Genomic DNA, 60,948 nt, shown 5'->3' on the forward strand with positions numbered 1-60,948 from the left:
AGTATTATATTTGTGGCAGTTACGTTGGACATGTGGTTTTAGCAAGAGCAGTTCTGTTCTCTTAGGGATTCTGACAAGTTTGTTTCTTAATTCTATACAAACCTGTGCTCTCTTCTGAATCTTTGTTTGTTTTGGTTTTTTCAGTTCAACAGACAAAATGAGTGAAAAGCTGAAGCTTTCCAAGCCCAGCGTATGCTTTTAAAATCACTTTCACAAGCAGCACAGTTGTTCTGGCTTATTAATTGTGTGAACCTTTGAGGAAACAATGGCTTGTTAGCTCTTTGAAGTGTTGCAGATGATACTGTTGGTGAACTGTAATGAATGTTGGATTGATTTTATTGTAATTACTTTGTGATTACTGATTGTAATTTACTAGAAGATGTTGATGGCTAAAAATTGCTTTTACTGTTTTTGGAAAGGGTTGTGAAATGTATTTATGTGCTGACTAATAAACAAAAAATCATGTATTTTGCATGTCCTGTAGGTTTGAATATAGTGAAATAAACATATGCAGCTGATTGCTTTTTTTTGTTTGTTGGGTTGCACTGTGACTGCATATTGAATTTGGGTACTTCTTGGGAGCACCCCAGAAATACTGAAGGATTTAAAGAGTCAATACGAGTGGATAACTTTACATAAAGCTCGAGGTCCCGTTCTTCACTGGACAAAATTCCTGCTAGTGCCAGTGAGGATTTTCCCTGAGAGAAGGATGTGTGATCAGAGAGTTAGGTCGGAGCACTGTTTCCAGGTATGTGCAATGTTGCCTTGCAGTAGCTGTCCACTGGTTATGCAAACAGTTCCTGTTACAGCTTTCTGGGGATGTGGGCCCTTTATCTTCTTGGGCTGAGTCTGGCTGAGTGTCATAACCTACTTACCTGCATCCTCTACTTCTGCAGGGATAAATGTGCTGCCAGGTTTGCCTTGTCCCAGTTTGTACCGGGACATGTCCCAGTTTGTGCATGTTAGGAGTCGTGTGCCAGAACGATACATTTGAAAGAGAGGGAATTTCAGGAGGAAGATGTAAATAACAGTGATCACTACGTCTCTGAGATTCCAGAATGACATTGCTGTAATTTACAGAGCAGGGACTGACTCTGATCCCAGCAGTTTATGTAACAGCCACCCACAAGTGAAGACAAAAGGATCCTTACAGGTGTAACATCATCTTGACCTCAGAAGTGTTAGGCTGATTATCTTCTCAGTGGTATATAAACTTAATCAGGTGTATTTGTTTCGATGTGTACAAACACCTCTGGAGTGCGTGAATATTTGGTAGCCATGAATATTCAGGTTGCATTTGGCTGCTCCTGTTGGGTTTTTGTTTCATCAGCTGTTCGGAATGTGCTCAAGCCCAGCCACAGCACAGATTAGGGAAATGTGGGGTTTTCTAAGATTTTAAAAAAAAGAATCTAGATTTGAACAAGTGTAAGTGTTTTTTTCCTTTTATTTTAGAATCATAGAATAGTTAGGGTTGGAAAGGACCTTGAGATCATCTAGTTCCAACCCACCTGCCATGGGCAGGGGCACCTTACACTAAATCATGTCACCCAAGGCTCTGTCCAACCTGGCCTTGGACACTGCCAGGGATGGAGCATTCACAACTTCCTTGGGCAACCCATTCCAGTGCCTCACCACCCTCACAGTAAAGAATTTCTTCCTTATATGCAATCTAAACTTCCCCTGTTTAAGTTTTAACGCCGTACACCTTGTCCTGTCACTGCACTCCCTAATGAAGAGTCCCTCCCCAGCATCCTTATAGCCCCCCTTCAGATACTGGAAGGCTGCTATGAGGTCTCCACGCAGCCTTCTCTTCTCCAGGCTGAACAGCCCCAACTTCCTCAGCCTCTCTTCATACAGGAGGTGCTCCAGTCCCCTGATCATCCTTGTGGCCCTCCTCTGGACTTGTTCCAACAGTTCCATGTCCTTTTTATGTTGAGGACACCAGAACTGCACACAATACTCCAAGTGAGGTCTCACACAAGAGCAGAGAGGAGGGGCAGGATCACCTCCTTCGACCTGCTGGTCATGCTGCCTTTGATGCAGCCCAGGATACAGTTGGCTTTCTGGGCTGTGAGCGCACGTTGACGGCTCATGTTCATTTTCTCATCGACCAACACCCCCAAGTCCTTCTCCACAGGGTTGCTCTGAATCTCTTCTCTGCCCAACCTGTAGCTGTGCCTGGGATTGCTCTGACCCAGGTGTAGGACCTTGCACTTGGCATGGTTAAACTTCATCAGGTTGGCATCAGCCCACCTCACAAGCGTGTCGAGGTCCCTCTGGATGGCATCCCTTCCCTCCGGCGCTATCAACCGAACCACACAGCTTGGTGTCATCGGCAAACTTGCTGAGGGCGCACTCAATCCCACTGTCCATGTCACCGACAAAGATGTTGAACAAGACCGGTCCCAACACTGATCCCTGAGGGACACCACTCGTTACCAGTCTCCAGCTGGACATCGAGCCATTGTCCACAGCTCTTTGCATGCGGCCATCCAGCCAGTTCTTTATCCACTGAGTGGTTCACCCATCAAATTGATGTCTCTCCAATTTAGAGACAAGGATGTCGTGTGGGACAGTGTTGAACGCTCTGCACAAGTCCAGGTAGATGACGTCAACTGCTCTGCCCCTGTCCATCAGTTTCGTAGCCCCATCATAGAAGGCCACCAAATTGGTCAGGCAGGATTTCCCCTTAGTGAAGCCATGCTGGCTGTCACCAACCACCTCCTTGTTTTTCATGTGCCTTAGCATGCCTTCCAGGAGAATCTGCTCCAAGATTTTGCCAGGCACGAAGGTGAGACTGACTGGTCCGTAGTTCTCTGAGTCATCCATGTTCCCCTTCTTGAAAATAGGGGTTATATTTCCCTTTTTCCAGTCATTATGAACTTCACCTGAGTGCCATGATTTTTTAAATGTGATGAACAGTGGCTTAGCAACTTCATTTGTGAGCTAATTTTCTTAAAGCCTTGCTTTTAATCCATCTATAATCATCCAGACATTCTAACTGCTAACAGAATAAAGCCTTTACGGCAACTGGGATACTGGTTTTTTGCTAACCGTAACTTTCTGGTCTTAGTTTAATGGCAAGCTGAAAATATCAACACTAAGAAAGTGGTAAATGACATATCTTAGGAACAAGGTGATTTAACCTGTGAAATGTGTTGAGCTGCTTTTGCTTAGGAATTGAAATGTGATAAAATCTAGAAAGAGAGGATTGTTAATACTATAAAATAAAACCATCTGTGCAATACTGGAACTGTTAAAAAGTAACACTGGTTTTGGAGGGATTGGGTGTTCTGTGGGATCCTTTCTTAAAAAAGAAGGATCATATGTATTTAGCTGAATTTGCTTTGTGATCATCCTTCTGTGTGTGATTTCATCTGCCTTTTGGAGACTGAGAGGTAAAACAGCTTTTCTGCTTTCTTAAGCCTGGTCAGATTCATGACTCAGAATTGTTAGGTAATTAAATGGAACTAAGTTAAATACATTTATCATTGCTTTTTCCGTCCTTCTGTTTCTGCAGTACAGAGCTACAAAGCCCCATTTTTCATCCCAACATAGGTAATGGGGGAAACCTTTACTCCTTTTTACTCCATAAGTTTGCATTTAGCAAACAGCAAATTGAAAGCATGTAAAAGCTGACTCTCAAGATGAGAGAGGCCAATGTACTGTATTTCTCATTCATAATCCTCTTCAGTAATCCTAATCCATATCAGATCTCCAGCCTTTCTTAAGCATCACATGGGAGAGGATTCTTAAAGCTGCTGAGAAGAACCATGCGGTAAATAAATTGAAGGGTCTGTGTGCGTTGCAGAGCAGCACACGTGTTCTGTGCTGCAGGTGCTGGCAGGTATGGCAGTCTGTGCTGTGTGCCCAAGGGAGCAGCTTCCTTGATTATTTATGTTCTGAGGAGGAGTTTCTGAATTTCTAATCAAGCGAATCACTTCAGAGCTTACTGATCACTCAGGGGGCTGAATAGAAGCAAGAACTTAAAAAGTGGAGAGCTTCTATTGTGTCTACCTTAATAAAGCCATAAGCTAGAAATTGATGGCAAGGTAAGTTGCATTTTTCTTTCACTGTAGCAAAGTTTTGTGTTCAGAAGTAGTTACTCGGCACCCACAGTTTGAAGTGAAATAGCCTTTTTATATGTCAAGCTGTATAAAACTGAAGTTCTCCTTTTTGGCACTGCAGTAAGTGTGCAGGTCCAGAGATCAGTGCATGTGTAAATAAAACAAAACAGGCTTCACCATCTCATTTCCAGCTGCGAGATGTGCCGAGTCTGATGTACACGTGGGATATATACAGGCACTTCCTCTAGGAGGGCAAGGCAGGACCATCACTTTCTCTAGTGCTAGCTGGCAGTTTTGTTCTTGGAGGAAGTATCTGATTCTTTTTTTCTTATTCATTTGTAGCTGTGGAACCACGCACTGCAGGTTTTCTTTTAGCAGACCTTAGGATTTCTGTTCCCCTCTGACATTTCTCAGTTTTTCCTAGTAAACTTCCAGTCAGCCTGTTGTACTCTTTTCTTGCCTTCCTATTTTGCTCATCTCTTCCCTCAGTTGTTTGAATGCCTATGAAATCGTCAGTTTAGTGGGGATTCAGTTGTACACATGATACATGAAGTGTGTCATCTTACCGAGGAGCCCTGTTGTTTTGGATTGAGATGGTGTTCCTTGCAGGAAGCCTTCAATTCATGTGGCTGAAGCACCAAATACTGCACAGATCTGTGGTGTGGACAAGCTCAGGGGTGTGACAATCTGTAGGATTTGATTCAAAATGCTGTCACTTGCTTTGGTTTTGAAGGAGTTAAAGTAGTATTTAGAGTAAGCCTGGAAATTTAGCCAGGCTTTTGGTGTTCTTGTTTTGGGGTGGTTGACACAAATGGATTTGTGCTAGTTTTCCTTTATTGAGTTTTATTTAGTATTATATGGTATTATTAAAGGAGTCAGTAGTTTATGCTTTCAGAGTTGCAAATCGAGTATATTGCCCATTGGGTTTGGAGGTGTATGTGAAGTCTGGCTGTTATGTGTTTCTCCCACCTTTAGAACGTGGACTCTGGTGAATGTGGAACGTGCATCTTTTCTATATGCCTGCAGTCTTCTGCTGAGGCACTGAACTCTGTTGCTCTGTTTGTTGTCTCTGGTCACGTGCGACTCTTAAGTCCATGGGTTTTTTTGGCGATGCTCTACGAGGTGGTGTGTACCTCCCGTGAATGTACTGCAGCTTCTCAGGGAGAAGCACCAGGGAAAATACAATTATCTCTGCAGGAGGCAGTGGTGGCCAAGAGCAAGATGAGAGAGGGAAGCAGTTGGTGTCATTTTGTCTCACGTAGCTGTTTAATACAGCCTGTATTTGTGATGATGCTGCTGTTCAAATTCATCAAGTCTTCATCTCTCTGGGGAGTGGTGCTTCTGTCCTGACCCTTCAAAATCCTTGGAGCTATGGTCTCTGCATAGCACCAGGCTTAATGTTTTTACAGGCATTTATTTCCTTCTCTCCCTTTCTTTCCCCTCCTCTGGTTCTGGGTTAAAAGTCCGTACAATTCTTATGCCAGGCAGCCTGGGAGGACTCTAGTGGGAGTACGTGACTGCTGGCTTTTTTTCCAGAGGAAGCATGTCTGACTGTGAGCGATATTCTGGTTGTTCTCAAAGTGAGAGATTTCAGAATTCGACTTAATCTTGGAATAGGGTCTGTCTGCTCTGACCTGAGATTTCCACAGCAGTGATGTTATAGAAGCCTGGCTGTCCGTCCTTTTATACAGGCAGCGGGAAACCTGGGCAGCTGATGGTATAATATGCTCCCACACTCAAGCAGCTCCATGAGGTGTAGGAAAGCAGTCTTTAACAAAGCTGATTGATTACTTTCTTATGACAGCTAATTGTTATTTTAGACTTACCTCTCCTCTATCTGTGGTACAGCAAATAGGTTTTAATACCGTCTCTGTGTTCATCCATCATAATGAGAATTATCTTTCACGGATGGCTATATGCATGAATATTTGTCTGCGTATACTGATTGTTAATGAATCAACTTAATGACTTCTATACAGAAGACAAGAAAGTAGCTGGAAAAACCTGGTAATGGAAGATGTACTTGGGCACAAGACAGGCCACCTGCTCGTTGATCTCACGTGTTTATATATTTAATTATAGATTCTCAGCGCTGTGGGACATGTTGCAGCTGTCTTGATTCTGACTGAATGGTCTTTCGTGCATCTCTCTGGTGGTTTTGAAGATACTGGACGAGACTGGAACATTCTAGGAGCATTGATTGGAGAACATGGGATCTGGTAGTTCTGGAAATGCCAACTACAAGTACTCCCTGCAGAAGTCTGAAAATGGTGAATGTCTCTTTGAAAAGTCTTTTGAGTGTCTGCTCCTGCACCTGCTGTTGGGAGGTTGCAGTGGATCTGTTTTTATTCTGAGTTACCTGGTTTTCTTCATAGTGTTGAGTTTGAGGTCACATCTTTCAGTATCCTGTAACAAGGAGTCTCAGCTGTCAGGCAGACCACCAACAGGCATGAGAAAATAACAGCTATTTAGACCAGGGTTAGCTGAGAATCAACAAAACCTAAACAGAAATTAAGCCGCAAAAAGCAATTCAGTTAGAACTAACACTGAAGGGTTATCAGTTGCTGGCTCTCAAAGCTGTAATGATTTATTTTTATGAAACCCTCTGTATGATAGTATCAACTTTGTAGGTGTGTGCTTAGGTCTGCTGTGGAACAAAGGGAGATTATGATTGAAACTTTACGTATAATGAAGTGTAAAGAAGTAAACGTTTGCTTCCTTTGTTGTTGAATCATTTGGCATTGTCAGAACAGCAGAATGGTGAAAACTGTTTCAGGAGCCTTGGAAAGAAAAGTAGCAACTGCAGACAGAAATTAAGGAAGTGGGGATACCATTGTGACTCAGTCTTTTTGATTGTAATTTTATTTTGTTGAAAATCTCCCTCCAACTCTCATTAAGTAAGTTAAACCTGTCTATTGCCTATAGCACCAGAAAACTGCAGACCTGCCCAACAACTTCAGGGCTGTTTTATGATAATGGCTTGTCTATAGCAAACAAAGTATGCCATAAAACAGTTACTTATTTGAAACTCTGCATGAGACCCGCTTCCCATGGCAGTAAAACCTCTCTGAATTTCTTGTGTCTGCCTCTCCAAACCCTTCAGATCTGGTGACCTGCAAATGTGAAGCTGCTTAGAAGTTTCCATCCATGTACAGAGTGCCGGGTGTTGTCCTAACCCAGAGGCTGTTCCCAATAGAAAGCATGGCCAGTAGAGCTCTGATAAACTGGCCCTTGAGGGGCCTGAGGGAGAAAGGGGATGGGGAACCCAAGAGAGGGTTCCTCAAGCCTAGATCCTGTAGGCTGATGTGTGAACTGTACTGCTAGCATGAACAGCAGATTTTAGTTTGAGTGCTGCCACTTTGACACGCTTTCAGTAGCTTATGTGATGATGTATGATTCAGTTTACTGCTTGGATCCCCATAAAATGTGGATAAATGTCTTTCTTTTCCTTCTTTATTCTTTTTTTCTAAACTAGTACAAACACTGCCAGATGAAAATCACCCAGGTAAGCTGGTGAATTACAATACCTGGCTTTTTCAGTTGCAGAGTCAGTCTCTGTAAAGTAGCATAAAAATCCAATGCCTTGCCCATCTGGAGCTTAAAATAATGTGGACGGTGGTAGATGTGCTCACTGTATGTTTGATAATGAGTCTTTCATAGATCTGGTTTTTAATATGTCAAAGGATTTAGCTTTTATTGGTGCATGTGGAGTCATAGCTATGAATTTCCGCTCAGTATTCACTGACTCCTACCACGGTAATTAGGCATTTACCCGCTGTTAGGGGAATGCAAGATATTTAGAAGTTGTTTATTTTAGAGAATGATTGTTACTGTGATTTTGGTTATGTGCCAGCCAAATTACTGTACAGGGAGTGAGGTAGCTAATGTCGTGTCTGTTAAAGAGCCCTGAAGAGGTAGCATCATGAGCACAAACCTGCAGGAAAAAAGTCAGCCTTTCTTCTCTCACAGCGCAGCAAATCAGTAAGCATTTTTGTTTTCAAGATATAAGGCTCAGGCAAAGACTACCTAAGTTATTCTTGAATTAAGACTAGCCAAGTCTTACCTTCTTGCCCATGACTTCACCATGACTCAGTTCCCCAGCTGCACAATAGCGATAGCTCTGTGTTTTATGCTCTGCAGCTCCTACTCCTGTAACAGTAACATAATTTAGAAAGATTATTATTTTCCATACATAAGCCATCAGGACATCTTATTTAGGTAAAGGTCAATGTTTCCCGCTCAAGTACAGGGAGGCTGATTTATGTTACATAATTAATGCAAGCTAATTGAATTAATGTGATCCCTTTGTCTTTTGCCAGCACTGTAGCAGTCTTTCAGGTACAGGTGGGGTGTTGCTTTCTCCACCCCACACCCCCTATTGCTTCACCTTCACCCTCCCTGCTTCGGTGAACGTGGCAGTGCTCTCTCACAAACCAGATACCAAAGGACCACAAGCTTCTGCAGCAGGGCTAACTCTGTCATCTCCATTTGATTCTGGGGCTAGCCTGTAGATAGAGCAGTCATCTCTCCCCACCTCAGCTAAAGATGCCACAGAGAAGCAGTGTTAGAAAATGTTTTAGATATAGGGCTCTGGGGTAGGACTCTAGGAAGGTACACAGAGGTTATCAAAAGAGAGATAAGTTACAAAGTTGTTTGGCAGGGTGCTGTAAAGTAACCAGGCAGTCCATATGGGGTCAAGAGCAGCTAAGGAGGATGGAGTTGTTCCTAGAGGTACTAGATTGTGGCAGAACTTGAAAAGCAAACGGGACCCTGCGCCAATGTACTTCAAATATGCACACACCCCATGTGGAATAATATTTTAATGGAAAACACTGGAATGGGGAAAATACAGAAGAATGGTTATGGTTTAAATATCAGGGCAAATAGTCATAATTTTCTGCATTTTGTTCCTTCCGTGTCAGTAAGTGGCCAAAGATCTGTTTGCCTCTTTTCACTGTGGGTGTTAATTTTGTCTTTCTTTTATTCTAAGATAATGGTATGCTTACATTTATGCTAGAATAGATCCCTTCTGAAGTTTGTCCGGAACAGCAAAACCTGAGGAACTGATTTGGCTTAGAAAGAAGGTGGATAATCCCCATATTTTTAAGGTGGAAGGGGACTCAGTGTCTTGTTTTTCCTCAACTCCTTGTGCGCCTCAGCCAAATCTCTAGTTTCCTGAAGCCACAGAACCTAGACTGTAAGTTGACATGAAAATGATCAGGGTAGATAGAAAGGGAAGAAATTGTCTATTAATACTCAATAGCACATTTGGGTCTTTAGGCCCTAATAAGCTGTTGTTAATGCTGGTGCTGAGGAGCCAGCAGCGATGGTTAGAAGTGCTTCAACAGCGGTCTCTGGTCAGGCAGAGTCAGATCAACCTCTCACAATATGCTGGAAAGATGCGGGTGTTCTGCGACCCTCAGTATTTAGGCATCAGGACACCTTTCCTGAAAAAGAGAGGTCCCTCTCCGGTTTTCAGGGTCAGGAAAGGAGCTGTAGCAGGGTGCCTCAGCTGCAGCCACTGCAGCGCAGCGCAGCACACTGGTTCTGGTTTTGTTCCCAGCTTTCAAGGCAGCTGTCTTGATCCAGCAGTGGTATCGGCGCTATGTTGCTCGCCTGGAAATGCGCCGACGTTGCACCTGGAGAATCTTTCAATCCATAGAGTACGCTTGTGAGCAGGATCAGATCAAGGTAAGGTGCCATGGAAAAGACCTCGTAGGAAAATACACAGGAGGGTGGTTTTTGTGCCACAGGCTCGCTCATTTCTAACTACTGGCTGGTAAATCTCTAAGTACTTCAGTGGGCCAAGGACTGGGTTTCCTGCCCCTTCTTACCCTGTTGACTTCCTGCCTGCTTATGTCTGATGAGACCCTAAGTAATGAGTCTTGAAAGAAAGCTGTAAGGACCATTTAGTATTGTTTTTCCTGAGTTGGACACAATAGACAATGTTATTTGGTGAAAGTAAAGCTACTTTGGTATTTGATCACAAGATAGTCAAGATAGAATTGGCATAGTATGCTTTGTTGTACATACCCAACAATGTGAGAAAAGCTTAGACAATACTTCTGGAAAGAAGATCCTGTTAAGTTGCTACTCTGCAGGACTTCATTCCAGGGCGAATGATGATGGGCTTGCTCTCTTCTTGCAGCTTCACAACTTCTTCAGTTACCTCATGGATCACTTCACACCAAGCAGCAGCAAAGAGAGTAAGTTTCTATGTGCCGCTTGTAAATGAGCACCAGCAGCTCAGGTTGCACCCTGTACTGATTCGTTGTCCAGTGCTGCCCCTTCAGGATGGCAAGAGAAATCAAAAGAGTCTAAAGAGTGATGGCATCAGGAATTTGGATAGGGAGTGAATTGTCTGGAGACTGTCAGAGCTGTGCAAGGGATGTGGGACAGTTCCTGCTCCTTAGGAGCTGGAAGGGGGCATAGAAGCTCAGTATGTTTTCTGTGAGTAGAATTAGAAATCTCTAGGATATCTATTTGATTTATAGTTAGTCTCTCACTTACAATTGAGGTTGGGGGGAGAAGTTCTGTGGGAACCAATACTGTGTCTTCCTGAACCTGCAGAAAGCATTATCTTAGTGCTGGGAACTTACTAAAGAGCTTAGCTCTAAAATCTCATGGTAGTAAGTCAAAACTAACCATTTACTTTGCTGACCATAACCTGCTGAAGCATTTGCTCCTTCCTTTCAAACTGCCACCCTTTTTCTTACAACCACCCCACGTATTTTACAGCAAAACTGTTGAGGAAGACTTTTTTTTTCAGTGCCTGTATACAAGGGGACAATAGTGTCCTGTTCCCAGAGCTGGGCTCTGAGATGTTACAGCACTAAAAACTGGTGTATGTGTATTTATGCAGATTTTGTGCAGCCCTGAGAATGTAGGTGCAAGCTTACAAAGAACAGTGAGACGTAGGAGATGGTTCATTATGATACAGCTTGCTTTTGCAAGTCATGGAAAATAAGATTTCAGTTAGCCATGGCAACCAATGTCCATCTGGCTCTACCAAAGTTTTGCTAGCGTAGCTGCCAGCACTGCCTGACACATAGCGCATGGAAACTTCTCCCTGCAGCCTTTTCCCTTACTGCAGATTCTGTAGTGGTGTCAAACTGGAAGCTGTCTCCCACCCCTGCCATTGCTTATGAGCTCTAACCTCACCAAACAGCTTTTCTTCAGCAAATTACTAGAATGGTGCATTGAGCCAATCTAACTTTTCCTTGTCTCTCTTTTTAAAACAACTGACCCATCTGCCGTCCAGGGGATTTTATCAGTCGCATGTTCATTACTGGGGAAAGCTTCAAAGAGGCAGAGCTGGAAAAGTACTGTGACTATGAGTCCATAGAGGTGCCAGACTCCTACACCGGACCCCGTTTCTCTTTCCCACTCCTTCCTGACCATGCGACTGCCTTGCTGGAAGCTTTCAAACAGAAACAAGTAAGGATCCCAAAAGGAACCATGCTTTCCCATCCTCTACGCAAGGGTCTGGCATAGATAGTTTGGTTTTAGCCTTCCTAACCAGCTAAGCTGACTGGAGTATAACAAGCTGGCAGGCTGTGAAAGAAATGGGGCTGGCAATGGTTTGGAGTTTCCCCCTTACGACAGGCACTTTTTTCCTTTCTGAAAATGCAGTTCTGACAAACCCCAAAACTTTTCACAGGCGTGTACCAATATTAACCTGGATTTCATTTTAAAACGGGAAAAAAACCCACCCCCACACCAGTCCATGTGGAAACATTCTGCCATTTTTTGTTGCAATTCCCCAATTTGTTAAAAAGTTTAGGATGGCCCAGATGGAAACAGCTGATTGAAGTTATGCTTTGTGCCACACAGCTTTGACTTGTATTTAAAATGTAAAACGTGAGGTTTTTGCTGGGGAAGTCCAGTACCAGTTCAGCAGCATTAACAAGACAATTCCTTGTACAAATGCAGTGTTCTGTTGCCACCCCTCAGTCAAGGTGCTGAACTGCAAAACAGGCCACAAGGCCCCTTCTCCAAACAAAATGACTTTTACAACAAAAGTCTCTAGTGCCTTGACTAATATTAAATGCCTACACCCTGTGAACATTTCTGCAGGACACACGAGAGTTCACAGCCTGGTTTAATGCGGAAATGGCTAAGAAAGATCTAGAAGTGCAGCTCCCTACCTATGATGCTGGGCTGGAATTTCTGCTGCTCTAGGAAGCGGTGTTGCCTAGGGCTTTTGGATTCCCCTGCCAGCCCTGCCAGCGTTGAGACTCCTTTGGGTCACTCTCCTCAGTCCTGCTGTTTCCCAGTGTTGTCCTCACCTTGTTTACAAGCCCATGGGTCAGCACTGTTGTCCCAGTGAGAGCTTCTGCCATCCAGGCTATCAATCACTGGTGGATCCTCAGGTCCTTTGACAGAGCTGTGTTGCTGCTCAGAGGTCACTGATTTCCTGCTTTAATCCCTTCACTTTCTCCTAGTAGCAGCTCCATGCTCGCTATGTCTTAAACCTCCTGCATGAGACCAGGAAGCACCTCAAGCAGTTGCCAAACATCAGCCATGTTTCCACGTGCTACAGCGAGGAGGTCACCGTGTGCGGTAGGTCTGGGAGGGGGGGTACTGCACAGTCTCTGGGGCAGACCACTCGCGTGAAAGGGGTGGGAAATATATCAAATGGTATCAAGCACCTGTGCCCTCCTCTGTCCTGAATGTGGAACATACATGAAGCCTGTAAGCAAATGCTTGTTTGCACTGAGAGGCAACTGGTGCTGTCCAAAATATTCAGGTTTACCCTACGATGCTTTAATGTGAGCTGCTGTAAAGACTAGCCTGGAGGGTAGAGGGAGCATGTCTGGGTCTTGGCCCACTTTCTGCTTGCTCTAGAACAGGAAGGAGACAGGGTGTTGAGGGAACGTGGTTTGTCTGTTTGTATCCTGTGTTTGGCTTCCGGAACAGATATTGGGATACATCATCAACAAACCCTGCCCCTAGATGGTAACTAGTTTGATTATCGTTTCGTATGCAAAGCTTTCTCCCATGTAATGATCAGTTTCTTGTGTCATGTTGTATCGTCATCATAAGAGATAAATGAAAGAAATTTCTGAATCAGAGGCTTCAGAAGCTAGTGTGGGATTTTTGGTATTCTCAGGTGTCAGCCTTTACATCATGTCATTTGCCTTTGGGCACAAGCCTCAGTGTAAAGAAACTTGTACCTTGAACTTCCCAAATGTTTCAGTTTATTTCAAATTTTTCATTTCAATATTTCAAATATTTCAATTTCTAGAGGCAATACTTTATAGGAAGTTATTTATTGGTGTCTTTTTAAATTGAAGGTAAACATACCATGACTTGTCTTTTTGTGCCTGTTAGGAGACTTGCATGGCCAGCTGGATGACTTGTTCCTCATATTTTATAAGGTAGGCACCGAATCTGGAGAGGGAGCCTGGCCGGGCATGGGGAGAGGGATCGCATGGGTCGTGCTGAGAAGTGTTTGTAAAACTGGGACCTTCACATGCAATTCTCTAGGTCAATTTGATCAGTTTGGCTTCATAAAGCATCAGCTTATTCCCTTGCTGAAATCTGATATATGTGTACATTTGGGAAGTGACAGTGGACATTTTTGTAAGTGCTGATACCAGCGGCAGCTCTTCCTGACTGACAGCTTTCACTTGTCGGTGCATTTGCCACTGGGCACCTACAGGATAAAAGTAGGACTCAGGACCTATTGCATAAGGTAACCTGGGACAGGAGTGAGAGCACATGGGGCCGGCAGGGAGAGGTACATGGAGATTGTGAGGAGGCCTCTCTTGTGATATCTGCCTGTTCCTTGCTTTTACAGAATGGCCTTCCTTCCCCTTCTAAGTCCTATGTGTTCAACGGGGACTTTGTAGACAGAGGCAAACAGTCCCTTGAGATCCTCATCATCCTCTTTACCTTCCTCTTGATCTATCCAAAGGAGGTTCACCTCAATCGCGGAAACCATGAGGACCACATGGTCAACTTACGGTACGGGTTCTGTGTGGGGCTGGTTGCCATGTCAAGGGTGTCGCTGCGAAATCCCACTGAATTTCCTTTCTCCTGTTCCTTTAGCTATGGTTTCACCAAGGAAGTAATGCATAAATACAAGGTAGGTATACTTTTGTATCTCCTTTACCAGGTGAGAGGTGGACTTTAAAGCCTTGATGCATTTTAGCATCTTTTCCTTTCTGACCTGCCCTCCTAGGTGCATGGGAAGAAAATCTTGAAGATGATTCAGAATGTCTTTTGCTGGCTGCCTCTTGCCACCCTGATTGATCAGAAAGTCCTCATTATACATGGGGGCGTCTCTGACACCACTGACCTGGACATGCTTGAGAAAATTCAAAGGAACAAAGTAGGTTTCATTTCCTAAACATTGCAAGAGACAACAGTGTTGCTGATCTGTGGTGAGGAGCTTATTTTTACAAGTTGTCTTGGCTGTTGGTGGTCTTCCTAGACAAACTGTGTTTAGGTACAGGCTTGGAGAGGATCACTTTGGTTTAATAGTGTATGTGCAGGAGGTGTGAAGGGAAGAGGCATTTTTGGCTTCTGGAATGTGTAGGATTAGTCCTTTCCTCATTCTGCCAACACATTCCCATTGCAGATTAAATCTATGTACTCTATCTTTTGTGAAATGTCTGAGCAGCTTAAAGCCAATGAAGAAGAGTGATCTGTAGTCAGGATGGATGGGGGCCCTAGCTGTAAACCTAGAATGGCATATACGAGAGGAGGGCAGTAGTAATCACCCACAGTTAATCAGCATTTGATGGTAGCAAAGGGAATTGAGGCTTGGGTCACTTGACAGTCTGCTAGTGGAAGACGTTAAAGCTGAAGATACTGGTTTCCAAGTGGTGTGATCAGGTCTTTTTTTCTCTTTTACCTCTTTCAGTTTGTTTCTGTATTGAGAGGGAAGAAAAGAAGGAAGTCAAATAGAAATGTGGAAATACAGGAAACAAATGAGGAGAGCAAAGCAGAGGCTGACCCAGCAGGGAATGAGGCAGCTCAAAGTTTACCTCCCTCACCCCAACCAGCCCAGGCTCCCAGCACTGCGAACAGGCTGGAGTTCTCCAGGTGGGTCCGGCAGACGGTGCAGGAGCAAATTGAGTGGTGCCGCCGGCTGGTGGACATCAGCGAGTCAGAGGAGGAGGAGCTCACCTATACCAGCGTGGTCTCCCTGACAGATTTGGATGGGCCATGTCGGACTCGCCAGGAGGACTGGAAGCAGGTGAGTAGTCTAGTGGGGCCCTGAGCTTGGTGGGCTGTATGTGCCTCCTGCAGGTTTGCTCTCTGTTAAGAGAAATCTCAGTGCAAAATGTGGGTCGGTGCACAGATCTCTCTGCATGGCTGTATAATTAAAACTGCTGCTCTGACACAGAGCAGAGCAACAGGTTATCTTGAATCACGGCATGGAAGAGAAAGAATAGAATAGAATGGACAAGACTGACTGTAGAGCCCAGGGGTTGTATTGCTGGCTATGTATGGGGGGTACCTGAAGTCAGTCTGTAGGTAAAGAACGAGCATGTCATTTGCTGACAAGTGAGTTGTGATGTTGTGTGCGAAGAGCAGACTGAAGGTTTTAGCTGGGTTGCCCTGAGAGTGGATTGTTAGGGAGTGTCAGAGCCTGGGAATTTGCTTACCTGTTTGTGTTAGACCAGTCTGTCTGTAAGCCCCTTCTGTGTGCTCTGAAACCATCGTTCCTTACTCCATGTTACATGACAACTCAGCACTGCACACCTTATCAGAATAAAGCTATAGATTGAGGTCAGGGTTAAAGAGATTAAACTTTAATCCAAATAGCAGTTACTGAGTCAGCACTTACATTTCTGGAGGCTGTGGAATGTCCTGGATAGAGTGCAAAGGAATTTAACACTAAGCCTGCTCACGGCGTCAGGATCTGCCAGGTGTTCTTGCCCTGAGACTTGTGTTTTGGTGGGGAGAAGGACAGGCAAGGCTCTTTGAAATCTTAGAGGCAGCAAAAGGAAAGCTTGTATCAGGCCTGATTTATGGACAGCCCTTTTCCCCCAGGCCTACAATATTGTCACCTGTGTGGTGGACCAGATCTGTGACAGCCCTGCAGAGCAGTATGGCGGTTCAGCTAGGATGCAGCAAATACCTCTCTTTCCCTGCACTATGGTAATAGCAGCACTCCAGGGAGGGATTTGGAGGCAGAGCTGTATTTGCTTCGTAAAATTTGATGGGTGGTCTCTGTTGGGTAAACTTCATTCAATAAATGTTTCACACCCCTTCAGATCTTAGACATTCTCTGGAGTGACCCCATGCCTCAGGAAGGCTGCATACTAAATACGGTGCGAGGTGGTGGCTGCTACTTTGGGCCTGATGTAACAAGGAAGATCCTTGAGAAGTACAACTTACAGTTCCTCATCCGCTCCCACGAGTGCAAGCAAGAGGGCTACGAGTTCTGTCACAACCGGAAGGTCAGTGAGGGGGATGGCATGAAGGATACTTGGGTTTCCTTCCTGCCAGGGTGGGTGTTCTACGGTGGCTTCTCTCAGCTCTGCATTTCTTCCAATGGGGCTTTGTTAGGTACATACAAAATCATTGAACGGCTTTATTGAGAGTTACTGAAGTGTGTTTCCAGCTGAGGTCTTAGGTCAGGACAGTCTGGAGCCACCTACACTGTGAGGGGCATTTGATGTGCAGGCAAAGCATATTCTTGTGCATGGCAGCTGAGATTTGAACCCATTTGTGCCATTGCCCCCACTTACTGCAGCTGTTTCTGAAGAAGACATACAAAAGGTGTTACTAAGCTGCTGCAGCAGTTTTGCTCTTGGAAGAGTCAAGGTCAATTCAGTGACTTCCACAGGGGCACTTTTGACTCCATTAACTGCAGTGGAGAGTGGAAGTTTGTCAGGAGAACACAGTGAAATCACAGAAGTTCAGTGTGTGGTCAGATCCACATTAGGAACTGCACTGCCCTTGAACTCCAACCTATGAGGCTTCCAGGCCACCTTACTCTTCCTTTTCCGCGTAAAACATGGTGCTTTCAGTCTGTTAACTCCAGATAGGATTGGTTGTGTTGTTTTCACAGATACATGTGTATATTATACAGGATGTATGTACTGATCTTAAATATCTGCTTTTTTTGGGGGGGGTTAGGTGCTGACCATATTTTCAGCCTCAAACTACTACGAGATTGGCAGCAACAGGGGAGCCTACGTGAAGCTGGGGCCAGACCTCGTCCCTCATTTTGTTCAGTACCAAGCCAACAAGGCAGCCCATACTCTCACTATGACCCAAAGGCAAGGCTTTCCTGTTGCGCTGTATTTACCAAGTCAAAATTTGAAAAGGGAAAACCTGGAGAGCTTTGAGAATGTTTGACTTTGGAGCTGAACTTTCACAGCTTGATTTACTGAATAATAGCACTAGAGGATTCCAGCTTTGTGCGGGCTCAAGTGTTGAGGAGGGAGCTTACAGGATCAGAAACTTACAGACTGCTGATTTTCCAGTTGCGCTTTTCAATGTCAAATTTAAGTTTTGACACTTGCTGAGGTTCCCTTCTGCTTCACTTCACAAGTTGATGCAGGGCTGTGCTTGTTGTGCAGTGCTTCTTCAGGAGCAGTTAGATGCAGCTGTAGCTGTGCAGAGCAGCTGTGAGAGGGGCTGGGCAATGCAGGGATAGGCCGGAGGGTTGGGAGGGTGCAGCTGCTCTCATGCTTCATGGCAAGCCCTTAATACGCTTCTCTCTTTTCTGCACCCTTCAGAATCAGCAGAGTAGAGGAGTCAGCCTTTCGAGCCTTGCGGGAAAAGCTCTTTGCTCACACTTCAGCCCTCATCAGCGTGTTCAAGGCCTATGATATGGACAATACGGGTGAATTTGACCTGGAACATGTCTGTCGTGTCACTTGGGAAGCGCTGTGTGGTCTCTAGATGTACCTTCATCCCTGGAGTCTAAAATCACAGGGAAGAGGGAAGTGAGGGATGTCCCTTTGTCTCTGTCAGAGCCTTAAGGAAGGAGCTCATAATCATACACCTGCCAGGAGTGCTCTGCTGCTGCTGCTGCCAAGATGCGTTGTTGAGTTCTGTCCATTTGTGGGCTGGGGGACAAAGTGGACACAGTGGTTGGCTGCTTCTGGATAGAACTACTTTCTTGCTTTCTTCTCTGGCAGCCAAATTGTTGACAAAAGTCCAGTTCAGCTGTTCCAGCAGCTGCTAAACTAGAGGATTTTCCATGTTTCTGGGTCCCTGAAGAAATACTAGTGCAGCTGTGTAGGCCACAATCTGCAGGGTGACCCTGGCTGTAGGCCACAGACTTATAATGAAATATGTGAAGTTAGTGTCTTCCTGTTGTTCAGATGATTGCAGGCCCATGGTCCTGACTTCTTGAAATGATCAAAAGCTTGCTGAGGCAGGGGGGAGCAGCAATGCACTTGTGCCTGATGCCTGTACAGCCATATAGGGCTTTTGCCTGTACCAAAGAGCTGAAGCGTGCCATGGAGAAATAATGCTGTTGCTGTCAGCAGCATGGCACTGTGTATGAGTACTGCTGTAGGCTTTTTATTTTGCCTTTATCTGCTTCCAGCTGTCTGATTCTCAGAGGTCTTTTCCTTACAGGAAGGATCACGCTGAGCAACTGGGCAACAGCAGTGGAGTCAGTCTTGCACTTGGGATTGCCCTGGCGAATGCTGAGGCCACAGCTGGTGCGCAGCACAGCAGATGGCATGCTGGAATACAAGTCCTGGCTGGACGACTTGGCTACGGAGCGGCGGAGCCAAGAGGTAAGGACTCATCCCCTTCCATCAAAGCAGGTCACCAGATCCCTTCAGCATGTGGAACCAAGAAAGGTACTACAGGGGAATTGATAGTTCTTGTGTAATTCAATATCATACGGAAGTTGATGGAAAAGCTTGTGTGAACTGAATCAGTCCAGAAACATTCAGTCCATTGTAGAAATAGATGATGCATGTGCCATCAAAACCTAGAGGTAGTTTTGGATGCAGGCTTTTGAGTAGGAAAACTATATTCCATTCTCTGAGTCACAGTTTCTCGAATTACACCCAGCAAAACCATCTCTGCAATGGTTAAAAAGCATAGTCCAAGTCACTGTCTTCTCTGTTAGCCTAGAAAAGCCATGTTTGGAAGCAGTAAGTTGCTACAATGCAGAGTTGCACAGAGGATCCAGTCATTACCAACCTGTTTCGTAAGGCACAGATGATGCTAAGCACACTGCTGGCAAATTCTTGAGAGCAGTAAATGTTTTCATTTATGTGAAGGTAGCAGCAACTGCTCAGAGAAAGCAGACAGCTGTCGGAAGGGCAGGAGCATGAGTGTGTTGTCTTTCAGAACATCCAGACAAGCTTGCTGGAAGTCATTTATCGAAACAGATCCAACTTGGAAACTATATTCAGGATCATCGACAGAGATCATTCAGGTAAGCAGGTCTGCAGAGGGTGTTGGTCACTGCATTGTATTCTGTTCTACTTTTGGGCCCCTTTTAGTATGTACAAAGGCATTTTTATTCAGTGGTTTAAGGCTTGGGTCTTTCTCCTCCTGCAAGAACTTCTGAAATGTTACTGTGTGATTCCACTAACTTGATGCATTTTGAAGGGCTCTGTGCAGTCCAGGTAGACAATTAATAATTCTTTGTTCTGAAGTTCAGCAGAACAAAAACTGTAATGAGAACACTGATAGTAATGCAGCATACTCAGGATCTTGAGTGTTACCTGTTTTCAAGCAGTCATCTCCACCAAATTACTTTGGGCAAGAGAAAATACAAGTCTTTGGCTTCTTTTGTTCTCCCAAATTGCATTATGTCTCTTTACTGCTTTAAGTTGCGTCTTAGTCAGTGATCTCCATGATAGGAAATTTAGTTGCAGCATGTGAAATGTAGATGATGAGTGATTTCTTTCCTTCTTTTAAGGGTACTCAGGCAGCAGGGGTGGGATGAGAGCTCAAGCCTGAGCAAGGGTCCCTCCTTGCAGCAGTGCCTGTGGTGATCTTGTGCTGAGGTGGCTGTGGCCTTCGTTTTTTCTCCACAGGTCTCATCTCATTTGAGGAATTCCACCAAACCTGGAAGCTCTTCAGCTCTCACATGAATATTGAACTCACGGATGATGGCATCAACGACTTAGTTCGCAGCATTGATTTCAATAAGGATGGAAACATTGACTTCAATGAGTTCCTAGAAGCCTTCCGCCTTGTCAAACAGTCACAGTAGTGAGAATCTGGTGTGGGTTGCCACCTTCAATGCCTTGACTGCCCATGAAGTCAGGACTGCCCCTCACCTAACTACAGAGTGTGCCTACAAATGTGAAGTGGGGAAAGGCAAGGCAGATACCTGGAGCACTTCTTGGTTGAAAACAGTGACTGCTATAGCCAACAGCAGTGATCCATTCTGGCAAGGGAATGGGTAAAATAGATAAGCTGCACTTGAAATTTGGCCACTTTTAAGAAGGAGCTGTTTCAAGTAGAGCTTCCTGCTCAAAGGGAAGGTGCAATTTAGCTTATCTTGTCAGTACATGTGATGAAATGTTACAGGTCTACTTCTAGTGTAGTAAAATGGAAGTATTTCTTGTAGGTAGTGTTTTAAGCTGGTAGCAACTGCTAGAACACAACTTCCCATTTAATAAACATTCTTTTCTACATTGCTGGCTCTGGGCTATTTTGTTTCTTTATCCTTTTTTGGGTTTTTTTTGTGGTTAATGAACAAAATTATTCTGTCTTTATCATAACAGACTCCTACTGCAGAGAATAATGTATTTTTGTTTTAGTTATTCTGTGACTTTTGTAATAAGGAAAAAAAGGCAACTTGGGGGGGGAAGCTGTCTCTCCCGTGCTTGTAGTAGCCCCCTGCTCTCAAGTACTTGGTCCCCGGGAGATTCTAAGGACTATGACCTTGTATTTTAGTTGGGGATAGAGGCTGCCAAGCAGCTGTGACCTTGGGTTTGGTACATGTTACCTGCAGTGCCTGGAGGAGAGAGAATGCATTAATCTGGAGCTGTCAGTAGGTTCACTGCTTTGCTGATGGAGCTGAGCAAGATCCAACACCATTCACATGTTATTACAAAGTCAGACTGAATTTATTACTCTCCGGCAATTAAAAAAAGGCAGAAGACAACATCTAGAGATTTTGTTGTTACTTAAGGAACAGCAAAGCTTGGTATAATTCACATAGGTCAAGTGATGAAAACATAACCTTCAGATCCTTGCAGTCCAAAGGAAGGACAGAAATGGGAAACACCACCTTCCAGCAGCTTGCCCCAGTAAGCTACTGGTATTGCAGAAACCGATGTACGTACACTGACATACGGATCTGTAATGATTTAAATTAGCTGTTTACATAAGGATGGCACTTGATTGTTTTGACAAAAACATGGAAGTGTGCTAAGCTTTCCTCAGACCAAGTCACAGTTGAAACAATTCCATCAGTACTGCATTTCCAGGACAATGCTGTTGTAAAAAAAGGGAAAAAAAAAAAAAAGAAAAAAAAAGAAAAAAAAAGGAAACATGTACAACAGTACATAGAGTTTTATAGTAAAACAGTATCTGAACGGATTCAATTGTCCTTCTTTTACTGAAGCATATACAGCTTTACAAAACATAAACCTTCCAAAGGTCAAGTTCAAAAGCTTAGGAGAGGCTTTGCTAATCTAAAGATAACAGCCAAAATACCATTGCTTTTAGAAAGTATGTGTGTGGTTTATTTTTTTAATTTTTTTTTTTAGCCTTGCAAGGTAAACCATGAACTTGAGAGTAACACCTTCTGTGTAAGCCCAGCAGCATCCACTGCATCAACTGAAGACGACTCCTCTGGGAATGCTCTCATTCAGTTCCTGTTCTATAAGTTTGATGTCCTCCAAGTCGTCCTTTATGATGCTAATTAGGTGACTCAGGCCTTCTTGCTGCTGCTTCAGATGCTGCAGATAGATAGTTTAAAAACCAGTATGAGCATAGTCCAACTTAACAGATTTAAAGTATTATTTCTCAAAGGTACCGTGGACTTGGCTGATTGAAAAGCCTGGTATAATTTCTCAGACAGATCTCCCAAGTTCCTGTGTAGCTGGCTTAAGTTATAAAGTTAAAAGAGCATCCCTGGATTCTCTCCAGTAATACCTACTTGCTTGATTTCCCTTAAGAGGTCTGCATCTACATAATAGCGCTCTTCAGCCCGCACAGCTCCGAAGTGGTTTTGCATCCTGATCTGGGACATGAGCTCATTCAGTCTGCCCTGGGAAGAGAGACAGGCTTAAACCAAACCCAACTCATGCACAGCTGTCAGAGCTTTAGCATGTACCACTCCTTGAAGCACCAGGGCTGGAAGCACTGCTGCTCATTCCATTTTAAACTTTTTTTTTTTGGGAGAGGGGAGGGAAAGGAAAAGACATGCAAAAGGCAAGCCACTCCAATACTTCTCAGAACTCAAAAATACTTAAATACCTATCAGTGATGCAGCAAACAGCATGACACTACAATGCAGCAATACTGCTGGACTTCTTTTCTGAAAGCTTTCCACAACAACTCTACATGCCTGGTTTGGAAAACTTACATTCTTCTGTGAGAAAAAAACAAAGTTGTTAGCAAAGTGCTATTATCTACTCACCTTGAACTGTGTAGGTGCATTAAGTTCACACTGAATTGTATCTAACTGTACACGAAGCTGCTCTTCGTCTGCTTGGATGGCATAACCGCTTTTCCTTTGGATCTCCTGCTTTATTAACACCTACAAAAGAAGTCTTTCAGGTTCATTAGAGAAGAGTTTACCCATCTTTCCCTACTAACCCAGCCACGTCTTTTTGTCCTTTCACCAGCTTGTCTCTCATCAGATTTACTCTTTAGTCTGTTCCTCTGTGACCTTGGGGCAGTCCCACAGCTTCCAAGTACTGAGAGTGTATTTCCCCCAGTAGTATGACATGCTGTGCATTGGAGGCCTTCCCTGAGACCTCTGCTGTTACTTAACACCATTTAGATGAAGTCAGAATTTCATTCTCAACATTGTCCATGTACAAAATTGCACAGGTCATCTTGCCCCCTCTCAGTTTGCCTTCTGGCACTACACTGTATGTCAGAATGAGTTTCTTAGACTATCCATGTTACCTGTAATGTTCTGTGAGACAGTGCCATCAGTTTCCTTTTGTACTGGGCAATTTTTGCCATAGTTGTCGTTTGATTTTTCTGCAGCTCACTGATATCTTCTGATATTATCTGCAGAGGAGGTGGAGTCAGTTAGAAATCATAAGAGTTTCTGATAACAGAACACATTAGTCCTGATTTGAAATGGGGAGTTTCAAAACAGTACTCAGTCCAACAACTCAGCTTCCTTGCCAAAGATGCTTTCAGAAAGCTTTCTGCTAGATCTTTATGGCTCTGATTTCTATTTATTTTCATATGCAACTGGGATTTTCAGAAGGTATCAGAAAACTGGGCGTCCAAATTAAAAGTCCATGCCAGTGCAACTTAATTCAGCTGGTTTGAATTAGCCTGTAACAACACAGGAAGCTTGGACCTGAAAAAAACCCAAGCCAAACTGCACTGCTCAGTTTTTGGCCAAAAGATATAACGAAGAAATATATGAAGAAATAGAGTCACAGCCCCATGCACATGGTTTAAGTTTTCAAAATGGAGAAGGCATGGGGGGAGGCTCTTTAATAGCCCATCTTTCATCAACAGCAAGCAGTCATGATAAAGATGAGAAACCTTACATCTAATCGAGTTTGATGCTGTTTGGTCATCTGATCTTGGACTTTCAATCTTCTCAACAGTTCCTTAAAACCCACCAATGGCACAGGAATAAGTCTGTAAGAATACAACTATCTCTTACAACACATTTTCATATTAAATAGGTGATGTGAATTAATAATCATGAATATAATCTACTATGAAGTTACAGATAATCTTGGTTTATTACAAAATAAGACATATCTTGTTTTGCTAGGTTCTACAGTCCTCGCTATTTCTAACAACCCGTTCCTTTTTCATAAAGAAATCAGCCTAAGTTATCTGTAAACACTGGAGGGTACAAGGGTACATCACTTTCAGCTGCAGGAATAAAGAGAAAAACTATAATGGTTGCAAAAACTAAGTCACAATAATGAGTTCATATAATGGAGGACACAACAACTGGAAGTAATCCAAGTAAGGCTCTTGATCCTGACAACCCTTAAGCACCTAAGCAGGTTAACGGATTATACTGGCACTTCTAGTAATCCTCACTACTTCAAAACAGATCAGCACTTGACAAAGTTATTCTCTAGTTTCTTACAAGTTACCTGAAGGGTACTACACAATATTGTATATTTTTCATCCTTCTGTAATACTGATACAGACTATTAGACTTACTTGTCAGGGTCAGGATTGTCAACTTTGGCTTGTTCCCATATAATAGGATCAACACCTTAAAAAAACCAGACAAGTTAGTGTGGATAGATCTGAACAGATATCATATCTTACAGCTGTTACAAACCTTCTGAACTATGCTAACCTGAATCACTGTTATACAAATTAAGGTTCATTGAGTACTGGTCGCAGACTGTGGCACTAGGTTCAGTCCAAAAGGCTGTCAATCACTTCTACTGGTTTGAAAGCATAGGAAAGGAACAACCCACAGGTAATCAAATGGGACCATCCATATGTCAATGTGAAAAGTTCCTACTGATCCCACTGTATGCTACACCTGGGTCATTTTTCCTCTTCAGGTTGGTTATTGCATAAAATGAAATACCAAAAAATCAGTAATTAAGTGATCAAAGTACCAAACCAGTGGGAAAAGTAATTCCAGTAAGAATTATCATGGTTCCTAACAGGATTTATTTACAGATTTTATCTGCTGGCAGAAGAGTTGTTTGTTTTGCCATTAACTGCTTCACTGGGTAATTACACAAAGAAAAAGCAGTTTAACCGTGCATGTGCACTAGCATCATGATGCAAGTTACTACTCTCCAAACCTCAGTGCAAATCAGATCCATGTATGAAATGCCCACACGTAGGCATGCTAGTTAAAAACAAACAGAACAGAGATAGGGAAACAACTGACTTTCTGACCAGAAAGACATGCCAAAACCAGAAACAGTGGTAATTTTAACAATTTCAGGTCAGCTTTGAGAGGAGAGCAGAACAGCCAGCTACTATAACATTCTTCATTGCACCACACTCCACTCTAGGTCATTCCTTGTAAGAGCTCTTGCCTTTATACCAAAACTCTTGGGGTGTGCTTGCTTCTCCTGAGCTCAGCAATAACACCTCTCCTTGCCCACCTTACTGCTTGTAAACCTACAACCTCAGCTGCCCTCTCAGTCATGGACTAACAAGATGCACCCAGCCATCATTACACAGGCCCCATGATACACCTCCAACATTAAACAGCTAACTTCTTGTGCACAGAGCAGTTATTCCCCAGCACTGTAGCAGCTAGGAAACAGCGCAGCTTGGCTCTGTCCTGCGGGAGTAGGCCAAGTTCTTTTTGCCATCCAGATGATATAACCTTTGCTGTACTTTTAAACACTATGGTCTCACTGAACATGCTCCATACCGGCTGCTGGAAACCACAGGCTGCTTCCTCTGACCCCCTGCAGGGAATTCCCTTCAAATACTACATGGGATACTGTATAGACACAGCATTAGCTACAATTATCCTATGAAATTGCACAAATGCCACTTGCCTACTCTAAAACAAAGCAGCCTATGTACTACCTTCGGCCACATATATAGGCTAAGCAACCCCACTGATAATTAGGCAGCGAATATAGGACATGATTATTCTGATATTGAACTTTTTTTTTTTAACTGCACAAGTTGAAGTGGTTTATGATGGCTATATCATATAGTATAGTGGTGTGTGGCATATTAATGATAAATCATAACTGTATTGTCAGACTACATTGCACGGGAAAACCTGCTGTCATTAAACCCATTACAAGAGTATGTCAGAGTGCCTTGGAAACTCCTGTAATTTTAAAACGTGTTTTCCAATTGCCCAACACCACCATTTTTCCCAGAGACCAAAAAAAGCCGCAGCAGAGGTCCAGCTATGCCCTTGTGCAGCCCCACACCACATACCAGCAGGAGGATTCTGCAGGAGCTGTTTGACTTGTGCTTGGGAAAGCTCTGTTCTGGCCATGGAGAAGCTGACCCCCAGCTGCTGTAGGGATGACTTGATGTTGGGTTGTTCAAAGTGCGCATAGAGGGTCGTTGCAGGTACTCTCCTTGAGGTGCCATTGGGTGAGCGTTCAACAATGTAAATTATCACTTCTGTCCTGAGCCAGACAACATGTATACTGTCAGAAAGAGGTCAGCAGTATACAGAAACTAACACAACAAAGAACAACTCTAAATCAAAGTTACCTCTTCTCCCAGCCAACAGTTAACTTCTGTGAGGTAACTGACATACAAAATACCAGTAAACACAGGGTTTAACACAGCAAGGCAGAAAGAGAAAACCTGACAATACTCTACAGAAATACATTCTCCCCCCCAGCCCCCTTTTTAACAACCATGTTATATGGTGATACTACTATTACATTAAGAATAACCTAAAACCTTTGGTCTTTGAAACAGAATGAACAGTGGGAAAGTAAAAAGCAGAAATGTTGGTGTGCTGAATGAAGTACTTCAGGCAGAGTAGCCTGAGGCCCCCAAACAACTTCAAGCAGACAGCTCTCTGACATAACACATGCAGAATGAGACCACTCTGCTAGCCTTGGAACAGCTTTCCCACTAAAACAAACATCTGTGATGTGGAACACTGCGAAGTCGCTATTACAATACACCCCAATGCCATTCCATCTTACGCATGACCAAGTGAAAAATACTTCACAGCTCTTAAAATACAAAGTATTTATCTTGTCCTCATGGTTAGCATCCTTATCTCCAACTTTTGCTGCTGAGCAGGATCTGGAGAAGTCTACCTTATCTGAGGTCCTCAGCTTTGAACTCCAGCAAAAGCAAGTAACATACACAGGAAAGATACTAGTCTTAAAACCTTAAGGAAAAAGCAACACCAAGGAATGAGACGCACAAAACTAACTTGGGATAAACAGATCTAAAAATCAAGGAGAAAGAGAGCCAAAATAGACCAAGCACACCCCTTTACAACAAGTAATACTGGACAGAAAGGCAAAACTGCATCAAGGTCACGTACTGGTCATCCGGCATAGTTTTAACACCTTCTACGTTGACAGTGAGTGTCTGGTTTCCCCCCAGAATTTTGTGTAGTGATTCTACAAGCTGCTGCTGCTGGCTTCGAATATCTGCTTCTTTCCTGTTAAAGACCAAGACCACAAGGCCATCTTCATCTTTGTTGTTGGGCATTAAACTGTAACCCACAGCCTGCAAATGAACAAACAAAAACTGGGGATGTATTACTTAGCAAAAACATAGCTACGTGGCATGAAGGGGAAGGGCTAAAGCCCTTCATTTGTAGAGCAACTGGTTGAAAATTTAAGTTATTACATATTCAGCAATGCAGAAACATAAAATCTATTCACCTTAAATGTCTCTCACAAGGCCACCAGCTTTCGACACAGTCCAAATATTTACAAAAATTATCCAGTTTCATTTAAAAAAAAAAAAAAAAAAAGGCAGCTATGGACTGAGAGAGGCCAACTTAACAGGGTATTTATCTTGCTTCAGAGCTGACACCAACCAGGAACATGGTACAAATCTACACGTTTTCCAAGTTGCAAAACGAACCACGAGGACCAGGCTTCAATATAGAACAATCACTAGAGGTCCAGAATAGTTTACAGTATTACCTTTCCAGATGCTTGAATGAAAACCAGTTACTGACATAGCCAAACTGAAAAATAAGCCACCTATAAATCTTTATGGATTTCTCAGCATTTTCCTCCTGTAGATCTAAGACAGTTTGCTTGGCAGTACAAGTCAAAACATGGACACGGTATATTTCTACTAGATAAGACATGCATCAAGTAAGAATTTGGGACAGTCAATTTTCTTTGTGTAAGCAAGTGTCAAGTTTTGTTTGTACAACTGCTTATAAAGTTTAATGTTACCTTTATCCTTGCTGCGATAAAGCTGTGGTAAGGTTAAATATTTAATTCAACATCATAATCTAATACAGGAATGCTTTCTGCCATCAATTCTAAGTAACATCATGCTTTCCCTGTTTCAAAAATCCCCTATCAACTCCAGTGTGAACTCCATGTGACTTGTGTAAGATCTAAACTGTTAAATCATTATAAGCAGAGCTCTTATTTCCATCTCATCTTGCCCATAAACTGTCATTGTCTCATTGTCACAGGTGACATGTTCAGCAGTGAGTGCTTTTTAAGGCCCTGACACTGTGTCTGAATGGGTGACTTGTGCCTTTTCCCTTGTGTAAATTCAGCTGAAGAGAGAAATGAGTTGGGGATGTGCCCAAGAGCCTGGGCTTTGTCAGTCGAGAGTAATTCCCCACCACCATGAGTCAGCCTTCTTCGGCTGGGCCATCCTGTGGTGGAGCACAACAACGACAGCTAAGCAAGAATTTGGGTTTAAGCACATGCCTTTCACTTTCATGGCTGTGAAGGAGGCCCACTCCATGTACTTGTCAGTACATGGAAGATTAAATCTCATTATGTGCGAAGTAGTACCAAGGCCACAGAAACATTTGTATTTATTTAATACATCTTTCACAATTTCTTCACGCAATTAAGTATTTTCAAACTGTAACAGATTATTTACTTTGTTGTGGTCCTTTAAATGAAGGCTAGTATCACATGCCTTAGAAGCACACTTTTGCTGGTGAAGACCTGCATGCTTCTCATTTGTTCTAGAGCTGGAATTGGGTACAAGTGGATTCCTTGAACACCTGTGAAACCCTTTGGGCAATGCTTCATTCTTATTAGATGTCTGATGCTTACAGAGGCAATACACCAAACTAGCTTATGACACTCTGCTCCGATACCCATGCTACCAACTTCTCCAACATTTTCCTTAGGCATCTGCCACTGCTGGCATTCATGGAACTTTTCAGTATGTAACTTAAGGCACGCGGATTCATAATGGTATTAATAACACTCAAGTCACAGGGACAAAAGTAAGTCTAGTATGTGGCACTGTCTAACCTGAAAGGAAAACTTCTCCTTCTAGTAAATGAAACTCTAAGATAACAAATTTTGCATCACACAACTGATACTTCGCAATTTTTCAAAGACCAGAAAGCTAAAAATCCATTCCAGGCCACAACTTACAGGAAAGCAAGATTTCAGGAGCATTATCAACAAAATATTCAAGGTAACACCTAAAAAGATAATACAACAGAAGCCAAATATTTGTTAGGCAGGCACTCAGTTGCTGTAAAGCTTTTATAAAATTGTCATGATGTGCATAATCAAAACTAGTTTTAATTATTAACTTACATTCAGGTTAGAAAGTTTGTGCTTCAAAGAACTGGCTTGGGAAAGGAGGGTATCACCATCCCTGACCCCAATCCATTTACAAGCTTGAAGCTTAGCAAGAAAGTCATCTTTTGTTGAGATGAGAAGCAGGACCTGGAATAGCTGACAATATCACGTAGGGCATGGAGCGAGCTTTAGCACTGGCAAGTATAAAGGCAGAAGAAATCTGAAGGCTGGTGTACTTAAAATGGTATGTACAGGCTAGGGTCACAGATCGATTTTCTAATGTAAACAAAGCAAAGAAAGACCCTGAAGATCTTATTCCGATGTTAACAGTTTCTTTTGGATGTGAAAGTTATTTTAACTAGTTTCTGCAATACCTTAACCTAAACAAATACCTACTGAAATTAATTTCTAGAGATCTGCTGCAACTACACACACACTAATCTGAATGCTATCACATGAAAATGTCACTTTCATGATCCACATATGCACCTCTTACCTAGTACTGTAACAATGCCCAGATTTCCAGCATCTATACATCTTCAACCCTTTTCATTAGCATGCATCAGAACTGTGTACATCACCTGGAAAAATACTCTTTCAGAATACTCTTAACAGAAATTATATCTGATGTAACGTTCACCCGATCCTCTACCACACAGCAAGTAGTGCAACTGCTTCAGAACTGTTCATGGGCAGGTGAACAATTCATACCTTAAACCTGCAGAAGGGGTTTTCCTGTGTGAACTCCACCGGAGCGATGTTATTGTTGAAGTACCCTTTCCCTGTACCCCAGAAGGCCTGCAGCTGGTTCCATTTTGCTAAAATAGCATCTCTCTCATCTCCTAAGAGTGTTGGCGCTGAGAGGGCACTTGCTGTGTTGATGAGCTGGTTTGACTGGGCAGGGGTCTGAGCAGGCTGGCTGAACAACCCGCTTCCTAACGCTGTGTAGGACGAAGGAAAACAAATCAACTCCTTCACCAACCAAGACAGACTCATTTGTTAACACATACCATCTGTGTATCATTGGTATCACTTCATGTTTTAAGAAGCAAAATAAATGCACAGAATAAATAATCAAAATTGGATAATATTTTTAAAAGTGTCTTTTTATAGTCAATCTTCATCAGCAACAGAAGTACCTGAACCCTGAGTTAGAAGATTATAGTTTCTCTTTAAATAAGACATTTATATCAACACATGACATCATGTGGCACCTTCAAGACCTCAATCTGAAGGACAGATTTGTTGTTATAAATTCGGTGCACCCAGCCTGCAGCTGGTTGTGATCCAAGTCACATTTAAACTAAACTCAACCCCACTTCCTCACCTTTCTAGTAATGCTATGACTGTGAGCATCAGTTCTGTAATTGATGCTAATCAATTGATCCTAACCACCACCAAACGAAAGGGGGATTTGCTGTTGGAACCTGAAGGGTGAAACTCAAACACTTGTTTGAGCTCTTGTTTAAGAAAAAAGCAAGGGCTACAATCATGGCATTTCAAAAGCCAAGTTTCTGAGAAGCACCCATCAATTAGAAGATAAGTGTAACAGCCTCCTTTTATAACACACTTCCATCCAACTACTTGCATGCCTGCTGCAGCCTTATGCTTTTGTTGCCAGGGAAGGGGCAAATCAAGAGAAGGCTGTACTTACTGGTCTGTTGCTGCTGGGTGCCAAAGCTTCCAAAGCCCAGCCCAGTTCCCAACCCACTGCCTAAGCCAGTTCCAGTGCCCGTGCCAAAACTAGTACCAAATCCAAAGCCTTTGTTCTGGGTAGCACCAAAGAGTCCTGGGGAAATAAGCAAATAATTATTGAGAAGAAGATACCTGCTCAATCCAAAACATTACTGTGAAGGGCTGATGCCCCATGGTTCATTCTAAAGCAAATCCTTTTGGACTTGTACTATCTTACCACTGGTGCCTGTATTGGTAGGAGCAGAAAAACTAAATGTTGGTCCCGCAGTGGTGGTAGTTGTCCCAAATCCTCCAAAAGCACCTAACAAACAAAGATCGCAAGTAAGGTAGGGCACATTGTGAGCAACAGCTCTGCATAACATGACAAAAAATTGCAGGCACCAAGGGGTGTTATGAGAAGAGATGCTGACAGACAATGTGTTATGTTACAAGCATGTAGTTCACATAGATCATGGGTATCAAGTTTATAGGGGAGAAAACATGAACCAGATAGCCAACACATCAATGGTGTGCCACAGAAGCAAGTAAAAAAGCAGCAGTGAGCTACCATCCTGTTCCTTTACCAGCAGGATGTGCTTTTCTTAATGACAGACACAACTCGCAATAGTATTACTTAGATTCCTTCTGAGGAATACTTCAAATGGTCAGTGTGGTTGCTAAGTGTTTAATAAACAATCTGATGTGTGTGAGCTTTTTAAACATTCCTAACCTCTTCAGAGCAAAACCAGAAACACATCAAGTAAAGACTGAGGCTAGGGTGCACACAATCGCTGTGTGCATATAGGAATGCTGTCACAGCAACAATTTCTTTCTACGCACAGTTAAAATTCTCCAAGGTCTTTCTTTTTAAGTCTAGTTTCCCTACCATCCTCCCTGTTAAATCTCATTTTGCAGTTCAACCTGTATCAGAGGAAGACAGACACAAAAGAAATCAGCCTTCCACAGATTTTCATGAAAACCAGTCAATGGCTAACAGAAGGAGTGAGGGCCTGAGCTCCACTGTGCCAGAGAAAGCCCTAAGAAAGCACCTTCTTCCGATCTGCCCCCTCAGAGGATGTGCCCCACTACAGGGTGTCTGTGCCAGGAGAGGTGGATGGCCTCCTAGCACATGAGGCTGCATGGGTGCTGGGTGCCACCACACCACCTCTTTGCTACTGTGGTGCCAATGCACTGTGCAGCCTGTGGACTTCTGACTAGCCCCAGAACACCAAGTTCTCTCCATTTCTAGCTGGTTTTACATAAATTCAAATGAAGGAAAACAGTCCGCGAAGAAGGATTTGTCAGAAAGATGCTGCCACTGCTTATTCACACGTCAACAACAAATAAAAAGTCTCTTAGACCTACGACGCTTGCCACCTCTTGTATACATAAAAAAAAAAAAAACAAAACCAAAAACTTAGACCAAAGCTGACATGCAATCACATTTTATTTTCATTCAGGAAACATCTTAATGCGAACGGAGAGAAGAAGTTGTTCCCTGTGACGTTCGAGCTACCAACGAGTGAGAAACCCTGGCAGCAGTGCCATCAGATAACACAATTTTTTAGGTAGTTTTGTACTCACAGCAAATTTAGTTATCCTTTCCAGAAAAGGGATCTAGGCACTCTGGAATGAATGTAATTCCTCAGCTAGCAGCAGCAACAAGACCCCATGGGCTACTTCTACATGACTAAAAGCATTAGAAATCCGTACAGTTGGGCATTTTTACATGAAATGGAAAAGATTTAACTTGAAATGGTATCACCCGATCCTTAGAACTGGTGGCTCTACATGGGCTATGAACAGCTCTTACAGTCAGCACCCAGCACACACAACATGCAGAGGATCTCTTAACAAGAGCCTGGGGTGGGTGCCATTTCAGAACAGCCTTTACAAAAGAGAGGTCACAGCAAGGGCTATTCATTTTGTGCTGATCGTATACAATTTCTTCCTCCACAGAAACTGTGTGGTGCATTCATGACAGCCGAAGGAGGGCCAATGAGGAGACACAGGGGGAAGATGGAAAACATGACTGCAGTAGTCCAAGAATCTCATGTCAGGAAACGTGGAGTTAGGGACCAGCTCTGCAATGGCTCATGATTGTCTGGCTCTGAACAGAGAACTGATGCTGTTTTGCTAGGTAATCGATGCTCATTTTTAGGCTGGGTCACACTGATAGGTTACCACAATTAATTTCCATTTCAGAGACTGAGTATTTGGTACATTAATATTTTTCCTCAGCAGCTGTTTCTTCAGAATTTAATAGTCAAAACCTCTACAAGCCTGCAGCTTTCAAACCCATTCCACTTTCAAAGCTTTTATCTCCAGCCTTCACTGGATACGAAGAGTAGCACTAAACATGGATTCTCAGTTTAGAATGCAATTCTTGGACCCCTGCTATTAACATTTATAACAGAACAAGTATTTATGAATTATCTACCTGCACTTGCCAGACTGTTACCAAAATTGAATGGTGGAGTTGAGGTAGTGGAAACACCGAAATTCCCAATATTAAAATTCACTGCAGGATTAGCAGTTAAGCCAAAACCACCAAAATTAAACCCACTGGCAGTGGAGTTTGTAGTTTCAAGCCCACCAAATCCTGACAAGCGGGAAGCAGAAAAAGAGCAAGGTAACATTAGTTCTAAACAAAAGGTAGGGTCAGGAAAGAAAAACTCAAATATTTTTCCATCACCATAGGCAAGACAGGCATAGTTAAAAACAAGAGTAAGATATTAACAGTCATTAAACATTATTTACTGAACACAAGAAGTACAATTAAAAGATTTCTGTTTGACCCACTCTCCCTACTCCACTGCTCTAAGCGTGTTATTTTTCAACTATACTGTATATAAAGCAGGCAACACTTTTCCCATCTTATTACAAAGCTACACATGATAATATCCATGCAATTCAACATTCCTGTTAAGGGCAATATTTAACCACCTAAGACCGCTCAATACAGTTGCACCTGCACTAGCGGCACCAACAGTACCATAAGTATTTCATAAGCTATCAGGAAGACAAGAATAAACTATTTTCATGCTAATACCATACCTACACATGAGCAGCAATGGCAGAATAACCACAAACTACAAGTCCAGCAGCTGAGGCACCACGTGTGCCTCAAATACTCCCGGGCAGAGTTATTCAAGTTGTACTTTCAAACTCTGTCAGCTCCAGTGCTTGACGATAACTTACCTGATGCATCCAGGATTTTCAGCTCTAAGAAAAATGCTAACAGAGCAGCCCCTCAGTTGTCTCCCAGGAGGAGCTGGGAACAGCTTCACACTAGACAGACAATGGCAAGTGTGATCCCACTACTCCCTCTAATATTGGTCTGTGAGCACCATAAACCCTGTAGCAGTGTACAAGCAGTGCAAGATTATCTTTTACTTGAGGATGAGGTCAGAAAGTCTGTGTTTAAATCAGCCAGAGTGAAAGACCACATGGTACAGACCAGGCTAACTACAGTGAAGATGAGCCCTATCCAAAGGACTTGCCCAGAGAGGTTGTGAATGCTTCATCCCTGATGGTGTTCAAGGCCAGGTTGGACAAAGCCTTGGATGGCATGGTCTAGTGCGAGGTGTCCCTGCCCATGGCAGGGGGGTTGGAACTAGATGATCTTACAGTCCTTTTCAAACTTAACTATTCCATGATTCCATGACTTATCCAGAGTGGCTCCTCTGAGTAAGAGCCAACAAAGATTTCACTAAGTTAGAGTAAGGAACGTTTTGGCTTACATTTCACCAAGACTGACAGTCAATTAACAGCAGCAAAACAAAGGAAAAAAAGGCTTTTTTCATCTTACAAATTAAACACTTTTACATTGCTCGAAAATTAATTTTCAAGAGCATCTCAGTCAAACAGGAACACTACTGCAATCAAAAGTGATGATCCGAGTGACCTGGCAGCATTAACCAGGCACCACCGAGTATCAATCACCATGGCACAAGCGCCCTAAGAGCAACTTACACTTCTTTGGGCAGGATGAAGTCCCCGACGTCCCCCGACACGGCCCACTGCTCACGCGGAAAGGAGATAAAAACCGAACGGAACTCGGCCAGTACGGCGGGGACCGTGTTTGATGGAAGGCAGGCGGGGAAAAACAGCGGGGGAGAAAACCGGGGAGAAAAGCGCATCTCACCGGCTCTGCCGCGAAGAGACGAGCAGGAAGGGCTACACCCGGCCCCGCCTAAGCCACGCCGAAAGCAGCTCCCCGCGGCCGTGTCCGCCGCGCTCCGGACAAACCAGGGACCGAGGTCTCCGCCACCGTTGAGGGGCTGCGGATCGCCCCGGGGGGCAGACGACCGGCCGCTCCGGCGCCCCGGCACCGCTGTGGGGCTGCGGATCGGTATCACAGGGGTGCCCGGGCGCCCCGGCACCGATGAGGAGCTGCGGATGGGTATCACAGGGGTGCCCGGGCGCCGCGGAACCGCTGAAGGGTTGCGGATCGGTACCACAAGGGTGCCCGGGAGTCCCGACACCGCTGAGGAGCTCCGCATCGGTATCACAGGGGTGCGCGGGAGTCCCGGCACCGCTGAGGAGCTCCGCATCGGTATCACAGGGGTGCCCGGGAGTCCCGGCACAGCTGAGGGGCTGCGGAGCTGTATGAAAGAGGTATTCCGCCGCCCCGCCATCGCTGAGGGGTTGCGGGTGGGTATAAAGGGGGTATTCGGCCGCCCCGGCGCCGCTGAGGGGCTGCGGATTGCTCCGAGGAGAACACCGCGCACCCGAGCACCGCTGAGGGGGCTGCGGTTCCCACTGTTGGGGGTGGGGGAGTGCACGCGCGGCCCGCGAGCGCCGAGGGGCTGCGGTTGTCACTGGTGGGGGGGCACGCGTCCGCAGGACCGTTGGGGCTCGGCTACCTCGCCGCGCGGAGACAACACCAGCCGCTGGCCCTCAGTCCCTCCCCGGGCCGGGACCCTCCTTGCTCACCGGTGGGGTTGGCAGCCCCAGCGCCCGCCGTCGCCCCGAAGTTGAAGGCCATGAGGTGCTGGTTAGCGGAGCCGCGGTGGGATGCGGGCGGCCCCGGCGGGTGCAACCGTGAAATAAACCCTTCCGCCGCCTTCCGGTCGCTGCTGCCAAGCGCTTCCGGGTTGTACCAGTACGAGCGACGGCGGCGGGCGTGTGTGTGAGTGACGGGAGGGGCAGGCAGGTATCGTGGCGTGCTCCACAGGGGAGCCGTGCCGCTCCTGTCGCTCCAGGCGCGATGGCACTCACCAGTTCCCGACAGGGATTACTGACTCGGGCGCGGCTGCGCCCTCCGCGAAATATCCCCCCACGACAGGCTCTTTCCAGCAAGTTGGGGCTGTTCAGGCTGAAAAAGGCTCCGAAGTCACGTTAGAGCAGCTTCCAGTGCCTGAAGGGGCTGATAAGAAATCTGGAGAGGGGCTTCTGACAAGGGCCTGTAGGGACAGGACAAGGGGGAATGGCTTTACACTGACAGAGGGGAATTTAGATTAGACCTTAGGAAGTTCTTCCCTGTGAGGGTGGTGAGGCCCTGGCACAGGTTGCCCAGAGAAGCTGTGGCTGCCCCATCCCTGGCAGTGTTCAAGGCCAGGCTGGATGGGGCTTGGAGCAACCTGGTCTGGTGGAAGGTGTCCCTGCCTGTGGCAGGGGCTTGAAACTGGATGAGCTTCAAGGTCCCTTCCAACACAAACCATTCTATGATTCCATGGATAGCACAAAAGAGGTAGTTGTAACTCTCAACACCACATCTGGCATCCAGAACATGCAAGAACAGTATGTGGGTAAAAGCAGAGAGTTCCTCAGGAGTTTCACAGCATTGTTTTACCATTCACACAGCAACGCTTCGGGGGTGTGTGGAGATGTGACAGTTTCAGCCTGCTGAATCTCCAGCACAACTCCCTTGACAAGATCACTGCAGGAAGTCGCGAGAAGCAATTTTGTTCCCCAGAGCCAGAGGCAGGTGAGTGTCTGACCAGAGTCCTGTTCCTTGGCTGAGGTTCAAGATACCAGCTCTGGCCTCTGCCGTGGCAAACACTCTGAAGAGGCAAAGCTGCAAATGCCAGTACTATGAGGAGCCCACACTGTGCCTGGTGCTTTTACCTAATACAAATCATAAATAACTGCAGTCACTCAAACTTCCTGGGTGGAACTGGCTCCAGATGAATGAAACTGTTGAAAACATCACCATCTTGGGGAAAAAAAAAAACAACCACAAAACCAAGACAAAGCAAAACCCAATGCCTCTATTTAGAAGACAATAATACATTTTTAAAATACGTTTCACTCCATAGGTCTAATGGAAATACTCCTCCACAAGAATATTCTTTTAATCAGGGGAAAAATACCTTTGTGATTTTTTAAAACAAGTTTCTGCTTGACAAGTAAAATAAGTGTTATGACTTCTCAAAGCCCTACACCTACCTTAACATGGAGATGTGCCTTTATCCTCAGCAGTCAACTTAACTGCCAAGTCTGCATTCACATTAAACCGGCTGACAACCATGACACCAATACCAGTGGAACAAGAACACAATTTTTGAACTCTCCGCCATCAAGAACAATGTTATGCTGTGGTGTGGTTTGAAAAAAACCCAGACCTTAAGGAGAAACGCATCGTAATATGCAGTGGGGTCCTGTTCCGAGTTACAATAGTGAAGAGGTCTATACAGCATCACATCTCAAATCATCAGCCTCCTTTTACCTGGGAACTTGAGATGGTGAACAAGGTTTCACTCAGTATTTTGGATTAGTTGTACAAATACATTTGTGAAAGGACTGATGACATGAATAACACAGTCAGTGCATACTGGTAGTAAGTAGCACACAACACTTGACAGAAAAGACAAGCCCAGGCCTACAGCCCAATTGTCCGTTGTTCCAAGGCACACAGGAGCCTGGTGTGTTCCGAGAAGGGCCTTTGCAGCCCATGCTCCCAAGGCCATTTGCAAATGTCCCTTGTCCTGTTTCTGTATTGATTCAGGCCATTTTATTTTCAGTGATACAGTGGTTATGATCATCTATGGCTGTCAGTGCAGGTACAAAGAGAGTGCGGGGTTGGAAAAAGCAGGATCTCAAGCAGTTTTAAAATGTAATTGTAACTTAGCTGGTAAGAAAAGTCTCCTCCCTTCAAGACAGTGCAGCTTCTCTTTCATCTCTATACCACAGAAAGTTACACCTGACACAATCGTTTCTCTGCAGTAGAGAATGCTGGGTAGTGGTAGTTTGTATTAAGTCAGCTCTAATAGTTTATTCTCCAAGCTCATGTGTTAAAGGAAACCTACTAAGATGTCCTGATGAGCGGCGACCTTTCATCTTCAGTACTCTGAAAGGAAAAAAATCACAACACGGCAAGTCAGATGTGGCACATCAGAGGGCTTCCATGACAGGGAAGCTGCATGGCTGAGACTCCAAACAAGAAAGGAAAAAGCTCTTGGCTCCTACTCCTAAGTACAATTTCCTGTAAGAGAACCAGCAGTGCACTATAAAAGTTACAGAGGGTGGGTGGCAGCTTGGGCAGGGACCTCAGGCTCACAGCAGCACCTTACAGATGATAGAAGGCCATAACTGCCGTGCATGGAGGGGATCACAAAGAGAGCATTAACTAGCTGAATTACTTCTGTTTGCAAGAAAAGCAACAAAGGCAATGTAGAGAAAACATGGAATTTAGGTGTCCCATTGTGATTTTAATCCCTGTACAATGTTCAGGAATATCCAAGAGAGATGATGTGAAGCTATACCTGTAGGGTTGGGCAGGAATGCCTGGGACAGGGGCCTCAGGCAATGGGACAGTTTTGACTCTCTAGTTGAGCCAGCCAGTAGCAGGCAAGCTCAAAAGCTCAACGGCAAAAGTCTCTCTTGTAAAGGAACCTGAAGAACCACTTTTGGTTCATGAGAGAATCAAGAATGAAGCCAAGAGAGCCAAAGATCAGCTTCTCAAAGCCACCACTTGAGGTTAGGAGGCTGGAGACCTTGCTGCCAAAGTGCCACCACTGCTGCCACTACCATCACGCTCCCAAGTCCCACTGGACTAAGACAAAGCACATGAACAGGGTGGCTGGGTGCTCTGGAGATAGGTGTGAGGGTGCTTTCTCACACTGTTAAAAAGTAGTATTTAGGAAACACCATACAAGCAAGATCACGATAAGACAACAGCAACTACAAGGACAAAACAGCCTACTAGAGTACCCAATCTATTTCTCTAACCGGAGGCTCTGTAGTTTGTCTTGTCTGAACTTTACTGCCTTGCCTATAAGGGTGAAATTTTGGCATCAGCTTTCAGCATGACTAGCAACCTTAATGCCAGCACATCACTTTATGATAGGACTTTTCATAAATAGACCTAGAAATCAGTACTGTCTGGAGAAAACTTTCTGCATGCTGCTGTCTGTAAAATTCACCCATTCCTTGGTCACAGATTTGCGTTATGATTCTGAAAATTGTTTCTGAGAACATTGTCAGATTGTGTTCCGACAGTGTTCTTAAATACAGTGGACTTCTTGCATCTTATCCCAGGGTCCTCTAGGCAGGCTGATTCTTTCATTGCTGTTGGAAAGGGAACTGGGCACAGGACACATGACCTGCCTTACCACATTCCTCATATTAGCTCCATTCCTTTGCTTTGGCGATTTATTCTGAGTCTATTAGAACTTCCCTTCCCTAGAAAGGTCATGTTAAACAAAAACAACATATAAAAATGTTTGTGTGCACAAAGACACTGAGCAGGTAAAAAGCAACAGAAAGAAAATCAAATTCAGGCAGATATACAGTAGCCAAGGCCAAATTCAAATGCTACTGACCTCTTCACTTATTCCTCGGGACCTGCACGCCAGCACAATAAAAACTATCCCAAAAACGATTCCTAGAGCCATGATTACGAATGGGATTCCAATTACAACACTGGCTTCCAGCAGGACGTGCTTGAGTTTGCTGGCAGATGCTTCATCAATCAGAACACTCTGGAAGAGAGAGATGTGAGGAGGTAAAAAAAAGATCAATTTCTGTTCTTCCTTTGTATGAGACTGCTTTACTTAGTCTGTATTTCAAAAGAAAGTAGATTTCTAACTCAGTTTAGGCATGGAACAATACAGGCCTGCAATAACGGCATTGAAACTGGTCCCCTAGAGTCCTCCCCGAATCCAGTTAATTCAGTGATCCAGCTAAAGCACAGGAATATTCAAAACAGACGGTGCAAAAAAGAATGTGGTCTTATGAACTCCCACCTCCTCATCTGAGCATCCCTTTTCCTCATGGGCCTTTGACCCTTTCAGAGACCTTTGAAATTAAAAAGACTGTTTGTGAGTGTTTTGCAGGGCTGAACTTGATGCTATGGTCAACAAGCAGCAGAAGATGTTAGTTAAGAAACAGCAACAGCTTCTTACCTATCACTGTATAAAAGTGATCAACACCATTTTCTTTTCTGGTTAGCTCAAAAACAGTGTTTTTGCCAGCATACACATAGCACAACGCTGCAATGAAACAACAAAAATACTTACCTCATTTATATACATCACTGGAAAAATCAGCGTTCGGATGTTGCCCGTTTCACTGTGTGAGAAAAAGCAACAATAAAAAAATACTGTTTCACAACTTTTCAACTTGGAGGTTCTGAAGACAGATTATAATTGAACAACGAATGAGGAAACTGTCCCTAAAAAACCTCTGGGCTGTTCCTTTTTGTGGTTGATTTTCACCTCCCCCCTGGAGTAGAACAATCTCAGTCTCCAAGATGGATAGAGAATTCTGTTTTGGGAGCAATGGCATATTTAGGGGCTTGGTTGGGAGGAAAAGAGAAGGATCCATAAGAGGCCCATTAATCACCAACTGAATGGCAGATTTGTGCTGGTCAGCAGGAGTGCAAAGCTAAGCTGATGTTGAAGGTTATTTATATTTGCAAAACACAGAAACTATTCTCCAAGGAACATGCTCACAGCAACAATCCCCCATCCCCCCCAACATTTGGCACACAGAAAATAACAGCTTATGCATCAGTTGTGTTAATGTAACAGTTCCTAGACACTAGAAAATGAGGTGGTGCTGGTCTGAAGAAACATCACTGACTCTCCGAGGAGTATCAGGCAGGTAAAATACTTCTGTTTTATACAATATGTAGCAAAGCTGTGCCAATAAACACCAGCTCAGAGGATTAGTAGAAAGAATAGCTACCACACAGCCTTAGTGGCAAGTAAATCAGTATGTCAGAAAGACACAAGATGCAAGAACAGTATTTCTGCACAACTGAGCTGCAATTTGGGGATGTGCCACTCAAACTGGAACACCCAGAAAACCAGGCAGAATCCACCTGCGACAAAGAAGACATGGGGCATTTTACCCACACATAACTTGGGATTGTACCCTGTTCCTGTTTGTAGGATTGTACTGACTGCCAAAATTTCAGTACAAAGATTTCTCTTTACCATATCAACGCAGTCACAAGCAAGATCCTCTACCTGATCAAACGAGCCCTCTCTTGCCTGCTGTTGTGAGACATAGCACTTGGTCTGTGTTTTGTGCTTGCTGGGGAAAGGCAGGGGCAGGCCTCATGCCTTTTCACTTGGTTTTCATGTGACCACTGCTGAGAAACGATAGTAACTGCAGTATTTATCTCCTGCAAGCTGTGAAGAGTAGAATGGCATGTCCTCACTGCAATGTTTGAGCTGCACTCCACGGTGGCAGAAGCTCTCTGTGAGCAAACAAGCCAGTGTGATATATGACTGATGCACCACAAGCACCATGTGCAACTTGTCCATAACATCTTGCTTTTCTTGAATACTGCTTTTACTCTGCAGATGGAACTGCAAAATCTACTTGATCTTTGAGAGGATACTGCCACTTACAACTGAGATTTGACTGGATTTCTCTCTCTACCACTTGCTGTCTCCAACCAATATTCTATTTGAACACTGCAGACAAATTAATTTTGAGTATCAAATCAGATGCAGTATATCCACCTAGCAGCAGAGAACACTTACAAAAATTCAGGTAATTTTCTGATGTGAACATTGATCTGCATCCTCTTTGCTGCTTTCAGGACGAGCCCTGTCAACTGGGGAATAAAACAAATCAGAGTATCAAAAACTAATAAAAGTGTACGGACACAGGGATAATGAGCATGAAACACAACACAGTAAGGGCTGCAGTGGGATGCACAGGAATATTTTCCTCATTCAAGCAGCAAAATTTACTCTGGAGAGTGGGTGGGAGGGGGAAGGTACCATTTTGTGGCAGTTACCAAAAAGCTGGGTAAGTGGGAGCAGGGTCACGGGAAGAACCTGGCACCAAACCAGATACCAAGCAGCAGCTGCACTAGTAGTCCAATCATTTTCTCATAGTTCCTTAAGTTCTTCCTGCTTTGCCCTCCTGATTCTCTCCCCCATCCTGCTTGGGAGCGAGTGAGTGAGCAGCTGTGTGGTGCTTAGCTGGGGCTAAACCACAAGTGTAAAAAAAATGGTTTAGTGTGGGGTGTCCCTGCCCATGGCAGGGGGGTTGGAACTAGGTGATCTTAAGGTCCTTTCCAACCCTAACTATTCTATGATTCTATGATTCCAAGCTCCTTTTATTTCTGACATTTCATGCTGAAAATGCCAACAACTCTTTAAACACCCATAAAAGATGTAATCACTACGCTTCTGTATCTCTTCTCTCATGACTCCATGCTATCTAAATTCAGTCCAAAATCCACAGAATATTGATTTCCTCTCTTGGTCCACATACCCAATTTCTTCAGCTTGGGCAAAACACAGTCAAGATAATATTCAGACGTTTGAGATGTCAGGGTGAACCGGAAAAGTAGCCTCACCTGTTTCTAAGAAATATTTTTACCCCTTCATCTCATCATTACCAGTCTAATGGCATCTCTAATTGCACAACACAATGGGAAATGTATTTTAATTCTTGCTATCCAGCAAAGTTTGCTGTATACAAGCAAATCCAAGTAGACCAGTTCCATATAAACTAGTACACCTTCCTTGAGGTCAACAGAACAATGTTGATAGACACCACCCAAGAAGGTGACCTAAACTCATGTGCTTGGATTCCCTTTTAAAAAGGCTGCACTTACAGGATTGATGTCCAGAAATGTCTCGTGGTACTCTTTTTTTGGGTGCATGCCCTCTATGTCTTCTACAAACTTTGGATCTGCTTGGTAAAAATGTGGAGCTGATAGAAATATTGGAGCTCCTAGAATGTGAAAACATAAAAAGTCACCACCTAAACAAGACAGAGCAGGATTCAAGGAAGTCTGCGAGAACCTCAAAACTCATCACTGTGCCATTTAAACTGAAAGAAAAAGTCCATTCTGGAGCTAAAGAATCAACACTCTTGAATCCGTGTCTTCAGAACAAGCCAATTCTTCCCTTGTGCAGAACCAGCACAGCTTCATGTCTCATGTCTGGTACCTCCTTTTGATTCCTTGATTTAAATCATTGCTGGAGCAGACAGGATCTGACAAGAACGTCCCCTCAGATTGCTGCTGCATTTTACAACCAAATGATCACTTGCTGGTGGCAGATCTCACTGAGCACAATTGTAACCCTACAGGCCTCACCAAAGTGTCTTCATATATGTCAGGCAGAAAGAAGCATGCTCCCCACTGACATTCTTCCAGTCTGCTTCCACGCCCTGGTAACATACCTTGCTTACAGACACTGACATTGAGGACACCAGTGCCAGGACAGTTTCCTGGTGGCACGCAGAATCCAGCATTGCCTGGGTTAACCGTCGTGTTAGCAAATACCATAGCAGAGGGCACAAAGCGGTAGGTTGGGATGCCTGCAACAGTTCCCGAGCTGTCATACACCAGGTACAAAGATCTGCAAGGAAGAAAAGCCAGACCCCAATTTGTTAAGTCTTGAGCACTTGTCTGTGTATCTACTTAAGTCTGCAGTAATCTACAGCCTTCATTTAAGCCCATTCCAAATATCTTAAGTATTAAATTTATTATGCTTCTGATCAGCAAATGCGCATTCCATCACTCTGCTGCTGCACAGAATAGATAATCCTGTGCCAGCTGTGCTGCTCCAGGGACACTAATGCCTGCTTCCAGCATCTCAGGGTCTTACTGTAGTCCCCATGTTGCTATTGCCTCTCGTGTGAGACAGGAATTGTATGTGTTACCGAGAGGGACAAGGAAAGGAATACAGAACAAGTTGGCAAGTCCTGAATTCAGCGTAACATACATCTGTATTGATTTAAATAGGGAATTTCAGCTCAGTTTGGGTGTTCACAGACAGGGAAATGGACAAGGGAGGAGACAAGGTGGAACATAAGGAAGGAAACACTAAGATTTTCTGCATCTTGTTGCATTTCAAACAGCATTATGTCAAGTCATGAATGTCTAAAGAGGACAATCCAGGTTCTCTAAAAAAGCAGGGCACAGAGGAAGACTTTGGAGGAAAGAAGCTTTGGGCAAAGTTGATGTAAATCCTTCCATTCCTCTCATGACTAGGCTTGCAAGGCAATCCAGTCTCTTTCCAGTCATCTTCCAGATTTTCACTTCATGTTGAAATAGCACTTCCTTCACTTGATGCAGATTGGGGTTTCTTTAGTGTAAGTCTCTTGTCCTTCATACCATGAATGAGTGCAGAATACTCACAGTGTTAAAAAAAATCATAGGAGGAAAAGCACCAGCCTAACATGAAATGCCAAGAGGAATGGATGTAATTGCTCTGCTTTGAAGTCTGAGTAACATTTTCTTCTCATTACCTGCAGAAATCAGATGAAAAGATATAAATGTTCTCATCTTTACTAATCAGTGGGTGAAAGGATGTCCCATCTGTCCCATTGATCATGTTACATGTCTCTGTTGTCCACCAGCTCAATGACCTGAAGAAAACCAAAAAAAGATAGTAAGGGTTAGAATATCTTTGAGCAGTGGCTGTGCTTTAGGAAGTTCATCTTTGGCTTCTTGGTAACACACACTGCCCACTGAAGAGGTGCTGGATACCCAGGCACAAGCCGCCTCAGCCTTGGCTCTGGGTACAGAGCAGTAAGGAAGTGTGGTGTCTGGGAACACTGGCTGTGTAGATGTGGGAATACTGTCCCGACAGGTGGCTGGGATGGGTGTCCTACAGGAGGGAAGGGAGTGCCAAGAGGCAGTCAGGGGTTCAGAGATGAGTAGTTCCAGCAGTCTGCTTACTAAAGGCTGGGATGTCTTCCCTTCAGCGTTATATGACACATACCAAAATACTGGGGGGCTGGCCTGAAGCTGCTAAGAGCTATAAAAGACCCCTTTTTTGGAGAACAATGCTTATCTTCATCCAAAATGTGAAAAGGGACAGATTTTGTCAGAGACCACACTGAAAAACTTACTCTTTTCCTTTCCATTCCACAATCCTTGAGAAGTTAAGGTAGTTGATTTCCCCACTTAGGAAAACATATTCTCCATCATCGGTTCCGTTCATCTGCAAACAGATACATGAGTTTTTAATCACTCTGCTCATTTTGTAACACCCAGCTTGTAACTGAAATGAGGTGTCAGGAGTTTAAGCTGTCATCACTTCAAATCCACCTCAGGAGTGATGGACTCCCTGTGAGATAAGTGCAATTCATTAAATTCCACCTTGATTATCAGTGAGGTGGAAGGATTGGGCTAGATTCTTACCCCTCCCAAGTAAAGGAAATGAATAAAAGGCTAATCTAATGTTACCTTTGAAATTTGCCACAGAAAAAAACAGCCCTTAGCAAAAAAAAATAAACCCACAGAAAATAACCTGAGCACTGCAGATGATTTCCAAGAAACAAGTAGTCTCCAAAGCCCATGGATGTGCAACCAGAAACATCGTGGAAGTCAGTAACAGCTCCAGCACGGAAATAACATGTGATTGCAATCAATGACTAAGGAAATAGGTCAGGAAATGTTCTAGTAGTTTGCACAAGTGGCCCTGCAAAGCCCATGTTATTCAAGAGAGCACAGGCAATAGAGGAGTGATTTGTCCTTGGGAAGCTTATCCATACCGGACAAAGAGAAGTCAAATAAAACACCCACAGCTGTGCTATAGCCAGTGCTTAGATCCAGCCAAACTGAAGAGGGAACACCCTTTCACTGTCGCTGCAGCCCATCTCCAGCCTTCCCAACTGGCTGGCTGTGACAGCCCAAACTGTATAGCATCATTCCCACGTAAAGCATCAGAAAGTCTTGCATGCCAGTTACCTTATTAAAGAAACCAAACACTGGATCTATCTCAGGATGCAAAAGATGAATGGTTGACAAGAGCCTGTCTTTGTAGCCCCATAGTAATTCATGGACAGTGTGAACTGTGAACAGGGATTCTTGGTACAGAAGCAGCAGCACCTCTGTGGCAAACTGAAGAGGGGTTGACCTGGTCCACTCCATTGCAGTCTGCCAGGTATCAGAATAAGGGAGAAATGGTCAGATTTCTTGTAGAATAAGTAACACCAACCACATACAAACATAGACACGTTTCAACTGTGGTTTTGGTTTCATTATTTCTGCTCATGGCAAGTAAATGCTGGCTAACAGGTTCTCCAGCTTTTCTCCTACAGGGATGTGCTCTTGCAGGTTACTGTTCAGCCTGACACTGCCACACCAGCTCAGTTCCATATCATTAACTGCCATAGCCTTAAGAATGGATTTTAAGTGATATGTGCAAAACTGCTTTCTAAGCAGCCTGGATTTCACAAGTATTTTACAGCTGAAGACATGCTTTGAATTTCACCCTTAGGAAGTCACAGTTTATGCTTTTAAAAGACAGCCATTTCTCAAAATGCAAACAACACCCAAATTTATTTCCTTTCTAGTTGCCAAGTGATTCACAACATGTCTCTAACAAAGCAAAACCAAAAGAAGGGAATATGCCTTGGGCAAACCAACCTGCAGTTCTCCTCACACTACCTGCTACAGTGGATCACAGTAAAAAATCTGAACAGGAGATAATCCTTACCACCACTCAAATCCTGGGAGGAATTGTAAATACACTGACTGTTTTATTTGTAACTTTTAGTAAGCTGAGTCCTATCTACTCCTTTATGTAGTGCATTTATGTATTCATTCATAAAGTCAGACAAGGCATTTTTGGAAATGCTGAGAGGAAAGTACAAATGAATACATTCTGTAATTTAAGTCAATTAAACTAGTACAGAGAGTAAAGGCTTAGTTGCACAACCAACAAATATTTTAGTACAGTCTAATTTCCTTTGGAAGGTAGGACAGCTTTGGATCTGCTTGTTCTCATACTGTTCCTGTATGAGACCCAAAATGATGGTCTGCTTCTGATCACCCAAATAAGACTTTCTTTGCAGAGTACTTTCACCTTATTCTCCAGTTTCGCTAACACCTGGAAACCCAACAAGCCTGATCTCTGCTCACCCTTGCAGTGTCTGTCAGCTTTCAGCACAAGGGTGAGGCACTACCACTACAGAGATGTATGGTGAAGGAGCAATATAATAAAAAACTGCCACAACAGTCCAACCCAAAACTGAGTGCAGTGTCTGCCCCAGATATAAGCTGCCTCTCTGGTTCTTCAATCACATTTATCCACCACAAAGAGATAGCATGAAGCAACAAGCTGCGAGTTATGAAGTGTGTTAGGATGATTTCCAAGCAGAAATGAAAGGGAACTCACCACTGCAGGAACATTAACTGTTCTAATCAGGTCCACTTCAGGGTCTCCAACTGACTTCTGAGGTTCAAATACATACGTCTTAGGATTCAGAGCAGATACTTTGGTACCATTGTCCAAAAACTGAACGTGCACTCTTGGCCTGTATTCTCTGAAAAACAAAGTGTTTGTTCTCTAATTAAGCGAAACAAGTATGCATAACATTAATTGCAATTAACTTATGGCTATTCTACTGCTTTAAGCACATAAAGGGTGGGAACAGTTCAGTAGGAATGGATTAATTTTTGCTTCTGCTGCTATCAGCAACAGAACTCCCCTTTGTATCGGTGTAAGCTGAATCAGACCTTATAGGGCTATTTCAGAAATGTCACCCCACGTGTTCATTTCAGTTTGTATTTTGCCTCATCTTTAAAAACCTCCAAGGAAAGAGAACAATTTTAACAGTACAGAAGGATTTAGAGGCACTAGATATGAGACTGCCCTTGATGTACAATTTGAAAACTAAACTTTGCTTCAGGCAAAATCCACTCTCAGGCAGAACAAGATGTAGGCTTCATGTCTCATTAGCCTGACCTAAGAACCTACCAGCATCTTACTGCTTGCTTTGAAGTACTTTGCACTAGGACTTCTGGGCTTACATGTAGCATGGGCATATAACAAGCTTCATTTCAGCTTTTCTCCTTTAATTTTCAGACAGGAATTCTGGACACAACAGAAATTCAACTGAATTTTTCCCCTGAACTACTCATGACCTGGGAGGTTATTTCTGTTACTGTCTACACACTCAGACAAGCATCATAAAACTCAGGATTGCTGACAAACAAGTGCAGTTGGCAGGAAACATCAAATGCTACCTGCTGGCATGATAAGGAAGTCACATCTTAATTACCCTGAAACACAGGTCATAACTGTAATTCAATCCATGGCCATTACCATCTTACAAAGAAGCAGCACATAATTCTGCACAACTGGCTGGCTTGGGCTCAAAATGAGCTATATGTGTCCCTTCAGCAAAGGGGAATGGCAGGTTGTCTGCCCATGGCATGAAACCTTTGGTGTACACATGAAGTGAAACGCTCTGCATTTCCCAAGTCTCCATTCACTCAGGAGTTTGTCTTTTTCATTGCCTTGCTTCTGGTGTAGATTTTAAGCCCCAAGGTGTGAAAGTGAATTATTCTGTGAGACCCTGTGATATGACGTTTTTTATTCATTTCAGATATTACATCCTATCCTGGCTGCACTAGATCCATCAACGCAGCTGTATTAATCTGGTTCAGGCTTTCAACTGGAAATGCCTGGGAAACTGTTCCAACCATTTCCCATCTTTCTTACACAAAGAGCAAATCTACCACTCTTCAGCGACTCTACCACCAAGGAACATTTTGGTCTGGCCACACTTCCAGCCTGACTTGGCACAAACCTCTTGTACAGCAACCTACTTTATATCCAGGGCTTGAACTGAGGGGATGGCAATTGACAGTTGTAAGTGCCTTCCCTAAAATAGGCCAGAGTTAACCTGAGAAGCCTCTCCAAGTGTAAAAGGGTAGGAGAGGAAAATAATACTCTCTGATTAGAGATACAAGTAGGAGGATCTCAGATGTTAAAGACAAAAAGCTGTACATGTGTGCAAGAGCAGACAATATTGAAGTGTTCTTTAGGCTTGGGCAGATAAGCAGCTTGTACTTTATTATTTTATATGCGGCAAATTTAACTTCCAATATTTGAAAATACAAGCACTACATTGGTATTTTTGTGGGTTTTTTTGTGAGTTTTTTTGTGTTACAGAATCTAACTGTTGTTCCAAACTATGAATTGCAGGAAGAATATGCAGGAAGAGATTTATTTAGCCTTCCCACCTCCTCTCTGTCACTCAGATTTTTTAACTCTGTCTGTAAACTCTGCCAGTTTACTTCCAGCCTTTCTCCCCAGTACCCTGTTTTCTAAGAGCACTGAACCACATACTTGATGTTTAGGGCATTTTAGGTGTTACGCCACATGCTAAACCTAAATGAGTTTTTAAGGCTTTGCTACACAGGGCCTGTGAGATAAAGTTGGTGTTTATCCTCTGGCTCCAGCATGTGACATCCCTCCTTTCTCCCTCTCCTCCCACATGCCTCCTCTCTTCCTCCACCCATCGCTGCAGTCTGGTACTGGCAGTGACAGCCAGGCAAGGATTAACAAATCTGCTGGAAAAGAGCACTCCATTTCCTAACTTTCCTCTTCCTTCTATCAAACTGAGCAAAGAACAATCAAATCCTGTTTGGACATGTCAAAATCAGGTTAACCAAACAAGCCAGAAGCAACTGAAACACGCAGCCTCCCTCCTTCACACTGCAACAATTTAGGGAGAGTCTGCATCACCCAACTGGCTCACAGCCAGCCTGTGGTGATGCAGGGGAAGGCTCTCCCAGCTAGCCACAAACCAGAAGCTCCGGCTGGGCCTCCCCTTGGGAACAGACCAACCCAGCCAGCTACACCACCAGCCCCGTCCATCCCATCACACTCTCTCATGGGTAAGGTGCAGCTTCACAAGTGGAGCTATGCATAACACCCAGGAGACAGCCAGAACTAAGAAAAGGAGAAAAAATTAAGGTACCTAAGGGGACTGAGTACCAGGCTGCAGAAAAGCATGGGCCTATGTGGTTTCATGTAGCTGTACTACACCTAGAGCTGATCCTATTTATCTTCCTGACAGACAGAATGCATGGCTGGCCAATTATCAGCATTATACTAGAGACCTGAAGAAAAGATTAGGAACTTGAAAGATTATGTCTTTTCTCCAGCCCTGTCAGTTTATCTAAGATGAGGTATTTTGCCATGTAGTTTAACCAGGGCTAAACAAACACAGTACTGAAATAGAGAGGAAATGGGGAAAAAAATTGATGGCAGAGGGTGAAGCAAAGCTGAGGTGTGGGAGGAAAGAAGCAGAAAGGCAAGATATACTGCAGAGGCCAAAGCTACCACAAAGGCTCTCCCTTTTATTCTACAGTATTTTTTTCAAACACTAACAACCAGATTCTGATCTTTTTGCAGCTTAGATAAAGACATCTCCTTCTGGCACTGAGCTGGTGCCCAGACTGGATGAGTGTGTGTGACTAGAAGTGAGTCTGACAATGAGAAATCAACCTTTTGCCATGGTTTTCATATCTCTGTAACTTCAAAGACCATACTACTTCCTCCCACAGCACTACTCCTGGTTTACATTGCTGCATGCAGAGCAGAATGAATCTCTAAAGGAAAACTCATTTGTAAGGTGACTTTAAAACCACTCTACATGCAGCAGATTGTTTTGTGCACAGCCATATCACACAGAAGGAAAGCTCAAGAGGCCAGATAAAGTTCCAACACTGCATGTAGCGGTAGTAATTCTATCAGTCTGTACAAATGGTAGATATGTCTGAATTCAAGTTGGTTTTACAGTGGGGGTTGGCTGCCAAAGATCCTTATAGTACCACTCTCTAACTGGCTTTCTGGCCACATTTTACCAATGCAAATTGTGCAACTTCAGCTGGGAGATAATTTCTGAGTGAACACATGAATCATCCTCTCCCCAGACTCTCAAACCTCACACGACTGTTCTTTCCTCAAATAAGACATGCTACTAGGATGCAAACAAGTTCCTCTGTGTTCAGCAGCTGAGGAACAGCAGCACACAAGCAAAATCTTGCCCAACATCTGACAGAACTCTCTGTCTTAATCCAAAACTAATCTCAGGTACTCCAAATGTCAGTCTAGTTGTGCTGTCTGGGTGGTGTATGATGATGCTCCCTTGAATGTGAGTAATCACACATTAATAGCTAGGTTTTCCTCCTACAACTGGATCCCAAGCACTCTGGATCCCACTTTCTGGCTTCCTCACAGACAAGTTTAGCAAGATGTGAAAACAGTGAAATGATGATCCTACCGGTAGGTGTATGGCCCTATTTCCTCTACAAGAGGAGTATCGCCTTGAAGCACTTCCAAAGGATTTGTCACATTAAAGAAGTAGAACTGCATGTAGACTGGTGGAGGAGGATCCTCCCAGGCTTCAAAGGTTTCCGTGCCATTTTTCAATACTGTTCCCTAAAACAAGAGGAAGACAGATTAGCTGTTAATGACAGATGCTGTAAGATATTTATAGGAAAGAAGGAATTGTATGCCCTTAGAATAAGCACAGGCAATAGAATTTGAGACTCCAATTCTACAATGCTTATAAATACATTTTTGAAGCATCTCACTAAATGTCAACAAGATCAGACACATGCTACAGGCTCATAGGCCAGGGGCATACCTTTTATCGGCTTTGTTGTTCTACTTCTTTCCACAAACACTCCTGCCTGACATTTTTCAGAATGAAGACTTACCAGCTATTACGCAGTGATCCTGTGCCAGCAAAACCCTAACCTAGTATAAGATACCATAAACAGTTACTTTCCTGCAGCAATGAGAGCACATGCAACTCCAGACCCATGGACTCTCAGTCTATTTTGTAACCAATAAAACACGGACCTACAAAAGACAAGCTATAAATGGTTATTTTATGAGAGAAGCACTTAAGTAATGAATCAGTAATTTCTTTACCTACCAGCGTAAACATGTTATAAGGAAAGTCACAACCACAACCTCTAGGTAGCTGCAATATAAGTATATAATATAGGTCTCAACCCCTTGTTTTATTACCATTACATTTTAGTTAAAACTCACCCCCAACTACAAAAGTATCACCACCAAAATCAAGGCTTTTCATATAGTTACAACACTGGTTCTGCCACTATGGTAGTAGTACAGAAATTTGGCTTGCAGAGTGGAATTTTCAGAAATAAGCACAAAGAAAACTACATCTTTGAAAACAGTATCACCTGTAGGCAGAAGGGAAGGGGGGAATAATTCGCAATTAAATGAGTCTCATCAACACGTGCTCTTTTTATTCTTTTGAGAAAACAAGTCAAATACTGTAAATGCAAGCTGAAAAGCAGGCCAGACTGGACAACTGCCATTCCTTGATTACTGTTTATGGAGCCTTCACTCACTTTATCAGCCACAGTTGCCTCAGGACTCATTCTTGGCCTTCCTGTTTAAAGAGCTGTTTTCTCTCCATGTAGTTTTTCATTTTGAAGGACTAGATAAAGAGAAGACTGTTTCAAAGACAAATTTGTTGGCAGGAGCTTGGAATAGCAGCAGTATTGCTGAATGGCAGTGAAAGCCAACCCAGCTGGTAGCACTTCCCAGTTGCAGACTGCTTCCCATGGGGAATTTCAAGCCACGTATTCTGTGCACACCATGAAAAATAACTTATTTTAGGCATGCCTCAGGAGCTTTCAGCATTTCTTTGGAACTACAAGCACCTCATATATACCATTTCCTACACAGCCCAATGCTTTTGATCCTGTGTTCTTGTGATCTATGACAAGGAGGCTCATCTCTGTATTCAGACAGAGCTCTCCTGAAGTTGGTTTGTATGATCAGGAATAGGAAACCTCCCCAAATCAGATGTAGTGTTTCCATGGTTCCACCCTAAAAGGCTGGGACCAAGACAGCAATGTATTTACGATACCTCTAGATGACCATGATAGCTTTTCTCCATATGCAAATAACCACATTCCAATGTCAACTTATTTCCAAAGTGGTGATGTAGTGAACTACGGATGTCTGCTCCCTTCCTAAATTGTACAAAGCTCATGTGTGAGAGCGCGTGCATGAACCACCACGAGGATAAACTTGACACTGGTAAACAGAGTAACTATTGCCTGTCCTGACCTTAACCATCTATATCTAGGGATTTGAACTGTTCCCTAACAAGTAATGTGCAATGTTTAAAAAAACAAGTGCACCCTGGTCATATTCATTCCAGTTTTAGGATCCAGTCGATCCCTTATGATGGTGAGATCACCTTTATAGTGTTCAGGGAGGCCATGGCCGCCATCCCCCCTCTCCTGAGCTAGACTGAACACAAGAAGCTCCTCAACTCAATATATCAATACTAAGTGTAAGGTGAGTTTCTATCATGCTCTCTCTATATACATGTATGCATCAGATTACATGCAATAGGCATTAATAAGAAGAAAATGCAAGAGCCTTTATGTGGCAGGTCAGTTTAAACACAGGCTTTTGAGATTTTGAAATCACAAGTGATCCCTTGGGAGATGGGCTACAGAGCAAAAGGGTAGTGAAACAAAGTCATCTGGTGACTTGTTTCCTGGATCTATCTGGCACCATTTGGATCTCCCACAGAAATGACATGTCTATTTATAGCTCTGTACAGTGACAGCTCCAGTTATAAACCCAGATTCACAAACCTCTGAGCTGGAGTCAGGCAGACCCTGTGAAACTCTCAAATAATGAAATACGGCAAGCTCTTTTCTTGAGTTTTTCACCAAATGTTACCCAATGGGTCTGTCACATGGTATTACACAGCCTAGAGCTGACACAAAAACATAAGCACATATTTTTGAGCAAAACATATGTTCATGTCCCTCAGCTGGTGGCATCCAGGGTTAGTTCTGCTGCCTTTCCTCCGCACCAGAGCAGGGTTTGGTGTTACACCAGTGGGTTTTTTCATCAGAGCTTGTGTTCACTACTAGCTTGGGCAGGCTGCAAGATACCAGAACACAGCACTGCTTTTAAATCCAAAATATGTAAAAGAGACACAGCTCTGCTGTCGTTATTGCTGCTGTATTGTAAGGCCAGAGAATCAGATTTTTCCTCTTGTACATTTATATGCAAGTGTCCTGGGTTCAGCAGTAGCAGTCATTTTTCTCCTTCTTAGTAGCTGGTGCAGTGCTGTGTTTTTGACTTTCAGCCTGGGAACAGCGCTGATAACACCAATGTTTTCAGTTGCTGCTCAGTAATGTTTACTCTGACCAAGGACTTTCTGAGTCTCATGCTCTGCCAGGGAGGAGGGGAAGCTGGGAGGAAGCAGAGACAGGACACCTGACCCAAACCAGCCAAAGAGGTATTCCATACCACAGCACGTCATGCCCAGTATATAAACTGGGGGCAGTTACCTGGAAGGGCTAGATCACTGTTCGGGTTGGGCTGGGTATCAGTCGGTGGGTGGTGAGTGGTTGTATTCTCTTCCCTTGTTATTTCCCTTATCATTATTATTATTGGTGGCAGCAGTAGTGGTTTTATGTTATGCCTTAGTTACTGAACTGTTCTTATCTCAACCCATGGGAGTTACATTCTTTCGATTCTCCTCCCCATCCCCCTGGCAGCAGGGGGGAGGAAGGTGGGAGGGAGTGAGCGAGCAGCTGCCTGGTTCTGGGTTGCCGGCTGGGCTTAAACCAGGACAGCAAGAAAAAGAGACACAAAGTATTCAGAAGCCTCAAGTCAGACACTAATCCAGCAGGGAGTAGCCTAGAGGCCTCAGAGAGATACAACACAAGCACAGGTACAACATAGGGCGTACCTACTCCAAGATCACAGGCTAAAACCAGTGGACAATTACCATCTACTGTCTACATTCAGAAGCAGAGCAGAGGTTCTCCTTTTCAAGTGGAATCCACACTCACTTAAAGTGTGTCAAAGCATCCTTCCTACTCGCTTTATTTGTCATGCCAGCCCTGAATTTGGAGCTTATTTGCTGGTGTTTTCTTTGTCTTGACCACGCTTCACACAAAGGAAATAAAAAGGAAGCTTCCCTTACACAAAGTTACTGTTACTCTTACTGATGGGAGGTGGGAAATGGTGCTGAACATTTCTGGAACTTACACAGAACGGAGCATCTCAACTGATCCTTCATAAAAGCCTCCACTTAACTGTGCTAGGAGCTCAAGTATTTCAAAATAGACAAGAACAGCAAAAAATGATCAATATGGAAACTAAATCAAGGGACGAGGTATCTTCCCTGTCCTTTCGGGTCCTAAAAGCTCCAGAAAATCCAGCTCCAGAGATAGCTGGCAGTCAATGTCCAGTGACATTTCAAGGGTTTAAAAGGCTTAAGTGTTTTCTAAAATAATCAGTGTGAGGTATATGGCATAAAGAATCATAGAATCACAGCCTGGTTTGGGTTGGAAGGGATCTTAAAGCTCATCCAGTTCCAATCCCCTGCCATGGGCAGGGACGCCTTCCACTAGAGCAGGGTGCTCCAAGCCCTGCCCAACCTGGCCTTGAACACTGCCAGGGATGGGGCAGACACAGCTTCTCTGGGCAACCTGTGCCAGGGCCTCACCTGAGGTAGAGGACTGATTGCCCAGGTTTGGAATTAGGTGTACAAATCAAAGGTCTTTATATTCATAAGCTGCAAGCTTATGACAATAAAATACATAATCATGTAACCAACAGAGAGCACAACGCAAGCACTGGTAGGAGCTAGGAAGGCCTTTCTCCTGTGGGCAGCTAATCTTATTCTTGTTCATTACAGGGTTTTGCCCATTATTGGCTGGTTTTTCAGGTGTCAGCCCCTGACAGTGAACAGATACTGATAAGTTGGACATCTGAGTGGCATGGCACGCTAACTCACAAAAAGCCAGCAAGAGTGGCAAATGAACCAGAGGATAAGTTGACAATATTTGAATGCCTTCTGGGAAAGGTGCTCCCACTGTCCTTGTCACGATGCATCTCCCTGATGATTTTCAAGGAAGTGTGACACCAGGCTGGATTCCCCACTCTTCCCACACCCTCTCTGTACTCAGGCACTCTGCCTTTGGCTGGAAAGGATGCACCACAGAAACCCCCTGGTGAAAGCTAACCAATCCTCAGTGGTTCACAGGTCCTGGGTTTGGACACAGGGGTGCTTCAGCTGCTCCAAAACTCGACTGCAAGTCAGCTCTGTTTCAGGACTGCTGAGAAGCTCTCAAAGGAGCATGGTGCTGGAGCGTGTCCAAAGAAGAGCAATGAAGCTGGAAAGGGTTTAGAAACAAAGTCCTACAAGGAACAGCTGAGGAAATCAGTGTTGTTCAGTCTGGAGAAAAGGAGGCTCAGGGGATACCTATGCTCTCTACAACTACCTGAAAGGAGGATGTAGCAAGGTGTGAGTCAGTCTTCTCTCAGGTTACAAGTGATAGGACAAGAGGAAATGGCCTCAAGATGCACCAGGGGAGGTTTAGGAATTAGGAAATTCCTAAATATATATTAGGAAATATTAGGAAAAATTTCTTCACCAAAAGGGTTGTCAAGCACTGGAACAGGCTACCTGGGGAAGTGGTGGAGTCCCCATCCCTGGGGGTATTTAGAAGATGTATAGATGTTGCATTTAGGGACATGATATAGTGCTGGACTTGGCAATGATGGGTTTATGGATGGACTTGATGACCTTAAAGGTCTTTTCCAACCTGGATGATTCTGTGACCTACCTGTCATAAGGACAATCTCTTGCCCTTGATGCACCTCCCACAATGACAGAGCGGTTGAGGCTAGAAAGGGCCAGAACACAGAGATAATGCTTCATGTCCCATGCCCTGCCCTGCAGAGAGCTGGAAAAGCTCAAGTCTTGCCACATTTCAAAGGCAAATAGAGATTTGTCTATTTGCACAAAGCTGCACACATGGTTACACACGAGACAGCAGCTTTCTAGACTACACATGAATGAGAAAAAGTTCATGTGAGATAAAGCCCATGTGGAAAGCAGCTGAATCAGCAGAGTAACTGGGAGCACGCTGCTTTGGGGCTGAGATCTGCATGCTGGAGTCTGGGTGTGTGGCTCCCGCAGAAGTCCAGGAGGGAAGCAGTGGCTGGCGCAGGGTAGAGGACACTGGATTCTGCACAATCCAGACGTACACCAGCATGAGCTGAAGAGTGGTAAGCAGGGAAAGACTGAGCTCTGGAAACTTTATCCTGCATTACTGAAAGCTCTGCTGAGTGAATACCAACTTACTCTTACATAATGAACCATTAAGGGTAAGGAGCATGCGGCTAAGAGGTAATACGCATAAGGAGGATCACGCCTAATTCCTGACAGCCCTACACTCTCTCATCAAACCATGTTTTTATACCCCACTGCTCTTTTGATAAGTGCATGAAACAGACTCAAAACAAGGAGTTTTACTGTGATGCAGAGGATGGCGGGGTCCTTTCCAAAGACCTCCGATCTGGGATATGAGGATGCACATGTCTTTGCAAAGCTGCACTGCTTTGCCTTGGTTTGCATGCAACTTTGCATACATGAACATGCACATCACTCCATACCTGGCTTTCAGACTGCCTTAGAAAAGGTACAGGCTGATGATCAGATGACTTCAGGATAACTCAGGATAACTCGTCACCCCCTGCTATGAGGGTGCTGAGGCCCTGGCACAGGTTGCCCAGAGAAGCTGTGTCTGCCCCATCCCTGGCAGTGTTCAAGGCCAGGTTGGATGGGGCTTGGAGCAACCTGGTCTGGTGGAAGGTGTCCCTGCCTGTGGCAGGGGCTTGGAACTGGATGAGCTTCAAGGTCCCTTCCAACTCAAACCAGTCTGGGATTCTATGATAAACCATCCACTACCCCTGCTACATTACAGCAAAGCAGAAATATGTACCTGAGAACAAACACTATAGGAATAGCTGTACGAGCAGCTCCTGAAGAGCAGCTGACACACTGCCAGGCTGCACGACAGCTTAACCTATGGTAGCTTCTCTTTTTTGGCTATCCCCCAGAGTTTACAAGCATACTTCAGAGTGCCATAACTTGCTCTACGATGACTAGCAACCTGAAAATGCACTTGCTAAACCCAGCTGATTTAAGGTGAGACAAAACAGCTTCTATGTTAGGAAGTGCTCCCTATCAGTACCCCAAAAGGCGTTACTAACGTGGCTGACTCTTCTCACTGGACCACTAGATGAATGCAAAGAACCAGCATGAGAGAGGAACAAAAGCTTGGGCAGACCACAAACACTGAAGGGCTCCGCATTCATAACCATGCTAGGCTGGGTGTCCCAAAAATGTGCTACAAGCACCCTGTAACAACAGGGTGAAATGCTTCACTGTCATCACCTAGCCTGGGCTACTACCACGTGTTTCAGCTCATAGTACCCCTGGCTGTGCTCCAGAGGCAGCAGCAAATGAAGCAGCAGAACAAGCTACTGTATGAAAGCTGCAAGAAATCTATGACAGGGATGCCAAAACAGGGGTGTCCCCTGCTCACCCCATGTGCTACTGCTCTAGAGAAGCCTTCTCGCTACAGCTGCTTCCTCACAGCCAATAAAATCGCTTTAGGAGAACTGATTTTTCTCCTATTCACTCAGTTTTCACGCAGCCCAGGCCCAGTGCAGCCTCAGATCCATCCTGAGCCTCAGCCCAGCTGGCTGACGCAGGGCAGGAGAGGGCTCACTGCCCAGGGATGCTCCAGCCCTCCCCCAGCCACAGCTGGTGCAAGAAGGGCGCTGTACCATGCCACCCGCCAGCCCCTTCTTCCCTCCCTCCATCCTCTTCCAGGATTATTTTGAGAGGGAATAAACCAGTCGGAAGGGATTGGGGTGGGAATCGGGCCGTGTTCTCACCTGCTTCACCTGCAGGTCCACCACAGTCTGGAAGACGTGTGCTACCAGCAAGGAGATGCTGGCGATGAGCAGCGTCATGGCCAGGACCCCCACGGTGACGAGGCACAGCGACTTCATGGCTGCAGCCGAGGAGGGACCCAGGCGCCGCCGCCGCCGCCGCCGCCGCCAGGCCCCGGGCCGGGCGCAGGGGCGGGAGCCCGCATCGCTCCGCCCCGACCGCCGACGGGCCGGGAGGAGCCGCCGGTGCCACCCGCCCCGCAAGGGCGGGAGGGTGCCGGTGCCCGGCGGGAGCGAAGGGAGGGACAGCAGCTCCCCCAGGGGGAGGTTTGTGACCCGGGTCTGGCCAGCCCTTGCGTCGGGAGCAGCAGGCTGTTCGCCGTGCCCTGCTTACCAGGAGAGGGGAAAATGGCTCCCAAATCATGTGTGTTTGTTCCTGCTTGGAAGACGAGCTGCCGCTGGCACAGATGAAATTTCCCTGTGTGCTGTGGGTGGATCTGCATCTCCCGATGCATCTTTAAAAGATATTCTGGAAAACAAGGGGGAGAACAGCTATTCTTCAGCAAGATCGTAGAATCATGGAATGGTTTGGGTTGGAAGGGACCTTAAAGCGCATCCAGTTCCAACCCCCTGCCACGGGCAGGGACACTTTCGACGAGACCAGTTTGCTCCAAGATCCATCCAACCTGGCCTTGAGCGCTGCCAGGGATGGGACATTTGGTTTAGGGAAAGACCTAAAATGGGGTGTTAGGTTTAGGAATTAGATTAGGGGAAAACTTGCAGAGAACAAGAAGTGTCTCTGGAATGACTTAAGCTTCACAGGGATCAGATTCTTCCATAATTCAGTAACAGTTCAGCTTCTACCAACACAGTTCAGTCCACCTCAGCCTTCATGCTGCACAGGAGGAAGGGAAGCCTCTGAAATAGAGGGCTCCTGTCCCATAACCATCACCAAGCTGCCGGCATTTCCTAAGTCCTGAGTCAGTTCCCTCTCCTCTTGCTTTTCCAAACCGTGAGGATGGCAGCTTGCCATCGCCAGCCTGCTCCTAATAATGCCTTCCCTAGAAGAGGGCAAGCAGACCATCAAGTGGATATCCTGCTAAGATGGACTGAAGCGTTTTGCTTCGTACATGCTACTTCCTGTAATTGTAATTGCAGTAACAGTGTTGTGTTACTCTGCTCCTTTTAAAAGGAAAGGAGAATACTGTTCTGGCAGTTTGGTTTCCTTCAGATCCCCACTCTGAGGTGGTGTTCTTAGCTCTGTTTCATCACCAGCTCTCCAAAAGCAAACAACACAGTAAATAATTACAGTCTGGTTTTGAAGGCTAATTTAATGACAGCAATAGAATTCTCTCCCTGGAAAAAAAATCTCCCATGAGATCTCTCTCTCTCTGAAACTATAAACCTTCCCTGACACTATAAAATACTGGCTTTTGGTGGCGACCAGCTGTAAGGACAATTCTTACAAGCGGATGCCTCCTCCTGCAGCACGTTAAACCTATTTTCGATGGCTGCTGAAGCAGTGGAAGGGAGACCTTCTCCTCATCTCACCTGAAGCAGTCTAACTGGTCTGTGACTTCTGGTGTTCCATGAGGACATCCTGCTGCACTCCAGTGTAAGAAAGAAGCTGACCAGGTCTCGTGTCTCTAAATCAGAGATAAACACCGAAGAACAAGCATAGACAGAAATTCTCTATTTCTGCAAAGCCATTTTTATCTTAACTACTTTTCACAGACAGGAAGCATTTTTATTAATGATGTTAAGGAACATGCTGGTTTATGTGAGCACTGAAACCCTGGAAAATTGAAAGAAAGGCAGGAATATTTAGGGAATTCCAGCATTCTGAGGTAACTTAAATGGGAGGTACAGGGTTTTCTTTCAAAGGCTAAATTTAGTTTACTACTGCAAAAGGATTCTTGCAGCCCACAGGACCACTGAAATTCTTTTAGCTGATCCCTGGCATGAATATTTATGAATATTTACAGATCAAGT

At 44.3% G+C, this 60,948-nt stretch overlaps 3 protein-coding genes across 6 annotated transcripts; 1 reads left to right on the forward strand and 2 right to left on the reverse strand.

Annotated features, from left to right (window-relative positions):
* Window positions 1-6,276: 6,276 nt before the first annotated feature.
* PPEF2 (protein phosphatase with EF-hand domain 2) lies at window positions 6,277-20,223 on the forward strand (the record flags this gene model as incomplete). Its single annotated transcript, XM_080620170.1, has 15 exons — window positions 6,277-6,337; window positions 9,631-9,758; window positions 10,216-10,273; window positions 11,329-11,504; window positions 12,515-12,629; window positions 13,401-13,447; window positions 13,870-14,157; window positions 14,254-14,403; window positions 14,938-15,273; window positions 16,298-16,483; window positions 17,166-17,308; window positions 17,771-17,877; window positions 18,621-18,784; window positions 19,350-19,437; window positions 20,045-20,223. 15 exons carry the CDS (start codon window positions 6,277-6,279, stop codon window positions 20,221-20,223), a joined length of 2,226 nt encoding a protein of 741 aa, XP_080476296.1.
* An 863-nt stretch (window positions 20,224-21,086) lies between these two features.
* NUP54 (nucleoporin 54) lies at window positions 21,087-36,050 on the reverse strand (the record flags this gene model as incomplete). 4 transcript variants are annotated; one of them, XM_080631965.1, is made up of 13 exons in its annotated part: window positions 21,087-21,922; window positions 22,123-22,233; window positions 22,606-22,725; window positions 23,100-23,207; window positions 23,705-23,798; window positions 24,342-24,396; window positions 26,058-26,254; window positions 27,139-27,326; window positions 30,056-30,285; window positions 30,999-31,133; window positions 31,257-31,340; window positions 33,459-33,620; window positions 35,957-36,008. In XM_080631965.1, the coding sequence occupies 13 exons, from the start codon at window positions 36,006-36,008 to the stop codon at window positions 21,797-21,799; spliced, it is 1,662 nt and encodes a 553-aa protein (XP_080488091.1). In that variant the 3' UTR covers window positions 21,087-21,796. The 4 variants fall into 4 exon arrangements, 3 of the variants coding, with proteins under 3 accessions (XP_080488091.1, XP_080488090.1, XP_080488089.1); XM_080631964.1 differs by lacking the exon at window positions 33,459-33,620 and having other exon boundaries at window positions 35,957-36,050; XM_080631963.1 differs by lacking the exons at window positions 33,459-33,620; window positions 35,957-36,008 and having other exon boundaries at window positions 31,257-33,405.
* A 1,792-nt stretch (window positions 36,051-37,842) lies between these two features.
* SCARB2 (scavenger receptor class B member 2) lies at window positions 37,843-59,076 on the reverse strand (the record flags this gene model as incomplete). The annotated part of the gene is made up of 12 exons (XM_080636599.1): window positions 37,843-38,312; window positions 39,787-39,945; window positions 40,483-40,534; window positions 41,959-42,032; window positions 43,047-43,165; window positions 43,619-43,797; window positions 44,690-44,809; window positions 45,296-45,387; window positions 46,137-46,325; window positions 47,569-47,716; window positions 51,470-51,627; window positions 58,960-59,076. 12 exons carry the CDS (start codon window positions 59,074-59,076, stop codon window positions 38,271-38,273), a joined length of 1,449 nt encoding a protein of 482 aa, XP_080492725.1. The 3' UTR covers window positions 37,843-38,270.
* Window positions 59,077-60,948: the final 1,872 nt, after the last annotated feature.

Source organism: Psittacula echo (genome assembly GCF_963264785.1).
Source record: "Psittacula echo genome assembly, chromosome: 1".
In the NCBI taxonomy this organism is placed as follows: domain Eukaryota; kingdom Metazoa; phylum Chordata; class Aves; order Psittaciformes; family Psittacidae; genus Psittacula; species Psittacula echo.